Source organism: Bos indicus, chromosome 19 (assembly GCF_029378745.1).
Source record: "Bos indicus isolate NIAB-ARS_2022 breed Sahiwal x Tharparkar chromosome 19, NIAB-ARS_B.indTharparkar_mat_pri_1.0, whole genome shotgun sequence".
Classification (NCBI taxonomy): domain Eukaryota; kingdom Metazoa; phylum Chordata; class Mammalia; order Artiodactyla; family Bovidae; genus Bos; species Bos indicus.
Genome location: NC_091778.1, coordinates 35,450,359 through 35,519,743, shown reverse-complemented (window position 1 = coordinate 35,519,743; position 69,385 = coordinate 35,450,359). Strand labels below are relative to the sequence as shown.

The 69,385-nt window shown below is 54.3% G+C and overlaps 2 protein-coding genes across 5 annotated transcripts; one reads left to right on the top strand and one right to left on the bottom strand.

The window, feature by feature from the left end:
- Positions 1-2,276: 2,276 nt before the first annotated feature.
- Positions 2,277-22,982, top strand: PRPSAP2 (phosphoribosyl pyrophosphate synthetase associated protein 2). 4 transcript variants are annotated; one of them, XM_019981440.2, is made up of 12 exons: positions 2,293-2,428; positions 6,869-6,963; positions 7,186-7,336; positions 8,200-8,252; positions 8,771-8,837; positions 10,631-10,803; positions 12,486-12,601; positions 15,305-15,360; positions 16,475-16,623; positions 17,659-17,729; positions 18,899-19,045; positions 22,241-22,982. In XM_019981440.2, the coding sequence occupies exons 3-12, from the start codon at positions 7,218-7,220 to the stop codon at positions 22,397-22,399; spliced, it is 1,110 nt and encodes a 369-aa protein (XP_019836999.1). In that variant the 5' UTR covers positions 2,293-2,428; positions 6,869-6,963; positions 7,186-7,217; the 3' UTR covers positions 22,400-22,982. The 4 variants fall into 4 exon arrangements, with proteins under 4 accessions (XP_019837001.1, XP_019836999.1, XP_019837000.1 ...); XM_019981441.2 differs by lacking the exon at positions 2,293-2,428 and adding an exon at positions 3,660-4,074; XM_019981442.2 differs by lacking the exon at positions 6,869-6,963 and having other exon boundaries at positions 2,277-2,428.
- A 14,948-nt stretch (positions 22,983-37,930) lies between these two features.
- Positions 37,931-69,060, bottom strand: FAM83G (family with sequence similarity 83 member G). Its single transcript, XM_019981439.2, has 6 exons — positions 68,945-69,060; positions 67,900-68,497; positions 55,485-55,652; positions 48,252-48,376; positions 46,352-47,597; positions 37,931-40,902 (listed from the first exon to the last, which is right to left on the bottom strand). Exons 2-6 carry the CDS (start codon positions 68,404-68,406, stop codon positions 40,495-40,497), a joined length of 2,454 nt encoding a protein of 817 aa, XP_019836998.2. The 5' UTR covers positions 68,407-68,497; positions 68,945-69,060; the 3' UTR covers positions 37,931-40,494.
- Positions 69,061-69,385: the final 325 nt, after the last annotated feature.

Genomic DNA, 69,385 nt, shown 5'->3' with positions numbered 1-69,385 from the left:
CCCTTGGAGAGAATCATCGAGCTGAGAGAGATGAGTGGCCCTGATTGGTCAGATCCAGTCACTTGGACTGTGAAATGCTGGGTGGAGCCAATGCAGACCCAAATCAGGAGGTGAGATGCATCAGGATTGGGTCAGTGCAGAAGCAGTGGGTGAACCCAAAGCACCCTAGAAGGGGATTCAGTTTTGTACTCGAATCTGTCTGTGGGCTCACTGGCCTCTTCACAGAGGTAAGACCCTGTAAAGCTGTCAGGCAAAGGAAATGACTCCATATCAGAAAGCATTTTATAGTTTATAGTTCATAAATAGAGATGCTTGTATTCCATGTTGTAAATTAGGAGGTTGGACTGTGAAGACCAGCTGCTTTTAGCTGGCTGTGCTGCCTCTTGTGAGCGATTTCAAGCTTCACTCTAGTTAAAAAGTCAAAGCAGAACTGGAGCTGGGGCATGGTATAGGGCCTGACTTAATGCAGACCATGCTGGCAGGCCACCTGGATTGAAGTTCTTGTTCAGGTTGTTTGTTATTTTGTTGTTTAGTCGCTCAGTTGTGTCCTTCTTTTGAGAATCCATGTAGCCCACTAGGCTCCACTGTCCATGGGATTTCCCAGGCAAGAATACAGGTGTGGGTAGCCATTTCCTTCACCAGGGGACCTTCCAGACCCAGGGATCGAACCTGTGTCTCCTGCATTGCAGGAGGATTCTTTACGGCTGAAGCCCTTGTCGTTAGGCAATTTGTTTAATGTCAGTGTTTCAGTTCCCACAACTATTAAAATGAAGATAATAAGATCATCTCATACTTCTGTGAGGGTTAAATAAGTTACAGTGTTTAATATGTGGTAAGCACTTCACCTGACACACTCCATATGTGTTTGCAATTATTATGTTTTATACATATATAAAACACTCAAATTATAAGGAACTCAGGCAAGCACCACTTCCTTACTTTATGGTAAAAGAAGAAAGGACAACAAAGCAAATAACTGTAATTAACCACAATAGAGGGTTTATTATACGCCAAGAACTGTGCTGGAAACTCAGTAGGTGTTATTTTACTTACTCCTCCCAACAATCCTTAAGATGGGTGCTACTATCATCTCCACTTTTCAGCTGTGGAAACTGAGGCACAGAGACGTAAAGTGAGTTTGCCCAAGGTTGATGCTGCTGCTGCTGCTGCTGCTCCTGCTAAGTCACTTCAGTCGTGTCCGACTCTGTGCGACCCCATAGACGGCAGCCCAACAGGCTCCCCCGTCCCTGGGATTCTCCAGGCAAGAATACTGGAGTGGGTTGCCATTTCCTTCTCCAATGCATGAAAGTGAAAAGTGAAAGTGAAGTCGCTCAGTCATATCCGACTCTTCGTGACCCCATGGACTGCAGCCTCCCAGGCTCCTCTGCCCATGGGATTTTCCAGGCAAAAGTTCAGTTCAGTTCAGTTCAGTTGCTCGGTCGTGTCCGACTCTTTGCGACCCCATGAATCGCAGCACGCCAGGCCTCCCTGTCCATCACCAACTCCCGGAGTTCACTCAGACTCACATCCATCGAGTCAGTGATGCCATCCAGCCATCTCATCCTCTGCTGTCCCCTTCTCCTCCTACCTCCAATTCCTCCCAGCATCAGAGTCTTTTCCAATGAGTCAACTCTTTGTATGAGGTGGCCAAAGTACTGGAGTTTCAGCTTTAGCATCATTCCTTCCAAAGAACACCCAGGGCTGATCTCCTTTAGAATGGACTGGTTGGATCTCCTTGCAGTCCAAGGCACTCTCAAGAGTCTTCTCCAACACCACAGTTCCAAAGCATCAGTTCTTCAGCGCTCAGCTTTCTTTACGGTCCAACTCTCACATCCATACGTGACCACTGGAAAAACCATAGCCTTGACAAGACGGACCTTTGTTGGCAAAGTAATGTCTCTACTTTTCAATATGCTATCTAGGTTGGTCATAACGTTCCTTCCAAGGAGTAAGCGTCTTTTAATTTCATGGCTGCAGTCACCATCTGCAGTGAAGGTTACAGGCCAGTAAAGACTTGAACCCAGACATTTGTAATTCCAAACAGCAAGTCCGCACTCGCTTTCACGTGTCGGTGATAATCTTGAGTCTCTAGTACTGGAGGCCCTGCCCCGCCCCTCGCCCGATCCGGCCCCACCCCTCCAGTCGGCCCCGCCCCTCTCACGACCTCGCCCCGCCCCTCGTCCGGCCTAGCACCTTCCTACTGGACTCGAAGACCCCGCCCCTCCCCTCGGTGGGTCCCGCCCCCGTAGAGGGGGTCTCTCCTGAGGCCCCGCCCACGTGGCCCCGCCCTCAGGCCTCGCTGTCGCCTCGGACGCTGTTCTCGCGCTCCGAGTCGCCATTTTGCTCCTGGACAGGCCGCCTGGGAACCGGCGCTCTCCTCCTTCGGCAGCGGAAGCTGCGGCGGGGCCGGGGCTGGGGTCGGGGCCAGGTAGGCGGGCGGGAGCCGGTGACGGTGGTGGCGCGGCCGGCGGGCCGGGCCTGTGGGTCTCAGGTGCAGGGGCGGGGGGCTCGGCGGGGGCCGGCCGCGTGCCGCCCTCAGCGCGGTCCGGTCTGTCGGGGTCCGCGGGCCTGGCGCGAGGCCGGTCCCGCTGGTCCGGAACCTGCGGCCGCGGGCGGAAGCGCGGTGCCGGGCCGGCCTCTGTCGCCCGGAAAGATGCTTTCTTCCGCGGCCGGGATGTGGCTGCGAGGCAGGCTTCTGCTGTTCAGGGTCCCCCCGCCTCCCCACCGCGACTGCACAGTGATGGTGCGGATTTTTCGCCCTTTTATTGACACTGACGCGGTTTGGGTGTGTAGCTTTTGCAAGGAGTAAGAAATTCAGGATGGAGATTTGGAGTGAGAAAGTATGATTTCTCATGTGTGAAGATGTTCCGTACACAAGTATAAGTGATTCGCCCACATTATTGAACCCCACAAAGTCCTGCCCGTCTTCTCCGTATTCCTGTCCCGACTTGGTCCGTTGCCCTTATCACCCAGTTCAGCTTGGAGGAGATGCAGCTCGGCTCTGCACCCGCTTAACATAAGCACTTTCACACAGTCTCGGATATATACCGTTTTTTATTCTATTGAATGTATATTCAGAGTTTTACTTAATTACCCCCATTATGTAACTTTTCCATATGTTCACGGGTCGTCCTCCTAGAAAAAGCATGCAGTGGCCATCATTGAGCTTTTTCCTTCTTTCCCTACAATAAATTCTCCAAAGGGGAAATACCGAGTCATGTGTTCTTTCTTTGGCACGTGATAAAAATTGTTCTCCAAACAAGGCGAGTTTACTACAGACGTTTTTTTAACCTGGTGTTTGTCAGGTCCTACCCCCCTGTAATGCGGGGTGTTAGGTCACCCTCCTTGGTTTTGGGAGACAAGCTGAAGCTGACCTGGTGTCCTCTGCTTCCAGGAGGGCCACCTGAAGGAAGTATCTTCATCTCCAAGCCTCACCCTGCCCCCTAGCACTGTGTCTGAAAGGGGTCGACTTGTAGTGTAATACCTGCTTTATTGAGTTGTCATAAGAATTCAGAGCACTCAGAAAATGGTATTTAGCTGAAAGAAAACATTCTGATGGAGAGACAGCTGAGTGCCTGGGATCCCAGAGGCATGGGGACTTAATTACATCTAGGCTTTGCCCTTCTAATTCTTTCAGAATTCACATCCCCAAAATGTGAAGAACATCAGAATAAAAATAATAATTCTTTATGGTGCCTTTGAGCTTGCAAACTGCTTTCAACTCTGTGTGTTAATCAGTGCAGCTCAATGAGGTCAGGCTTTATTCCACCAACATGTGTTATCTGCAGACGTGTACTGAGCCTCTCCATCTGCCAGGTGCTGTTCTAGGCCCTGGGTACACAGCAGAGAACAGCATAGTGGAAAAAGTCTCTGTTGTCCTGAGCCTTAAATTTGCTGGGGAAGCTGTTTTTAGCAGGCTTCTATCTCTTGTCCTTAGGGGAAAGCCAAGAATGCGTAGGTGGTAACTGGGGAGACAAATTGGATATTGACACTGCGACTCCAGCGGCAGTGGAGGAGTGTGAATTTCCGATGGAGGGTGTTTACACACCTTGATGCCAGCCTTTCTCATCTGAGGTGTGGATGAGTTTTTTTTACGATGACTGCTAGCACTTACAGAGCAAGTGGTCTTTCAGTGAGGTTTGGTTCATGAGACTTAGCAGATTGCCCTGTCTCATTCAAAGAGAAGTACGACCCACTTTGTGTGAGGTGCTGAGATTCTGTGGAAAGGGTGTGTTTTCATGCGTTATATATAATTCTCACACATTCCAGAGTTAATTTAGGATAAATAAATGTAAGGGCAACTGAAGTTTATGGGAGGAGAAATGGGAATGTTGTCTTTACACTCTGTTAACACTAAAGCCTTGTGCTAATGAACTTTCTGCCCCTCCATCCCGGTGATTATCTTGCTTCTGAGGATTCTCTTTAAAACTCTTCCTGAAGCTTGGTAAAGGACACAATTTGAATTTACAATAGGAAAAGGAGAACTGAAACTAGCAGCTAGTTCTGTTGTTTGACAAGCTCTTGAGATGGACAGTCGGAGAACTTGGCTGTATTGATAACCTGTTCCCAATTTCCCTGCCTGTGGCATGTTGGGGTCTTAGGTTTCCACTATTGAAACCTGCTGCCTGGACTGGAACCCTAGAGAGCATGGTCAGTGATAAAGGACTTAAACCATGATCAGTAATGCCAGGCCCAGGCCAAGAGTGCCATCTTGAGATAGGCTGAGGACTGCCAAGGGGAGAAGGAATTTGAGGTTTCCCATAAATCTTCAAGGAAAGGAGAAGGCCCAGAGGTGGCAGCTGCCAGGAAAGCAATCATTGTGTATTCTGAGGAAGGATTGGAATGGCTGGGACATCCCTCGGTGTGAGCATTGGGTCCGGGCTATTCAGATGTCTGGAGTGGCTTGTTGGTAGGAATCCTAGAGATGGACTGAGTTACTTCTGAGGACTCTTCCTGCCCCTCAGACACTGTGATTCTCAGTATTACATGTCCACTCAAGAACACCATTTTCCTTTAAGAAGCTTCTTATTTGAAGACTGGGGGATGTAAAAAGGTTGCCACCCCCATGCATATTACGTGCTTGTTCAGTAGATAGTGAACATATTACAAGCTGACTCCTCGTAGCTTCGATTTACCAAGGGTATCCTGTATGTGGGGCAGTGTGTTAAGTGCTGTACAGGAGCTCATCTTACAGTGACCCTGTAAGGTCAGTATTCACAGTGGCATGGATGAGGGTGAGAGAGGTTAGTTTATGTGAGATCTTGCAGTAAGTTGAGGGCAAATAGGAGCTAAGATGCAAACCTGGATTGACTCTAAAGCCTGTGTTCATAACTACAGGAGGATGAGTTTTATTTTTGTTGTGGTTTCCTTTTCCAGACCTCTGTTCCTAAACACAGCCATAGAGGGGTTGAGAGGTGGTGTTAGAAGACAACCAGGATCTCCTCCAATTCTGAGTGTTGGGGGTTAAACAGTATTCTTTCTTTCATTTGCACCAGCCCCCCTGCCCAACGCTATGCTATAAAGCTGGGTCGGCATGCATTTTCTGTAGGGGGCCAAGTAATATTTTAGGTTTTGCAGCCCACACCTAACTCTACCATTGCATCCACGGACAGTTTGTAAACAGTGAGCATGGCTCTGTTCCAGTATAGTTTTATTTACAGAAATAACCTGTTTTGGCCTGCATGTACCTTGCTCATCCCTGCTCCAAAGCCGCTTTCCGCTATACACACCAGTGGTCCTTCTTGGTCTCCTTAGGGCTTTGGCCAGTTGCTCATATGTTTCTGTTTGTAATTAATAGGCCAAGTCCAGTGGGATGGCCCATGTTTCCCATTGTGGAAGGCCTCTGAAGAGGAAGTGTTTTCTCCTAGCCTGCTTGTGGGACCATGAGTCACCCACCTGTGCCCCCTTGGCTCCCCCTGGCAGTTACCGCAGAGGGAAACGCACGCACAGGGAGGCCTGTTTGGGTTGGTGACCTGCGAGTGCAGCCTGGCTGCACCAGGGAGCACTGGCAAAGTTAAAAAGTACAGGATGGGTCTATGCTTTCTCCTTGGGTTCTCAAAATATATCGTTTCAAAATAAAGCAGATTAGAGATAGATTTGTATGATGGTCCCTTTTTATGTTACAAATGAATTTTTATACATTTTTTAAAAATGGGGATCACATGTGTGAATGTGTAAACAGCCCAATGGTATCTGTATCAAACCAGTAATAAGAACTATCTCTTCCGGGAGGTGGGTGGGAGGAGCCTGGGATCCGATCGGAGCTGGTGACCTTAGTCTAAACGCTCATGTTTCAGTTTTTTACAAGGAGAAGGTACTTGTGTAATTAAAATTTTAAAATAACAAATAAGATATGGGCTCCAGGCTTTTCCTCCCTCCACCAGCCTTCCAAGAGCATAAACATAACGGCTGCGTTAACGCGGCAGGCTTGCTCAAAAGACTCCTCCATCCCCCCAGGCCTCCTGGGCTGCTGATCCTGCACCCAGTCCTCTGCCTGCCTTTCTCCATCAGGACACTTGCCCCAGAGTGGAAGGAGGAGGAACATGTGGATGACTCTGAAGGCCTCTAGGCCAGGGTCTTTCTGTGTGCCCTGCTGCTGATCAGTTATGTGGCTGAGTCACTTTCCTTCAAGATTATTGTAATCTGCTCAACCTTGTGTTCCAGTTGAGGAAAGTACAGATGACCAGGTTAGGCTTAGACAGGACCCAGGACAGCTGCAAGGCCAGGAGCGGGGTAGGGGTGGGTGGTTTGGGGTAAACAGGTATTACAGGGAAAGCTGGGTGTGGATGGGTTATTTATTCATTGTTTAAGGATCAGTCAGTTCTTGTCCTTGCTAATGGCTCTGCCATTTTTCTGTGTGTTAATCCAGGAGGAATTTTGTTGTCAGAAACTAAAAGGAGGTTGTCGTAATTGACTTTAAGCAGCAAACAGTAAAACACTGAGCTCTTCAGCTCCACCTTTCTTGTAAGTTTATCATTTATTCCCAGTAGTCATGAAAATAATTGAGACATATGATGACATCTTTCCATAAATTCAAATAGACTCCCTACTTGTCCATATACACGTTCAATGTGAAAGACTCCATTATGGTAAAAACTAATTTCCTTCAGCTCATTTGCTGTTCAAGAATATTCAGGTGTATTTCATCTCATATGACCGTTTTTAACATATTTGGTATCTTTCTAGGCACTGAGAATTGGAAAACCAAGAAGGTTTTGATGTTTTGTGTGGCGCCACCTGAATCAGAAGCCAAGATGAACATAACCAAAGGGGGTCTGGTGTTGTTTTCAGCAAATTCAAATTCATCGTGTATGGAGCTTTCAAAGAAGATCGCTGAGTGAGTATAATCACGCTGTTAAAGTCTGTGCTTGTCCAGTGGTGGTTTACGTTTGATATGCATATTGGCGCTGGTGTTAACTTTGACAGCAGCTATTTTACAGTGAATTTGCATGTCATCCGTGCACCAAGGGTTCACCTTTTGTAAACTGTCATCACTCCTACACGTGGATTCAGGAGACATTTACCGGGGACTCCTGAGTGCCAGCTATTGTGTGAGGTGCTACATTTGTATAGAGCTATTTGAGTACAGAGAACAATGAAGGGTCTATGCTATATGTAGGTAGTTCACAGGTTACAGTTCAGTATAATTTTAGTAACTTATTAAATAAATACTGAACCCCTGCTGTGTACTATACTTTGATCTAGATACTGGGGTGTAAGAGTGAACAAGCCGGTCAGAATCCTTCCTTCTTTAGTGGAGGCGCCAGACAAGGAGGAAGTCAACAAACAGACAAACAGGATGACTTCAGGTAGTGATCTGCGCAGGAAAATCAGAGCGATGGGGCAGGTTGTGCCGCCTTAGCTCAGGTGCTCAGGTGCCTGTAAGCCTGTGGGTGGAATGTGAATTGAGAAACAGGAAATGGCAGCAAGTGGGGGTTGGGGCAGAGTCCTCCAGGCAGAAAGGAAAAGGCAGGAATGTGGCCGCGGAGTGCAGGGAGCCCCAGGACAGGATAGGTGTGGGGTGGAGGTGTGACGGGCTAGGTGACCAAACAGTTTGAGACCCACTTTAAATGTTATAATAGCAATATCTCTATTTTTTAAATTTGTTTTATTTTCATCAATTTCTAAACCATCTTAATAGTAAAGGTGTTGTATCTGTTTTATTACTGTTTCCGCTTTTTCCGTCTTTCTCTTCTCTAGGCGGCTGGGGGTGGAGATGGGCAAAGTGCAGGTTTATCAGGAGCCTGACCGAGGTGAGTGATCCTGTGCACTTGTGATGGCTTTTTGTGGTACCTGCCATTCTGGCCCGGCCTTCACCCTCCATAACTGAGCAGTCAGCCTCAGTGTCCAGTGAGTTCTGTCTGCAGGAAGGCAGACAGGGGTGGGCCATCATGGTGTTCCCACCCCAACTAATACCAGCTCCATAGAGAATCTGGGGCAGGTCACAGCCGGGGACTTAGAGGCTCATCCTCAGACCTCACCCAAAGGCAGTTGCTGTCAGCTGACGGAAGCGTGAGCTTGGCCTGGGTTGAATCTGTCCCCTGAGGCAGAGTGCATGTGTCTGGCGTGGCCCTGGTGTCAGGTGGCATTTTCAAAGTGTGTTAATCACAGTGTGTTTGTTATCCTCCATGGAATCTAAAGCCTTGTAGTGAGTTTGTAACAGTTCCAGTTTCCATAGTTTATAACCTTGGGGAATGGTGCAGATTTTCTTACGTGTTTTTTTAAAATGATGTGCCTTGTTCACCCTTCTCGTTTCCCCTTTTCCTTCCAGAAACAAGAGTACAAATTCAAGAATCTGTGAGGGGAAAAGATGTTTTCATCATTCAGACTGTTTCAAAGTGAGTAGCTTATCCACCAGAAATGTTGTTGCTTTCTGGGTCTCTGTTTGGGCTTGAATGTCTAGTATAATAAGAGTTACCCAGACAAGAAGGACTAAGATTGTTTTAAAACTAGCTCGATCTTACTCAGCTGATCTTTCTGACATAGCTGCTGACTTTCCTGTGTCCTTTCGGTGTGGGAATAGCCGCGCGCTGGGGGAGAGGCATGGGACAGTGAGCACCTATGGCGTGCAATGTCAGGAGCCAGAGTCTCACAGAGCTTAGAGGGAAGCTCTTTTAGTTCCCAAAGAGAACAAGCAGCAGGAAAGGTGTTTGCTTAGTTGGGTTCTTAAAGCTTTTCCTGCAGATAATTTAAATGTGGTCACTGGGTGCTGTCCTGCCGCATCATAAGTTAAAGGAGAAGAGAGACAGTAGTGAAGGCAGGTGTGCCTCTGTCTGCCGTGATGTCTGGGAGCCGTGTGTTCTAGAAATTGTCGAGTCACAGGCGTGTGCGCTAGGGTAGAAGATTCAGTGCAGTGAGGTGTCTGTACCACTCCTTGATCAAACGCCACTCTGTCTACACATGTCCCTGAAGGCCTCTTAGATGAAAATTTTAACTCAGCAGTTTTTAATAATGTCTAGAAATGAGTTTGTATAGTACATCAGTTTTTAGCCTAGAGATTCCAAAAATTGCTTCATGCTAAATGTGCATTTATATGTAAAATAAGTGCCTCTTTTTACTAAAAGTATAAGAAAATTTTTAAGTGAAGAAAATTATGTCCATTGACTTAAGTTTTCTGTAATCCAGAGAACCTGCTCACCTGAAAGCTCCAGGCTTCCCATTGCTCTTTTGCACTCTCTTATTCACAAACATGTGTCAGGTGTCTGCCATGTGTTAGCCATTGTTACAGGTGTGCAAGAGGCATAAAAGATTAGAATAGATCACAGATCCTGATCTTCATGGAACCTCACAGATCCTGATCTTCATGGAACCTGGGTTCTGTGACATGCAAGTAACATAATGAACAAGTAGATTATCCAGTTTGTCAGGAGGTGATGAGGGCTCTAGGGAAAACCAGCACAGTGTGCAAGGAAGCTGGCGTGACGGTGGCAGGAGGCTGGAGTGAGGATTGATCGGTGGGTGACCTCTGACAAACACTGGAAGCCGGTGCCAGCTGGCAAGGAGGTCATTCCAGGCAGGAATGGGGGGCCCTAGACAGAGGGCCCTCAGGTGGCCATGAGGACTGGCATGGAGGAGGAGTAGGGTGCAGAGAGGGAGTGGGGTAGATCCAGAAGGAGCCTCAGGAGCCCTGTGGGGCCTTGGGCATCTGCCACGGGCCAAGTGGGAAACCACCCCTGGGTCCTGGGCAGAGAGTCTGTGATCTGACCATGACTCTAAGATCAGCCAGGTACTATTCAGAGAGTGGTTGCAGACTGCCAGGGACAGGGGGAATGTGTGGGTGCAGCTGTTGCCATCCTTTGGGGATGTGGGCCTCAGCCCGGGCAGCAGTAGAGTGTGAGATGCTGCCGGTATCTGGACAGGAGGGCAGCTAAGGATGCCTCTAGGGCTCTGTCCTGGATAAACTGGAGTGAACAGTGCTGTTCTTGTTGGGAAAGGAAGTAGAGTCATTGGCTGAGAGGTGGCGTGGGGGCTACTGATGGAGGCCCAAGAAGAGTGGTGTTTGTCTCTTCTGTGTGTCTGGAGCCTGTCTTGGCTGAGGCGGGCGTGGCATCTTGCTGATGCTTAGCTGGGACTGAGAGAGGTCGTGGCAAGTCTGATACCCTCCCTGCTGGTCTTTGCCCTTGGGTTGCAGGGATGTGAATACCACCATCATGGAGCTCCTGATCATGGTGTATGCCTGTAAGACCTCCTGTGCCAAGAGCATCATTGGTGTGGTCCCCTACTTCCCCTACAGCAAGCAGTGCAAGATGAGGAAGAGGGGCTCCATCGTTTCCAAGCTGCTGGCCTCCATGATGTGCAAAGCCGGTGAGGGGCGGGCATTGATGGTTGATGGGGGTCTGGGAGTTGCATTTTTACCTGAGGAATCGTAAAGCTCATCTTCACTGACTCAGAGCGTTGGACAGTGCCCAGAGTGATGTCGCTTCCAGATGGTGAATCTGTAACAGACGCCCATGCTGACAGTTTGCTCCTGGCCCAACTTTCTGAACACAAAGCTCGTGAGGACAACTTATTTTTTCCTAAATTCTTTGTTTAAAAGATTAAAAAGTTGGAATGGCAGGTGGCAGTCCTATTGAGGCTGTTTTTAAAGTAGAAAAGGCATTGGAATCAGCTACTCTAACACAGCAACTCTCTTTATTTTCACCTCTTCTCTTTCCCACAACAGCTTGGCATATTTTGCAAATCCTATGTGTTATTTTGTGTTGTGCATTTTTCAGTAACATCCTAAGTGTCTCTCTTGTTTCTCAATAATTTCAGAGTTGTTACTTTGTGTGTGTGTGTGCACATGCGCACAAATGTGTACTTGTGTATGTGACTATAGAAGGCACACATCAGAGTTTGCACAGAGAAGAGAATAAAGAGTCCCCACATACTACCTTGTAACACACTTACTGCAGAATAAATTTCTCCTGTAGCATTTCAAAGAAGGCAAAACCAAAACAGAAAATGACCAGACCTGAACCCAGTGACCTCCAGGCACACCCTGCTGAGAACTTTGCTGAAGGGAGCAGATGGGCCACCGAGCTCCCGAGAAGGTTCCCTGCCCTCCTACCTAGTCTTGCTCATGATGGGCCACCAGGCTTTCTTGCTCTTTTGGGCAGATTTTGCTTTTTACATTTTTTCCAATTGAATGATATGTATGTGTGTGTATGTGTGTGTGTGTTTGTATGTATTTCAATTTCAGATATCCTTCAAGGAACCAGTGGGATGAAGATTCTTCATTTTTTCCAGTTATAGGCATATGAGGTTTACCTTAATATCTGAAGACATTATATCTTAATCTGGCTTTATCATGCCTACTGACACAACTTCAGGGAGAGGGAATCTCCCTCATAGAATTATCAGAGGCGTTTCTCCATCGCTGTGATTTTGGCTATTTTAAATTGGTATGAAAACTGTGCATCTCTCTGTAAGAAGAATCACCAGTCTTTCCCTTCTGAGGAGGGAAAGCCCAGGTCCCCACTTGCTTAGGAGAGGGGGCGTCCCTGTGTTCACCACCCGGATACTCCCCAGAGCCCTTGCTCTTGGGGCTTCAGGGAGGCGTGGTCATTCATCAGCTCCATGTCCAGTCCCTCCCCCTCTCTGGACAGTAGGGGCGGGAAGCCTGGTAATGCCAAGCTTTCTGTCAAGGTGACCAGCCACGTCCAGGAGCCCATCCCCAGAGCTTTCAGGAGCTCTGTGTCAGAGACGGGGTCACAGACCAGATGTGACAACAAGAGAGGCTCCCGGTGCTCTTAGCACTGAGAGAGTGACAAGGGGTTAGGAGTTTTGTTCTGGGGGCAGAGACCAGGATAATAGATATATTTTCTATTATCTCATAATCTCATTGTACTAAGAATCTGAGGAATAAAGATGCTGAGTTTTTGATGAGAGAGTAATTTTAGATAGTAATTTATTCCCTATGGTATCTTGTTTTATGTAGCTCTTATTCATACAGTGCAACTGGTCATGAAACAATCTGTGTGTGTGTGTCTGCTTTGTTTTCAAAGGTCTGACTCATCTCATTACTATGGATTTACACCAGAAGGAAATCCAGGGCTTCTTCAATATACCTGTTGACAACTTGAGAGCATCTCCCTTCCTCTTACAGTACATTCAGGAGGAGGTGAGTTAGCTCAGACTTCTCAACCTTCTATTTAAAGCTGAAAAATGCATCTCGCATCTCCTTGGGCTCAACGAAGAATTAACATTGACGTGTTCTGCTTAAAGTTGACTTTATGAATGTAACTGGTGTCCTTGAAACTCTTCATCTGCGGAGCTCTGAAGTTCCTCTTTTTTCTCTTGGACCTCAGGTGCCTAGAATCACTAGCCTGGGGTGTGTCCTGAATCCCGAATCCTCTTAGTGCCTTCTGAGTTTACCTTCTCTCGCTCTACAATATACACATAGTTGCAGATATCGATTTGGAGGGGGGTGGGGGGTGGGGGCAGAAAGAGTTGATATATTGTTTGTGTTGTTCTGAAACTTTCTTTCCTTTCCTGTTCTGTAACTTTCTTTCCTTTCCCCAACTGGTGTCTCTTGGTCTTCCCATGTTCAGATATATAGGATTACCTCTTTCTTCATGATTGCTACACAGTATCCCAAAATTCAGACCAACTGTAATGGATAGAACTTTCTATGCCAGTGAAAATGTTCACTCTGCCTTCAGAATGGCAGCTGAAGTGCCCAGTGTGACTGGAGAATGGAATCCTTGATTTCATTTGAGTTTAGTTAATGTAAAAATAGCTGCCTGTTTAGGTGTTAAAGCACAAGTTTAAATGAGCCACAGGTTTTTCATCCATTTCCCTCTTGGCTGGATATTAGATGGTTTAATTTTTCATTCTTTTAAGTGAAATATTTTCAAAAAATTTTTAAGTAATGTTGCACTGAAAATTATTTTTTCAGTACTTCAAGTACTAAAAGCAGTACTTGCTTTTCTCAGTACTTAAGTGCTCTTCTGAAATATACTTGGAAGTGGAATCATGATTGAAAAGTATCTACATTTTTAATATTTTACTGCTGCTGCTGCTAAGTCGCTTCAGTCGTGTCCAACTCTGTGCGACCCCATAGACAGCAGCCCACCAGGCTCCTCCGTCCATGGGATTTTCCAGGCAAGAGTACTGGAGTGGGGTGCCATTGCCTCCTCTGAATATTTTACTAGGTACTGCAAAAATTAAGATTGTCTGAAGGGCTGTGTTAATCTGCACTTGGACAGAATTACCCGTGTGAGAGAGTGCTGTATCCTTTTGCTGTGGTTTTGAAATCTCCGCATGGCATGTCTGTGGACATCTTTGACCCATGAACCAGCATCCAGTGAGATGAACCATCTTCATCCATCTCACTGGATGCTCAGTGGGCCTTTCCGTTCCCTATGAATTTTGTTTTCTGTAATTTGGATTTTTCATTTCTTTCTTCAGGAGCTATTAGATGTTGAAAATCTTGTATCTAGTCTATATATTATTTAACTGTTTTTTGTTCAAGTTTTGCTTTCTCCTGTACTGAATTGGTGGGAAAATTCCACGCCTTGCTCTCACCGACATTTTCTTGCAGCCGCATCCATCCTGCCTCTGAACCAGCCAGCTTCTTACTTTGACCATAAAAACCTTCACCTTCATAACAACTTGTTCTTTCTTTATGCGTTTGATTTCCTGTTTTGAGTCCCGAGGAGGAAGTAGACCTGTTTTTATTAAAAAGTCCTTTCTTTTAAAGTTTCCTTTTCGGCTTTAGTAACTGTTCCTTCATTAGTTATTTCTCCTCTTGGTTGGATTTGGTGCTGTTTGATGATGTTCAATGAGGCATGGAAGTACATAAAACAGTTCATAAAGACTCCCAGGAAAGATGAGGAACATGCGAAAATGAAAATATTTTGTGCTATTTATGTGTGTAGATGGACCAGATGGAGAGACATCTTATCCAATTAGGTATATCTATAATAGAACCTTCTTCAAATTCATCAGGGTTTTGTTTGTTTACTAAGTATTGGTTATTTAGTTTTTTCCACATGCTAGGCACTGTGCAGTGTGCTAGATGGTGGTGAGTGCTTATGTTCCAATTCACCAAGCTAGCATAATTGTGAGAAATCAGTGGGGATATATCAGAATGGAATAACATAATTTAATGAAGTGATTAGATTTTAAGCACATGGTTTGAAAATATTGCCCAGATGAAATCAGAAACAGCCAACTGCTGCTCAGCTGAAAAGCATGCTAGTCCTATCCTGTGAGCTCTGAGGCGTTGGTACCGGGTGTCTCTTCAGTTGTCGTCATCCTCATCCAGGTCACTCAAATGCTCAGAGTGAAGGGCTTCAGAGTAGACCAACATTTGCTTATTTTCTTAAGGGCTCTTAGTATCTTTGTAAAGAGTGCTGGGCTGATTCCATTAGCAGGCCGGTTTCTTTCTTCATCGGCTGTGACAGTTACATTAAGTAGTCACTTGTTTAGAAGTTGACAAATGCCTTTGATTCAGGTCCAGTGAATATCATCCTTGGGCTGTGAAACTACATGTAACAGGGGTCTGTGAGAGGAGTTCCTGTTGATTTTATAAAAATGTCTTTGCTGCCACTTAGATATGAGCTTATTACTGATTAACTCTACTTTTTTCTTAAAATAAGTCTATGAGATTCATGTCTTGATGATATTTTTTTTTCCTTAGGTAGGCATTTCTTCATTTTCCAAAGAAGAAATTTACTCTGAGTTTTCTCTCTTTTTGGAAAACGTTCAAGTGACCAGCTGACATTTCTGAGTGTGTTGGGGTGTTGCTTTTTATTGACTGTGGAGCTGGTGTGAGCAGCCTTTGGAGACATGGCAGTCACCCAGCCCCTCCTCTTCTCAGATCCCAGACTACAGGAACGCGGTCATCGTGGCCAAGTCTCCGGCCTCAGCCAAGAGGTAGGTGGGTGCTCACAGCTGCTGTGCAAAACCACACCTGAGTCCAGCCCATTGAATCCCCGTGTTCTGGGTCCCATTGCAGCAGCTCCCACTCTGGCCCTTGCTTTTTTGACCTGGGGACTGATAGTGCACAGCCTGTCTGCCGATTTCATTTATTAGGTGATGGTTCATCGTCCTCCCTTGTCCCAGTCCCTGTCTGTGACTGCCGGTCACATTTCCTACCAGGAACTGTCCAGGACTGTAGAGTCCCAGCCCTGCGCTTGGGTAGCTGCTGGTGGTTCATCTTCACATCTGCAATTTAAAATACCAGCAAATATATTTTGAGGTTGTTTACTGCCTTTTATTCAGAGAACTCAGTAATTTATTAACAGATAATTCTATCCAGCCAAGAAGCCACTGATTGGTATGTGTTAAAAAGTGACATTTTACAAAACTTTCAGACGCTACAGGTGTGCAAATGGGGCAGTGCTGAGAGTTCCATGTAACTGGAGTGACTGATGAGACGGGGGTTCAGAACCTGCAGTTGTGTTTGACTGAGAGGATGTCAGACACAGACACGCCCTGGGGGTGGTGTGGGTTCCAGAAAGCACTGTTGCAATAAAGTGAGTCAATGGACGTTTGGTCTCCCAGTGCAAATAAAGTTATGTTTATACTACACCACAGTCTATTCAGTGTGCAGTAGTGTTATGTACTACAAACATTGTACATCCCTTCATCTAAAAATACTTTATTGCTGAAAAATGCCCCCATCATCTGAGCCTTCCTACTCCGCTGAGTCGTTAGCACGCTCTGCCTCACGTGTTGGTTCTCACTGTTAACCAGGTGAGCAGGGAGAGTGCATAGCTCCAAGCGAGGAAGCAGAGGCTTCAGGGAGGTGAGCTAGCCTATAGCACAGGCTCACTCGCTGGCTGCGTGCCCACAGGCCCCGCAGGGGCACGTGTGTCAGGTGGGTTCTCCACACTCTGTCCTGGATTCCCAGAAGCTGAGGTGGCTTCAGTCTCCTTTTTCACTAATCCTTTGGGAAACTTCATTTTCTGAGTTCCTGTGATACTTCTCCGTAGACATGAGTGCAAACCACTTTGCGTGGCTGTGACCCATCTCCTGCTCTCCCTAGGGCCCAGTCTTTCGCCGAGCGCCTGCGGCTGGGCATCGCGGTGATTCACGGAGAAGCACAGGACGCCGAGTCTGACCTGGTGGACGGGCGGCACTCCCCACCCATGGTCAGGAGCGCGGCTGCCATCCACCCCAGCCTGGAGATCCCCAGTAAGCACGGAGCCCTGGGTCACTTCCTCTTTGCCTTTAAGGCTGACTTAATTTCTGTATTGAATGTAAAGTACTTCTTGTCTGTTTCTTAAGTTGGCAAAAACTGGTACCTTTTTCTGGCTCTGACAAGTGCATCTCTGATGGCCCCTTAGCAGTGGTCTGTCTGATCCCAGCAAGACCCATGAACATGCCCAGTTTAGACTCACTTGTGGCCCAACAGGGATCACATTTGTCCACTCAGTAGTGTGTGCTAGAGCAGAGTTTAACACGGGCAGAAAGCTCTAGGTGCACAAGTTATTCATGGTCCTGTTATTTCTGATGTAAAATACTAGACAAGTAAATAGTTCAGAGGGGAGGCCTTGGTGAAGAATGTCTCATCAGCACAACTCATTATGCAGCCCACTGAAAGAATTGACTGGAAACAAGAGAAAACCCGAGGAATGTGTGTGAATAAGGCAGAGTGTCTTATTCACTGTCTTCTGCCTGGGCCAGGAGGGAACATGAGGAATGTGGTTGTGACTGGCTGTTGGAGTTGTGCATAAGTTTGTTTTTGTCTTTAAGAAACTTATTTCAAGCTTTAATAATGCCTTTTCAATGGAAAAAAAAATACTGCTTTTGTTTGAGTCTGTTAGGGAGAAAAAGCTTTTCCTCTAGCCTCTTTAGGTTCACTGCTCAGGAGGCTGCAGTGAAATAAAACTGTCAACAGACAGATTAGCAAGAGAGAAGACAGATTTTAGGAGGAGGTTGGAATCTGGGGCTTAGGGGAAAGGGAGTAGGGCAGGGGCACCGAGGGGAAGACGAATGGCTCTTTAGGGAAGGGCGGGGGGAGACAGGACCATGTGTCTGTCTCCATGGCGATGTCCATGTAGGAGTGGCACTGACCTCTGGTCTGGGTGATGAGAGCCAGGCTTCTGTGTTGTTCCTGGACCAGGATTTATGACAACTGAATTCTTTTGGGGGCTCTGGTTTTAGGCAGATAAAGGGATGTCAGGAAATCAGATGCAGAAACTTGTGTGTGTGTTCTCTTCTGACCAGTGCTGATTCCTAAAGAAAAGCCCCCAATTACAGTTGTTGGTGACGTGGGAGGCAGGATCGCCATCATTGTGGTACGTGCGCCTCTTCTGTCATTACTGGTTGTCATATTTACCCTCGTTAGCTTGTCAGCTCACCTTGTTAATCGTGCTGGGGATGGTGCTATGGCCAGGTAAGTCTCAAGTGGGTGGGTGTCTTAGGCTAAACGTTTGCTTTGGTCCAAAAACTGGGAATTGTTAGGTGACCTCCAACTTCAGTCTGACATGACTCCCAGGACCCTCCTTGGACTCGGACATGTCCTAGAACAGCTCTCAGAACCCAGGCAGACACTAACTTAATGTTCACCAGTTCATTAAAGGATGTGACGAAGGACTCAGATGAGCAGCCAGAGGAAGGGAGAGATGCTCAGGGCGAGGGCTGGGAGGGTCCCCATGGAGTTGGGGCGCACCCGGAAGCTCCCTGAACCCTGTCATTAACTCCATTTCCAGCCCCCTCCCCTCTCTGGAGGAGTGGAGGGAGCTGAAAATGCCAAGCTTCTCATGGCCTGGTCTTTCTGGGACCAGCCCCCGCCCAGGAGCCCTCCAGAGTCACCGAGTAAAGACAAGAGACTCTTGTCGTGCTCTCATTACTGAGGCACCTACAAGCACTTTAGAAGCCTGCTGTCAGGATCCAGGGACAGAAACCACCATATGTATTTTCTGTTACCTCGTACTGGGAGTCTGTGAGATTAGAAACCACTAGACTGTGTATTTTGTTGATAGTAATTATTGTCTTCCCACTATAAAAATATATATAAGACCCCATTTCCCATCCACCCAGTGGAGAAAATTTGGAAAATAAGGAAAAGTAGCACCAAAGGGGAAAGAACCTGGTGGAGTCAAAGCATCTCCTAACAGGTACCGTACTGGGCATGGATATACAGGTGCGTGTTCCTGGAGCCCCTGCCTGGTGGGGCGTTGCTCTGGACAGTAGGGACAGAGAGACGAGGGCCCAGGGGCCATGAAGTGACAGCTGTCATGACTGTCCAGCTGGGAGGCCCAGAGGGAACTCCACAGAAGCCAGTGATCTCGCTGTCTGGACAGGTCACCGTGGACAGCGAGCATGTCACAGGAGAATTAGCCCCTTCTCTCTCCCCATGGTCTACACTTACCTCTGCACATGTCTTTAGTCCCTCCTCTTTCCCCATGGTCTAGACTCACCTTTGCACAAGTGCTCATGTCTTTTGCTGCGTCTGTAATGCCAGGATGACATCATCGACGATGTAGACAGCTTCCTGGCCGCCGCGGAGACCCTAAAGGAGAGGGGTGCATATAAGATCTTCGTGATGGCGACCCACGGCCTGCTGTCCTCCGACGCCCCCCTGCTGATCGAGGAGTCTGCCATCGATGAGGTAACAGAGCCAGGCCACGTGTGGGCACAGCTGCTGGTGCACGTGGGCCCCTGACCTGAGGTCACAAGAGCAGGTGGAGAGTTAAGAGTGGCTTCCTGGCATGGGTTCTGTTTTGTTGGTCACTGGCTGTGGCCTCTGCTCCTGACAGTGGCAGTGGGTGGTAGTTTTAGTAACTTCTATTGATGGAGTACACGGTCCCTGCAAGTACTGCCCGGCGTCAGGCACACACCCACCCTGAGCTCGGACACACCCCTGTGGGGAGAGTGAGAGACATGCAGGGACCTCAGGTTGGGCAGCCACGAGGCGCACGTGGGTTCAGACCCTATTTGCCTGATATTGAGGCCCAACTCCCCCTGGACAGATGCCCGTGACATGACAGAGAGGAGGGCATGCTGGCCATCTTCCTACACGCCTGTGGTGCCCAGCTGAAGTGAGCCAGGCAGGCGTCCCTGCCCTGCTGTGTCCACCTTGGCCCAGCGCCTGGCTGGTGAAGTGAACCGAGCAGGCATCCCTGCCCTGCTCTGTCCACCTTGGCCCAGCGCCTGGCTGGTGAAGTGAACCGAGCAGGCATCCCTGCCCTGCTCTGTCCACCTCGGCCCAGCGCCTGGCTGGTGAAGTGAGCCAAGCAGGCATCCTTGCTCTGCTCTGTCCACCTCGGCCCAGGGCCTGGCTGTCTGGAGAGCGATTGTATGAATCACATGTTTATTATCTTTTAAGAAATAAAAGTGCTGTTTCCTGTACATTCCTGGAAGATCAGGCAGAGAGCCAGTCTGAGTCCTCACGGTGGCCAGGTGATTGCATTCTTGGTGCTGGTTTGGCATGATCCCTGGCTGTCCCTTTCAAGTCTCGTGTGTGGACTTTCTTGTTAAGAACTGTCTTGAGGCTTATTTTGGAAGTAGGAAATATGTATTATAAGTAATAACTTGAGAAGTATTTCCATCCTCTTTTTTTTTTTTAAAGGCTGACTTTTTTTTTATAGCTTTTGAAAAATGTTTGTTTCTCCTTTTTTAGATGTTTTATCAAATCTTAACTTTTAAAAATAGCAGCTTTATTGAGATATACCGGAAAGTGAAAGTCGCTCAATCGTGTCCGACTCTATGTGACCCCATGGACTATACAGACCATAGAATTCTCCAGGCAAGAGTACTGGAGTGGGTAGCGTTTCCCTTCTCCAGGGAATCTTCCCAACCCAGGGACTGAACCTAGGTCTCCCACATTGCAGGTGGATTCTTTACCAGCTGAGCCACCAGGGAAGTCCAAAGTCCCCACTTACCCACAGGGGATGGGTTCCACGGCCTGCCAGGGGATGTCCAAAGCTGTGCAGGATAGTACTGAACCCTGTGTGTAGTCTGTGATAATGTTTATTAGTTAGGCACAGTAGGAGATTAACAACTAATGATAAAATATAACTATTATAACAACGTACCTTATTGTGCAAATTTAATGCCTTTTTCATCTTAACTAAGCACTTACCACACACTGTAGCCATAACTTTTGTGGCTTGAGGTGCAACAGTAAACCAGCATGAATTTGTTTCCTTCTACACAATTTCACAAATGGACGATTCATTCTTACCATGGATCTTCACAATCTCAGCGCACAAAATTTTTTTCTTTCCTTGAGAACTTTTGCCTTTTTGCTTAAAGGAAACACTTAGCAGCTTCTCTTTGGTGTATCTGAATTGCCAGTATCACTGCTCTTGTGCTCTGGGGCCATTATTAACCCAGATAAAGGTCCGCTGGTCACAGGCACTGTGAGTCACTGTTGGGGTGGGGTCTGCCAGACAGAGGGATGAGTCCCCTCCCTGATGGGGCACCACAGTGTGAGGTTTTCTCACACTGCTTGGCTCTCTGCATGATTTAAGATGTATGGGTTATTTATTTCTGGAACCTTCCATGTAATGTTTTCAGACCGAGGTTGACGGGGGGTAGCTGAAACCATGTAAAGTGAAAGCTTGGATGATGGATGGGAGGAAGGTCTGTAATTCACATGCCTTATGACTGACCCATTTAAAGTATACGAGACAGACAAATGTCATATATTGCTTATAAGTGGAGTTTTTAAAAAATGGTTTTTTAAATGAGCCTATTTACAAAACAGAAATAGTCACAGATGTAGAAAACAAACTTGTGGTCACCAAGGGGGAGAGAGGGAGAGGGATAAATTGGGAGATTTGGATTGACATATACACACTATAATGTATAAAATAGATGTTCAACAAGGACCTGCTGTGTAGCACAGGGTACTCTGCCCATCAATACTCTGTAATGCCGTGCATGGACAAGAAGCTGAAGAGGAGTGGATGTATGCATATGTGTGATTGATTCACTATGCTGTACAGCAGAAACTAGCACATCATAAGCCACCTATACTCCAATACAAATTCATGAAAAAAATTAAATATATAATAATCTTCAATATTTTCACAGAATTGTGCAACCATGACCACCCTCGCTTTTAGAACATTTTCAGGCTGCCAGTGGAACTCCTTACCCATTGTCTGCCTGCATTTCTTCTCAACCCACTCATCTTTAGGTGGCCGCTGATCCACTGTCTGTCTCTGTAACGGGTCTACCTAACCCGGCCTTCTCATATACATGGCCTTGGGTGTCTGGCTTCTTTCACCAGCATAATGTTTTGAAAGTTCACCCGTGTTACAGCAGGTGTCAGTACCTGCTATTTTTGCCTAGTGGTATTTCATTGCCTGGATGTAGCACATTTTGCTTTCTATTCATAATTTGGGTTGTTTCCTCTTTTTGACTATTGTAAATAACACTATTATGAACTTTTATGTACAGGTTTTCAGGTGGAGATGTTTTCATTTCTCTTGGGTGTCTTACCTAGGAGAAGAATTGCTGGGTCACATGGTAACTCTATGTTTAACCGTTTGAGGAACTTCCAGGCTGTTTTCCGACACAGCTGAACCAGTTTGCATTCCCACCAGCAGTGAGTGAGCCTTCCAGTTTCTCCACGTCCTTGCCCACACTTGCTGTCGTCTGTCTCTAGCTGTCACAGTGGGTGCAAACCTTAACCTCAGATACAGGTTGTGTTCACACTGACTGAACCCGTGCTGAAGGCAGAGTAACCCCAGTCCTGGAAGTAGGACTCAGAAGGGTGAGAATGTGTCACATTTTCAGACCCATCCAGGAGGCTACTTGGTGTTACGACCTCTCCTTTCTTCCTCTTGATTGGCAGGTGGTGGTTACCAATACAATTCCGCATGAAATCCAGAAGCTCCAGTGCCCCAAAATCAAAACTGTGGATATCAGCATGACCCTCTCAGAAGCCATCCGTCGGATTCACAATGGGGAGTCCATGTCCTACCTTTTCAGAAACATAGGTTTAGATGACTGAACACTGTCCTCTTAATAAGTCCTGAGGGCCACACTGGAGTCGTGAGCATCTGTACTCTGAGGCGCATGCCTGGCTGGATGCATTTCATGGGGGCCGGCTGTGTCTTGTTCCTTCCTTTTGTTAATTTCTATGAAGACAGACCCACTTTTTATGTCCATTTGGGTGTTTGTGAGCTTGAGGGGCAATTTTTATAAAAGAAAAACTATATTCTCTTAAATAGAATAAATTAAGACCTGGTTGTATTCAGTTTAACTATTTAAAAAATAACTTGGAAGAAGATTTTTAAGCTCACAAACGGCCTTTATCAAAAGTTGCTGCAGCCCAAGTGCTTTTAAAAAGTTAGTAAAATAAAATGATCTGCTGTATGATACTGCAGTTGAAAAGCCAAAAAGATTATGCTGTTAAATCCAGTAAACTACATTTTTAGAAACGCTTTTCTAGAAAGCATATGGAATATGTGACAGTTATTTATTTTCTGCAACAAAAGAAGGAATAAAAACATACTGTGTTTGTGTGTGTTTTTTTAAATTTTGTGTTTTGGCAATTGTTTTATAACTAAAATAAAGTGGAAGCTGAATATCCACGTGTGGATGTTGAAGTGTTGGTCAGCTTGTGGGGATTTCTGCAGCTTGGCGTGGTGTAGTTGTGTCTTTGGGATGTAATGTTCCCTGTTCTGTTTGTCCAGGGCCCTGCACGTTCATGACGCATAGTCACTTGACTGCGCCAGGAGAGGAGTTGGGACATCAGCATGAGCCACTGGGGTCAGGTCAGGAGTCGGCATGAGCTGCCGTCTGCATCTTGGCGTGGCTTTGTTCTGCTCCTTGTCTGATAGCACAGTCATACTCGAAACAAAACGCACCGCTGCATGCTCTGGGTGATGAGGTGTGGAGGGAGGGGGTTCCAGAGGGCAAGCGCTGTGACCCTGGTCAGTGTCGAGCATCTCATACTGTCTATCAGAGTTCAGAGCCCAATACTCTGCCTTAGAGTTTATCAGGCTGTGAGATACTGGGGTCATCTAACCACAGTCCCCTCCAGCTCATGCACACACAAAAAGACTTTCTTACAAAGAGAAAAATTGCTTTTTTTTCTTCTAAAAAACCTTAAACCTTTGCTTTCTGAGCATGTGCTCAGAAAGGCCTGAGAAAGCCATAAACTTGCACCTCTGTCTGACCTTGGGTTTCTGTGCAAGCAAGAAGTGAGGGCCCCAGTGGGGTTGTAGATTTCCTGGCTGAGCGTTGATGGCATGCCCAGGACTCACAGCCCGCCTGTAGATTGGGAATGCTGTTCTCTCTCTTCTTTTTTGGTTTCAGAGTTTTATGGAAGTATGTGATGACTCACTAGCTGACCACTAAGCTGACTGTCCAGAGATTTCAGTTGCCACAAACAATGAAGAATGCAGACTTTACAGAATCAGTTGAGAAAAGCAGACAGACCCTGTGGATGGAGAAGACCCTGATTTCCATCACATTATATTAGAAATAGCAGTTTTCAACAACAAAAAGTTCTGAGGCATCTAAAGAAACAAGATTGCACCCATGTACAGGGTCTTCCTTGAGGAAGCTCAGACTTTAAACGTACTAGACAAAGACTTTAAATAATTTATTTTAAACATGCTCAAAAAACTAAAGTATAGGAATTATATGTCACCGAATGGAGGCTATCAATAAAGAGGAATAATAAAAATGAATCAAATGGGGAGGATTTGTGGAAGACGGTGGAATAGGAAGCACCAGGAATCTGTCTCCATCTAAACAGTGGCAAATCCATTTCATGATTTTGGAACTCTGGAGACTTGAAGGTTTGCAACTTCCAGGGAAAGTGTTAAACAGTAAATGTAGCTAACTTTTGTAAAATCCAGCTCTTAGTAAAGTTGCCGATACCTGACCCACACTCCCAACCCTGTGGCAGGCAGCTCTGCACACATTCCTGGAGCGATCTCCAGAGTTCGTGGGAGCCAGGATAGGCAAGAAGTCCCCTCCAGACAGCAGAGATCCGTGCTCTGATAACAAGTAGCTACTTCTTGCTGCAGAGGTACAAAGAGGCTGGTAACCATTGTTACTTCACCCTACCGCCCCCATCCCCACCATTGTTGCAAGCTCCACACTGTTCCTGCTGAAAAGGGGGTAGTTCCTAACTCACTCTATGAGGCCAGCATTACCCTAGGACAAAAACCAGACAAAGATATTACAAGAAAAGTAAACCAAAGTCCAAGATCTCATGAACACAGGTGCAAAAATCCTCAACAAAATATTAGCAAATTCATTCCAACAATGTATAAAAAAAATTATACACGACCTAGTGGATTTATCCCAGATATGCAAGACTTCTCAGCAGTTGAAAATCACTTCATATAATCCATCATACCAACAGACTAAAGAAAAACAACAATTATATCAGTCAATGCAGAAAAAGCACCTGAAAAAATTCAACATCCATTCATGACAAAAGCTGAGGGAACTAGGAATAGAGAGGGAACTTGATCTTGTTAAAGAATATCTACTGACAGCCTACAGTGAACGCCATACTTAGTGGTGAGAAGCTAGAAGCTTTCCAATAGGGCAAGAATGTCCCCTCTCATCACTTGTTTTCAATATCGTACTGGAAATCCAAGCTAATAAGACAAGAAGGATTTAAAAGGTACACAAATGGGGAAGGAAGAATTAAAACTGCTTTGTTCTCAGATGATATGATCACCTATGTAGAAAATATGAATCAAGAACAACTCCCAACTCATTACTAATAAGTGATTATAGCAAGATTATAGGATAAAAGTCAGTTGCTTTCCTGTATACCAGCAAAGAACAAGTGGAATTTGAAAATAAAAATATAAAACCATATACACTAGCACCACAAAATGACATATTAAGTATAAATCTAACAAAATAGGCATAAAATCTAAGGGAAACTACAAAACAGATGAAATAAATTAAAAAAAACTAAATGGAGAAATAGCCTATGTTCATGGATAGGAAGACATGTCAACATGTCAGTGCTTTCCAATTTGGTCTAAAGATTCAATGAAATTTCAGTAAAGATTCCACCAGATTATTTCATGGATTTTGTCAAACTGATTCTAAAGTTTACATTGGAGAAATAGAAGACTCAGAACAGCCAAGGCAATAATTGAAGGAAAAGAACATATTCACACTACTTCTCTTCAAGCCAGCTTTACGTTGCCATAATCAAGAATGTGGTGGGACTTCCTGGGTGGGCCAGTGGTTTAAGACTTCATGTCTACTTCAGGGGGTGTGGGTTTGACCCCTGGTCAGGGAACTAAGATCCTACATGCCCTATGGCAAAGCCGAAAACAACAACAAAATATTGTTGAAAGAAAAGACAGATCAGTTGAACAGAATAGAGAATGCTTATAAACAGACCCACATAAATATAGTTAACCAATCTTTACAAAGAGCAAAGGCAACATAGTGGACCAAAAATATTCTTTTCAACAAACGGGGCTTAAATAACTGGATGACAGTGTGAAAGTGTTAGTCACTCAGTCATGTCCAGCTTTTTGCGACCCCATGGACTGTAGCCCCCCAGGCTCCTCTGTCCATGGAATTCTCTAGGCAAGAATACTGGAGTGGGTAGCCATTCCCTTCTCCAGGGGATCTTACTAACCCAGGAATCAAATCTGGGTCTCTGGCATTGCAGACAGATTCTCTACCATCTGAGCCACCAATAACTGGATATTCACATGCAGAAGAAAAAAAAAGGAATCCAGACTTAAATGTAAAAGTCAAAACAAACTCCTAGAAGAAAATCTAGATGACCTTGGTTATGGCAATGGTTTTTTTCAGATATGACACCAAAGGATGATCCATGAAAGAAATAATTGATAAATTGGAATTCACTAAAATTAAAAACTTCTGCTCTGTGATACTCAAGAGTAAAAGACCCGTCATAGACTAGGACAAGTCTTTGGAAAACAATCATCTGATAAAGGACTAGTAAAGAGAACAATTAAATCTCCATTAGAAAATAAAAACCTGATTAAAAATGAACCATAAAACTTGGAAGTGAGATTACAATATGCTTAGATTTAAGTGATTTTTAGAAAGAAAATTCCGGGATTGATTTGTTATTATTGAAATTCCACCAAGACAAAGTAATAGGACTTTGTTTTTGATCAGTTAAATAGACATCAATGTCAACATATAGAATTCTTTCTTCTTAAAACTTGTCCACATATTTTGATCCATTTTTCTGCGGCATTTGGGACAGGAAACCTTTTGAATTTATACTGAAAAAAATGGGGCCAAAGACCTTACAGACACCTCACTAAAGAAAGTATACAGATGGTAAAGAAGCATATGAAGAGATGCCTTCAATCGTATGCCATCAAGAAACTACAAGTTAAAACAACGAGAAGCACTGCACACTTCTTAGACCAACATCTGGGACACTGAGAGCATCAAATGCTGATAAAATGGAACAACAGGAGCTCATTCATCACTGGTGGGGATACAGAAATGACCACTTGGGAAGATGGTTTGGCAGTGTCCTACAAAACTAAACACACTTTACCATGTGATCCGGCAGTCATGCCCCTTGGTATCTCCTGAAAGGAGTAAAAAACTTACGTCCACATAAAAACCTGCACGTGGAGTTTTATAGCAGTTTAATTCATAATTGCCAAAACTTGGAATCCGTCAAAATGTCCTTCAGCAGGTAAATGGATAAACTCTGGTGCCTTCAGACAATGGAATATTATTCATGCAAAAGGAAATGGATTATCAATCCATGAAACAATGTGGAGGAAACTAAAATGAATCTTAATAAGTGAAAGACAATCTAAAAAAGCTACAAACTATGTAATTCCAACTGTATGACGGTCTGGAGGAGGCAAAACTGTGGACACTAAGAGATCAAGTGTTGGTGGGGGAATGGAGAGAGGAATACATAGAGCCTAGATTTTTAGGGCTGCGAAGATGCTCTGTGATCCTCTAATGATGGATGTGTGTCATCATATGTACATCTAAACCCATGGAACACATGACAGCAAGAATCAGCCCTAATGTAAACTCTGGACTCTGGATGGTGATGGTGTGTCCATGTGCAGTCACCAGTTGTGACTCTTTGGCTGGACAGCTGTTTGTCTACCTGTCCTGGGTGAGCTGGCCCAGAGGAGTTGGATCTGCGAGTGTGGTCAGGGGAGGCTGGAGGAGAGTGTAGACTGTGATTGGACTGCCGTGTGGAATTTCTTCTCCATTCCCTCCCCTGCCACCCTCCCCCTGGCCCCATCCATCAGCTCATGTCGGCCGTCTCTCCCAAGGCCTTTTGATCAGACAGTGGAGGGGGTGGAGGACTCTGTCTAAGTGGTATATTTCCTTCTGAGACCCAGGCTATGGAGAGGGGACCAAAGATTGTTCTTTCAGCTACTTCCTCTTTAGGAGACCAGTTTAATAAATCTGGACATTACCCAGTTGGGTCCCTCTGCAGTACGAAGTGACCTTTTGAGTCATGATGCATTTCCAACAATGAGTAAGACATCTGAGAGCTTAGCTGGCTGAAGGTGAGGGTGGCTGGGGAGGACGGTCTGGGCCTGCCTGAGTTTACCGTAAGCAGCGACTTACTTCTTCCCGGTCGAGTCCTGCATGTGAGGGGGATTAATCTTCAAACCCCCCGCCTCGGTTACCAAGTAACAGTCACGGTTGGCTTTGCAAGCCGGTGTTCCCAGTGCAAGCCACTCACTCATTAACACTTCTGGAAGGGCTGCATGTCAGGGTAAACTCCAAGTGCTCTGTGAAGCCACAGGCCATGTCACCAAGAGCTGCCCAGCTGCATATACCGATTTAATCTGTGAGCAAGCATCTGAGCAGGAGGGACATAGTGGACCCAAGCCATCACTGCCACCACTGGGGAGCATCTGGGGTTGATACAGGGCCGAAGCCCAGCTCTGGCCCTCAAGTGGCTGGATGGGGGCAGGTGGCCACCCTCCCACTTCCTTCCCTGACTGTGACCCACAGCACTTACTCTGAGCACAGAACCGGTCAGTGAGCAGAAAGGTTAAGCATGGCCCAGCCCCTGGCAGATGCTTGCTCAATGTGGGGCCCAGTATCCGTGGTGCTGGGAGACCAGGGGACCCAAGGGGATGATCAGGAAGGGGCTCTTGAGCCTGGTCTAGAAAAGAGGACAGGAAATGTGACAAGCCTCTAGTGTCCAACAGAGCACATTCTAGGACTAGGACTGCTGTGCCTGGAAGTGACCCAAGAGATGCAAATCACTGCCAAGGGCCTCGCGGTCCACTTGAGGCCCGAGGGCTGTAGAAGGACATGGCTGCTGTCATGGCAGTATCCCCAGAGGAGGGGCATTTGCCCCCATCCCTCCCGCTCCTTACCTTAATTGCATGTATTTGGTAACAAGCCTTTTCTTTCTGGGACAATTCTGGTTCCTCTGGGTCCACTAGACCCCTTTACATTTCCCAAGTCTCCTTTGTGTGTAAAGAGGCGCCCCTCCCCCAGGGGTCCCCACCGGGGCAGGGGAGGGGATGGGGTGGAGAAGACCCAGCTGCACTTTGAAGCGTGCACTGTGGGCTGGAATGTCACCGTCGTGCTGGTTTAATCATAAATTTACTGCCTGCCAGGAAGCCTTCTGCTCTGGTCCAGCCCTCAGTCCCACTCGCTCAGAGCCGGCTCTGCTGCAGGATGGCTGTGGACAACTCCACCAGCGACGCCCATACCCCCGGGCGGCAGCTGACCGTGGTGGACATTGCCATCATCGCCGTGTATTTTGCCCTGAACGTGGCCGTGGGCATATGGGTGAGAGGACAGTGGTGGCACAGGCTGGGGCGGGCGCTGGGGCGTGGGAACCGTCCGGGATGTCCCTGGGCATGGCATACTCTCTCTGGAGGCCCGATGCCCTTGGGCCCTCGTCCCAGCCCCGGGGAGATTTGCCGGAGACCTTGACCAAGCCCCTTTCTCTCTTTGGCGACAGATTCTCAAGTCTCTAAAGTGAGGAACAGAAAGTGTCTCTAAGGGCAGGTAGAAAGGGATGCTGGTGGCTTCTGTGCAGCTGATAAGCTGGGTGCTTGGCACAGTGTGCAGTCTTCTGCTTCCCCTCTGATGTCAAATGGGCTCACAGAATCACAGGGGTTCTTGGCTGCGCCCACACCAGCTGAGCCAAATCCAGGGCGGGGCAGTGGCATGCAGGGCCTGGGGTCTCTGTTTTAACAACACCATGTCCACCAGCCTTGCCTAGTTCATAAGCCAGTTTCTTCAGCCTTTGAGAAGAGAGAAGGGCTTTAGGCCACCACAGGCTCCAGCAGCAGTGAGGCCATTGCTATGCAGGTGCTGTGCGCATTTCCCCCCCCAACAGCCCCATTTGCAGGTGAACCCCGGGGCTTCAGGGGGCAGGGACTTGGGCAGTGAACCCAGGACCCTGCCCAGAGGGGAGGGTCTCCTCCATCTACTCCTAATCCTGGGTGGGAGGTGGACACAAGCCAGCCAGTCTTGTCTCCAGAGCTCCCCAGGCTGGTACCCCTGAGCCCTTACTGGCAGTGGTCTTCCTCTCCTGGTGGAGAATGAGAAGCCCCTCTTATCTTCTCTGGCCATGGCCCTAGTACTAGGATCCTTGGAAGTTGCTCAGCTTTTTGACCTTCAGGGTCTTTATCTGTAAGACATGTATCACTGCCTGGTCCTAGGTCCCAAGTTCCCAAATGGGAGAGGTCTTCTACCTGAGATGACCACACATAAGGGACCCTGCTGCTGCTGTCGATCCTGTAGTAGAAAGTGCGAGTGGTGGAGGTAGAGGTGGAGATGGTGGGGGGCAGGGGGCACTGGAGATGATGGTGGAGGCGGGGGAGGGGCTGGTGGAAGTAACAGCCACAGTGACTAGAATTCATTCTCCTGTGATTAAATAGTAACTCTCAGGCAGCCCAGTGCTGAGTGTTGGGAAAGTTGGGTCTGTGTGTTCTGAGAACAGTTACTTAACCTCCTGTTTCCTCAAACACACCTCGTAGATCTGTACACTCGTCTCTCACAGCTGTTCCAAAGACCACAAGAACCCAGTGGATGTGAAAATCCGTTCCAACCAAGTGTACTGTGTTCTTGGGAGCACCGTGCTGGGGGAGGAGGGGCCCCTGCGGTGGAGGCTTTCTTTTTTAAAAAATATTATCATTACTATTTATTAATTTACTTCCTGGTCTTAATGACCCAGATAACCACAACAGTGTGGTCACTCACCTAGAGCCAGACATCCTGGAGTGTGAAGTCAAGTGGGCCTTAGGAAGCGCTGCTACGAACAAAGCTAGTGGAGGTGATGGAATGCCAGCTGAGCTATTTCACATCCTAAAAGATGATGCTGTTAAAGTGCTGCACTCAATATGCCAGCAAATTTGGAAAACTCAGCAGTGGCCACAGGACTGGAAAAGGTCAGTTTTCATTTCAATCCCAAAGAAGGGCAATGCCAAAGAATGTTCAAACTACCACACATTTGTTCTCATTTCACATGCTAGCAAGGTCATGCTCAAAACCCTTCAAGTTAGGCTTCAACAGTACATGAACCAAGAAATTCCAGATGTACAAGCTGGATTCAAAAAAGGCAGAGGAACCAGAGATCAAATTGCCAACATCTGTTGGATCATAGAGAAACCAAGAGAATTCCAGAAAAACATCTATTTCTGCTTCATTGGCTATACTAAAGCCTTTGACTGTGTGAATCACAACAAACTGTGGAAAATTCTTAAAGAGATGGGAATATCAGACTACCTTACCTGCCTCCTGAGAAACCTGTATGCAGGTCAAGAAACAACAGTTAGGACTGGACATGGAACAATGGACTAGTTTAAAATTGGGAAAGGAGTGCATCAAGACTGTATATTGTCACCCTGTTTATTTAACCCCCATGCAGAGTACATCTGAGTACATGCACAGTACATGAGGAATGGGACAGGCTCTGTGACTTAGGTAGCTTGGGACCCCTGGAGCTGGAGTGAGTCAGGACCACTCAGTCAACCGCTGGGAAAGATGAGGTCCTTGTAGGAAGGGAAAATGCTGTGAGAAAGCCGTTGGCAACATCCACTACATCCTTGAGGATAAGAGAACACGATAGAGAAAAGCAGGGGCTAAGACCAGGGCGGCTCTGGAGGTGGGGCAGTGCACCACCTACACAGCTGGACATGGCCATCCTGGCAAGATGGTGAGAGTCCTCAAACTGTACTGTGTTCAGTGTGGCTGGATCATGAGCACAGAAAGAAAGCAGAGGTCAGGGGGCTGTAGTGGGACAGGCAGCCAGCAGTCATATCAGAAGCTTCGAGTGGTGGGCCCAGACAAACCAGCTTAGTTGTCCTGACCGTCTGGGCAGCAGAGAGCAGACAGTTGGAGTCTGGAAGAACCAGGCCTGCATGTTGATGGACTCGTGTTTCAGCAAGTAGTGATGCCTCTTCCTCTTGGGGGCTGGGCGATGGTCTGCGGTGTGGATGCACGTTTGTTCATCCGTCCATCCATCCATTAGCTGATGAGCCTTTGGGTTGCTTCCACCCTCAGGCTGCGGTGAGTTACACAGCTGTGAGCAGCCACGTGAGGGGGTCATTCGAGCACCTGCTCTCAGCTCTCCCGGATGTAGCCGGGAGCAGAACTGCTGGGTCTCGGGGTCACCTGTGTGTCCCACTCTCTGGGGAGCCAGTGCACTATTTCCCACGGTAGTGGCACATTGTTCCCTGCCTCTGGCCCAGCGAAGGCTCCAGTTCCTGCCCCTGTCTTTGCAGTCCTCCTGCCGGGCCAGCAGGAACACAGTGAGAGGCTACTTCCTGGCCGGCCGGGACATGACGTGGTGGCCGGTGAGTGCCCCCCAACCTCTCCCACCCCTCCTTGCACTAGGGCCACATCTGACCCCTAGGTCAGCCTGCATCTGCATCCCTGCTGTCACTTCCTGTGTCCTCCTCACACCCAGAATCACCCCCAGGCCGGGCCAAGGAGGCAGAGATGGGGCCTAGGCCAGCAGGGGTCCCTGAGCGGCCGTTGTGGGAGGCAGGTGGTAGAAGGCGTGGAGAGGGCATGACTGATGCTAGCTCCTCCCCTCTCTCTCCTCCAGATCGGAGCCTCCCTTTTTGCCAGCAGTGAGGGTTCGGGTCTCTTCATTGGGCTGGCGGGCTCGGGAGCGGCTGGAGGCTTGGCGGTGGCTGGCTTCGAGTGGAATGTGAGCTCCAGAGGCGGGTGTCCGCTGTGGGTGGGAGTCGGGTGGGGTGGGCAGCAACCTTGATAGGTGCTGGATGGTGCGCATCAGAGCCCACCCCTCCATGGCCAGAGGCAGTACCCAGCAACCCAGAAGGCCAAGATCCAGGCAGACAGGGTTGATGGGGAAGTCGGGTCTACAGAATGCTGCAGGCAGGGAGCCCTGAGCCTCGGCCATCATCCTTAATGTTCAGGGCTGCAGAGAGGAGGCGGGGACAGTTCTTGACCCTGTATGCCCTATCCTTACCTGCCTCTGACCCCCACAGGCTACCTATGTGCTGCTGGCCCTGGCATGGGTGTTTGTGCCCATCTACCTCTCCTCGGAGGTGAGTCTGCCCAGGGACAGCCCAGCTGGGGGCCTCGGGACAGCCAGGCCTGGGGTGGAGTGGGTGGTGGCGATGGGCAGGACCCCTGGCTTCACACATGAATTGGTAAGTGAAACCACAAGTCTCAGCTCTGGGTTTGTTTCTAGTCCAGCTTAACATTCCTATCGACCCATGGAGTCAGGTCCCCTGGGCCCTCAGCCCAGGGGCCTTGTCTGTTGGTCTCTACTGTACCTGCATGTTGCATCTGGAGGAGGATGCTCCATCTACCTGAGCACACAGGCTGCACACCTGGGCTGCAAGTCACATCCTCAATTATGCCGCTTCTTTGGTCCCAGCCGGGCGTCACTAAGTCTGGTGGTTCACATTTCCTGGATGTCTCAGTCTCGTACTTCCCCATCTAGCCAGAGCTCATCTGGATTTGTTATAACAGCCTTCCAACTTGTCCCCTGCCCCCAGCCACAGCCCCCCATGCATCCCTCCTGTCTCAGCCTGCTACAGCCCAGCCTAAGCCCCTCACCATGTGATCGGAAGTGTAAGCCTGGAATTCTAGGCCTGGTGCTGGGGCTGTGAGATGCTCCGGGCCCAATTGCTAGCTGTGGCCTTGAAGCACTGAGCTTAGCCCGCCGGCCTATGCCCCTAGATCGTCACCATGCCTGAATACATGCAGAAGCGCTACGGGGGCCAGCGGATTCGCATGTACCTGTCTGTCCTGTCGCTGCTGCTGTCCGTCTTCACCAAGATATCGGTGAGCCATCCCTTCCCCCACCAGCTTCTGGCCAGCTTAGCCGTAACATCCCTGCTCTGGGGCCCTCAAAGTGACCGACAGCCCCTGATCAGCCTCTGCCTTGTCTGACAGCTGGGGAGACCAAGGCCCAGAAAGGCACACTGACTTGCCCAGGATCACACAGCTGCACCAGGGCCCTGGGAGGGGGCAGAATGGAGCCCTGTGACTCCTGCTTTGCCCCTGGGTTCTTGTCTGGGCTCTGGGTCCTGGTTCTGGCCAGCCAGGAGTGCCCACTAGGGGGCGCCCAGAGCCTTCTGTCTCTGGCCCAAGGTGGCAAGTGGCTGTCAGCTCCACTGCCAGGCTGACTCCCCTTTCCCTGGGGGACCTGGCCTGGGCACATCCTGTCCACATCCTGGGTCTCACAGGAAGCCAGGATGGGGGAGCTGGTCCCAAGCCCATGGGGCCTCCATGGCCACTCCAGGCCTGTGTTCTCCCTCCTGAGTCCCCATCACCAGCCTGTCCCCAGAGGCCATCCAGCTGCTCCAGCTCTGGCAAGGCTCAGAGGTGGACAGCGGTCCCTGCACAGACCAAGCCTGGTTCCTCCCTCCTGCCTGGCAGCTTCTGCAGGGGTGTCCAGGGCTTCCTCCTCCACGACCCCAACCCCGGGACCCCCGGGAGCCTCGGCCAGGCCTCCACCTGGGCTGCCAGGCCCCTGCTGGGTGGGCGTGGGTTTCCAGAGGGGGGTTGGTTAGTAAGCCGGCCCTGCCTTTTCTCCTAAGAGGGCCTCCCCCAGGGGTTTCTCTTAGAGGGGGCGCTGCTGCCCTCCAGGACAGCTCCCATGTGCTTCCTCCTCCCTCTCCTGCCCCACCTGAGCCCCCTGCCCCTCTGGAAGCAGGGACTCAGCACGGTGGGGGGTGCAGATATAGCACAGGGGGTGGACCTCAGAAGAGAAGGCGGCGTTCCTGCTGGCTGGCACAGAGCTGGGGTCTAGTGGAGAAAGGGATGCTGATGGGGAGGGCAAACGCCAAGGAGGCGGGGGTGGTGTGGGATGCTTTGGCGGTGGTCATGGCAGGGGGCTCAGACCCTAGGGGTCAGACATTTCAGGACCAGAGGAGGAGCCGGTGGGGGGTGACAGGGAGCAGCGGGCCTGGGACTGACCAGCAGTCACACAGCTGGACCGAGGCTGCATGTTGCTCTCAGGGGCTGCTCCCACCCCAGGCCAGAGGGCTGGTAAGAGGTGAGTAAGGGATCTGAGTGTCCAAGGAGCCCAGGGGCTTTGAGCAGGGGTGACACGTCAGGCTTGTGTTAGTGCCGCCACCCTCCCCCACCAGAGGATGCACTTGAGCAGACAGGGGCAAGAGGTGAGGGGCAGGGTCTGCCAAGGCCAACCTCTGGGCGTAAGGGGTCCCCCAGCTCGTTTGTCCTGTTGGTGGCTCTGAGGCAGAGTTCACATCCCACACTCAGAGCCTGGACAGGGTGTCCAGAACGGTGGGGGAGTAAGTAGGGAGAGTCCTTAGAGGACACTTTGTGCACAGCCCTGTTTACAGACAAGATGGTGGAGACCTAGGGAGTGATCAGGGTGAATCAGGCAGAGACCACGGTTAGAGCCCAGAGTGCCGATCACTGTCCCACTTTGTGATGAGGTGTCTCAGTTGTCATCATTCAGTCGCTCAGTCATGTCCAGCTCTCTGTGACTCCATGGACTGTAGCTCACCAGGCTCCTCTGTCCATGGGATTCTCCAGGCAAGAATACTGGAGTGGGTTGCCATTGCTTTCTCCAAGGGATCTTCCAGACCCAGGGATCAACTCCTCATGTCCTGCATTGGCTGGTGGATTCTTTACCACTAGCACCACTGGGGAAGCCCCAGGTGACTCAGTTTACCCACGTATAAAATGGGAGGGAACCCACTGATGTCAAGGCTAGGGCTGCATGGATGAAGTGGGAGGAAAGCAGGGGGAATGCTGATTGCCAGGCCAGGCCTTGGAGGGACTGGGCTCCCCTGACCAAGGCTTTGGGCTGAAGCTGTTTGCAGCTCTGGAGCCCAGCCGGGCCCCTGAGGCCCTGACCTCACTGGGCGGAGCCCCTGGAATGCCCCGTGTGTCCACATGCCCAGGACTCACCCCAGTTCCAGCCTGCTCAGAGACCATAGGGGCCCCCTGCTGCCAGCCTCAGGCAGGGACACTAGTCTACAGAGAGAACCGCCAGATGACCCCAGGGGGCCTAAAGGCTGGAGGGTAGCTGAGCTTCATCACTGTGTGCTCCAGGCCGGTCACTTAACCTCTGGACAATAGAGAAACCCGGTCTGACACCCTGGGTCATTTAGGGGCTCGAGGCCAGTTGCTTCAAACCTCTGCACCTGTGTGCCCCTCTGTGGAGTGGAGCGGCTCCCTCAGGGCTCCCACCTGCCCCACCCCAGCTTCCCCTGCTCTGGGTCTGCAGAGGCCAGGGGGCTGGTAGGGGCTGAGCACCATGCCGGTGGTGCTCCACACGCACCCCCCACTTTACAGACAGGGTCCCTGGGGCTCAGGAGGTAAGGTGACCTGCTCACCAGGTTCACAGACCCAGGGCTCTTAGCTCCTACCCAGCTGCAGCTTGCCTGGGCCCCCAGGACAGAGTTCAGCAGAAGGAGGGGTCCGATGGGGCTGGGGGACAACCTGGAGCCTGAAGTTGACTGCACACTTACCTGGCCTCCAGCAGCACCAGGAGCCTTTACAGAGGCCGCTCAGGGTCCCCGAGTCCCTCCTCCACACCCATGCCCTTGCTGTCCCCACCGTCCAACCATTACTCTCGGAAGGAAGTCCCTGGGCTGCAGAGCAGTTTGGGAAGCAGGGCGTCGGGGGCAGGCTGAGTCCTGAATGATGCAGATATGGGAATGTTCCTGGATGGAGGGACCTGGGTGAGCTGAGGCCTGGAGGCAGCAAAGTGCTGGGCATGGAACAGCAGCCAGTCTGGTGTGACCAGAGTCACTTGGGCTTAAAGGCAGAGCCTGAAGGCTGGGCACACAGACCAGGGCTCCCTTCTGAGGTGACTAGGGTCTGGGGAGGGGCCTCTTTTTTTTTGGCTGTTCTGGATCTTGGTTGCTGTGCAGATTTTCTCTAGTTGCAGGACAGGGGCTTCTCACTGCAGTGGCTTCTTTTGTTGTGGAGCACAGGCTCTAGGCACGCGGGCTTCAGTAGTGGTGGCACGCAGGCTCAGTAGGCGCAGTTCACGGGCTCTGGAGCACAGGCTCAGTAATTGTGGTGCATGGGCTTAGTTGCCCTGAGGCCTGTGGGATCTTCCCAGACCAGGGATAGAACCTATGTCTCCTCTACTTTCTAGAACCCGCCCCCTGCTCCCATTGCCTGGCCACTCCCATCTCTGATACTTGCCAGGGCCTGACCATAGGGAGGTCCCTTCACCTCCCTGTTCCTGGTCTGATGGAGTGGGGTAAAGAGGGGTGGGGCTTGGAGAGACCTTCCTGCTCTTATATTCAACAGCTCTGGGCTCCTCAGCTTGGGCTGCTCTGGCTCGCTGCCAGGGGTGGGGGCAGAGTGAGGGGCCACTGTTCCTAGAGCAGCTTGTCAGCGTCCCCACACTGGCTGGTCTCTGCTCCAGGAGAGGGGAGGGGGGGAGCCTGGCGAAGCAGGGGCCTGAGAGCCTGACTTCAGCAGGGCTGCTGGACCCCTAGCTGGGCCGGTGCTCTGGCCTCACGCAGACTGTCCCCCATGTGGCAGCTGACCCGTGGCCTTTGGAGCCTCTTGGCCCCACAGGCTGTGTTTTGGAGTATCTTCCTGACATGAAGCAGGTTTGGACACTTGGGGGTGGGGCCCCTGGTCTAGCCCCTGGGTCCTGCAGGACGGGGTCCTCCCTCCTTCTCCGGGCACCCACTGCACAGTGAAGGTGTGTGTGTATGGTCTGTAAGGCCTGTTCCAGCACTGATATTCTCAGGCTCACCCCAGAGCCCTGACTGTCCTGTGCTCCCCAGAGTCTGGGACAGCAGGACTGAGTCCAGTTCAGCCCCTGGGATCAAGCTCCAGCCTGAGACATGGTCCTGGATTCAGTTTCAACCCCATGGGGAGAGTTCAATAAGCAAGAGCGCCCCTCTGTTCCCCCAGCCTGGCCGGCGTAAGCCTGGTCTCTTCTCGGGGGCTCTGCCTAACAAGGAACAGAGCACAGGGACCCATTTTACACAGAAAGACGTGGGTCTGGAGACTGAGACACAGGGTCCTGTGCTCTGAGACCCACTCCTCCCCAAGGAAGCCCTCCAGGACTCTCCTTCTCCATCCCCAGGCAGGAGCCAAAATGAACAACAGGCTGCTCCCTGGTGGGTAGGGGGCGCTTAGGACTTTATTAACATCAGCAATGTCCCCTGCCCACCATTGTCTACAGCCAGGATGCCCGCCCCTGCTCAGGCCAGGCCCTGGTGGGTGAGGCGGTCTCCCCTTCCAAGGCCACTGGGCAGGCGCGTGGTGCTCTGGGTCCTGGGGTCGCCTTGGGCCTCTACACATGCTTCTTTCCCGTCCCCAGATTGACCTGTATGCGGGGGCCCTGTTCGTGCACATCTGCCTGGGCTGGAACTTCTACCTGTCCACGGTCATCATGCTCGCCATCACGGCCCTTTACACCATCGCAGGTGCAGCACCCGGGGACACACGGGAAACTGGAAGCTAGCCCGTGGGGGTTCGGGCACCTCCTCCTGTAGCCTGGGACCTGGCCGGTTTGAGCCAGGCACATGGGCCTCTGCAGCTGCTCAGCCGGCCTGGTTGCTGTGTCCACCTATGCCAGGGCAAGGGGCACGGGTGTGGGACAGCTGTCCCTCCCAGAGCTCGGTGGCCTCCCCGTCCCTCCCCCGTTGAGGCCAGGCGCCTCCAGCTCTGTTGTCTCCACTTGCAGGGGGCCTGACTGCTGTCATCTACACAGACGCCCTGCAGACGCTCGTCATGGTGGCGGGGGCCGTGATCCTGACGATCAAAGGTGAGGGCCATGGGCCTATCTAGTAGCAGGCCCCCCATGTCGGCACTGGGGGTGGGTGTCCCCACGAGGCCAGGCTGTGGGGCCCTCAGCCCCCTGCCAGCCTCCCCTGAGTGGCAGAAGCCTGTTCCCCTCTCACCCCAGCTGCCCTGTGGCACTTCTGTCACCAGCTCAAGCTGGCTGGTGTTTGGCTGCAGAGCTGACGCAGGAAGCAGGGCCATCCATATCCACCCTGGCTCAGTTATGGGAGGTGGGGCTGTGGGTGGTGTGCCCCCACACCACTGGGAGACCACATACTTGCCTGGACATCTGCCCCCACTGTTTGAAACCTTGTACAAGACCCCAAGAAGTGCTGTGGCAGGCAGGACAAAGGCAGGGTGGGAAGAAGGGATTCAGACCAGCATCTCCTGGTCTGGGAACAGGGAGGGGTAAGCTTGGGGGCTGTCCCGGGGGTAGTGAGCTCCCCAACCTGGGAAGCATGCAAGCAGAGCCAGGAAGAGCCCATAGAGGGCAAACAGAGGCCTTTACAGTCTCTTCCAGACTCAAACTCTAGAACCCTTGTTTAGTGTCTGTACCTTTGCTCTGAGCGCTCACCTCGGCCTGGCCTGGGCTCCGGGTGGGAATGACGCTGGGGGCTGTGGGGAGGGGGTGGGGAGCTGGGCCTGGGGCTGCCTGGGCTTTGTGTACCTGCCTCCTCACAGACCAGGGGCCTGTGTCCCTGGAGCCCACTGCAGGAAAGCACCTGGGCAGCCAGGCGCAGTCTGGTTAGGGGTGGTGGGGCAGTGACCACAGACAAAGCAAAAGCCACAGGCTTCCCTGGTGCCTCAGCTGGTGAAGAATCCTCTTGCAATGCGGGAGACCTGGGTTCAATCCCTGGGTTGGGAAGATTCCCCTGGAAAAGGGAAAGGCTACCCACTCCAGTATTCTGGCCTGGAGAATTCCATGGACTGTACAGTCCATGGGGTCACAAAGAGTTGGGCACAACTGAGGGACTCTCACTTTTGGCCCAGACCCCAGGGCAGACAAAGAACAGGGAGTGGTGAACGTGATCTCGGCTCCGGCCAGCTGGCTGGCAGTGTGGCCTTGGTGGCTCTCCTGCCCTCTCGGGACCCTGTTTCCCATCTCAGAGCCATACCCCCCTGCCCCCCAGCCACTCTCAGCTCCACCAAAGTCTCATCCTTCGGAAGCCCCTGGGTCAGGACATTAGCCCTTCCGACTACTGGGGAAAGTCCTCGAGTGCCAAGGAAAAGACGCGTCTGCGTCCTCGAGTCGACAGTGAGCCTGGTGGGGGGCCCCCTCCTGGCCGATGGGCATCCAGAGGCTGCAGGACATGGGGTGCCCACGTGCAAAATGTTCCTTTAATATTATTACTTTAAATACAAATAAAATAGTCTTTTGAATTCACTTTTTTTTAAAAACCCTCTATCTCCATACCTTTCCAGACATTGGGAAAGGTAATGGGAAAAAGTTGAGTCTCCTGTATTTGTGAGACTCCTGAGTTACTTGTGAGATGAGGGCAGTGGGGCCAGGAGTCACAGCCACTGGCCGCTGACCATCACCATCCCACCCGCCCCTGTAGCTTTCGAGCAGATTGGCGGGTACGAGCAGCTGGCAGAGGCCTACGCCCAGGCCGTCCCATCCAGGACCATCTCCAATACCACGTGCCACGTGCCCCGGGCAGACGCCATGCATATGTTCCGAGACCCCTACACCGCGGACCTCCCGTGGACTGGGATGACCTTCGGCCTGACCATCATGGCCGCCTGGTACTGGTGCACTGACCAGGTGAGGGTCCATGTCGCCGCCCTCCCCCATTCCTGCCTTCCAGGGTGCCTGTGGAGGTGCAGGTGACCCAGGAACCCCTTCATGGTGAGCCCAGGCTGGGCAGAGGCCATGGACGGTGTGGGCCCGGGCACGGGGTGCTAGGGGTCCTTGTGGTCCCCGGGGGCATGGGCCCGCCGTTTAGAGTCAGATGGGGCCCACTGGCTGCCACCTGTCCTGGCCTTCAGGTGCTTTGACTGGGACAGTTTGGAGTACGGGATTCCAAAGGGGCTGGGGTGTTCCTCGGTGGCCCTGCTGTTGGCCAGGGCACTGGCATTTCGGGCCGGCCTTGGGCTCCCAGGACCCGGCAACATGCGGGGCCCTGGGCCGCTCTTGGCCTGCCAGTGCTGGGGGCCTGCCATAGCCGGGCCTGCTTTCCTGCTAGAGCTCTGGGCACCGTCGGCAGTGGGGCGGAACTGCGGGGGTCCCAGGGTCCTCAATGGCCGCGGGAAGCCGTCTTTCTCCCTGGTGCCTGAGGCAGGGGCTCCGTAGTGGTGAAACCGCTGGCCCTGGGGGAGACAGAGTGGACAGGTGAGACCCAGGGGCTGGAGCCAGCTCCATCCCTTTGCGAGGGCTCTGGCCTGCAGTGAGCATGCCTGGTTTTGCTCCCTGGCCCTGCCCCCAACAGCTGGGGCTCCTGGACACATTTCCTTCCCTCCTCTGTGCCTGTTTCCCCACAGGTACTACGGGACTGATCCTGCCCTTGTGGTCACATCAAGGCCAGTGCCTGCTCCTCCCCAAGCCCCTGCCTGCCTCCCCCATCTGTAAGGGGTCAGATGGGCCTCCACCTGGGCCTGGTGCCTGGGGGCGGGGTCCCCCTCCCAAGCTGGCACCAGGTGGCCTCAGGGGACCACGCTCCCTCCCTGGGCAGAAGCAGATGATGTCCTGCCTGCCTGAGGGCTGTGGGTACCTTCAGGCAGCACTCAGGTGGGAGGAGCCCTCAGGGGCACTGGCCTGACTGACCACTGTCCCTGATTCTGGACCACGGCACAAGGACCCCACCCTGGGAGTGAGGCCACCTGGCTGGGAGTCGACCCAGCCAGTCATGGTGGAGTGAACGGGGACAGACTTCCTGGGAGGCGGGCCCAGCAGTCCCATCCACAGGACGGGACACTGAGGCCAGGGTGGGTGCCAGCCGGTGAGGGGCACTCTGCATCTCCCAAGTGTAGGTGTTCCATGTGCTCGCCAGGAGACCCTGCCTGGGTTGTAACTGTGGGACACAATCCAGGTGGGAAGGATCCTGGGCCTCAGTTTCCCCAGCTGTGATAAGTGACATGGTCACATGCTCGAAAGTCCCTGTAGGCTGTACCCACTGCAGGCGTCTGCCCAGCACCTGGGAGGACTGAGGCCCAGCCCTGGTGAGTGAGGGTCTGGACGAAAGGCCAGCAGTGGAGGGTGGGCAGGGGGTGCCGGGCAGCCCTGTGGACCAGTCGCAGCCCCTTCCTCACCAGGCACCTCTCATTCCCTCCCCGCTTAGCGTGGGCCTGGCATGGCCCTGCATCCAGGGACGGGACAGCACTCAGGAGATTCTCCCATGAAGGCCGAGTGAGTCAGCACACAGGCTGGCCTGGAGGTCAGGGCTGGATCGGCCTCCTTCCTGGATAAGAAGGTCACACGGGGAGGCAGAGGCACTGCTGACCCCATGGGGGTCCAGAGTGCCAGGAGCTTGGGGCCATGCCTGGCCTCAGCCCAACCTCCCTGTCCCCCTCCTGCTCAGGCTGGGTTTACCTAGGGAACCGCTGGGCCTCAGACCAGATCCCCAGCCACGCAGGTACCCATCCACTGGGTCCTACTCAGCCCCTGATCCAGGCAGCCCTACGGTGTGGTCAGCACCACGTAGCAGCTGTGTGTGCTGGGGCCATGAATGCTTTTCACCTTCTTCAGACATTTCTGTGTCTCCCAGCTTGGCCACAGCGTGTAGGTGACACTCAGAACCCAACAAAACCAATGAAACAGGAGGAGGGGCCTGGCCAGGCACTGGGCTCCCCTCTGGGGGCTGCCGTACCCTCCCACTGCAGCTGCTCGTCTGCACACAGACAGGAAGGGCCCTGGGCCTGCCCACTCTGGCGGTGCTGGAGCGCACTTGGTCCCCTGTCGTGGCTGTAGTTTCAGATGGACCGTCCCTCTTGGGCAGCAGCTGGGTCTGTCTGCAGAGGCCACAACCTTCAGGATCTGCTGCGGACCGGGCGCCATGTTGAGTGCACAGCCCCTGTCACCCTCGTTCCCATGAGCTCCTCTCTTGTCTCCATCTCACAGCGAGCATCTAAATGCTCCTGGGCCAGCACATGGGCCCTCTGTCAGGGTGACTCGCCGCCAGTCAGCCAGAACTGGGCTTGGCTGGCCACACGAGGCCTCATCCAGGATGTGCAGTAACCCTGAGGGTTGGGGGTCACATCCCACCTTGCAGGCAAGGACACAACACTTCGGGGCAGTCCTGTGGCTGAGCAGGGAGAGGGAGCGGCCTCAGGCGGGGCCTCTATGGCAGCGGTGCTGATGCTGCTGGGGACGGCGCGGTGGTCCTGGCCTGGTCTGCAGGGGCACCACTTCTCCAGCTGTGGAGTGGGGCAACCATAACTGTCCCTCCCCAGTCCCGGGCCTGGCCACCGAGAGAGTATGGAGTGAAATCGCAGAAGATGGCAGGGATTCAGGGAAACGCTCCTGTGAGGAGTGCAGCCCCAGCTCTCGTAATCACAGGACATCAAGGGGAGGGTCTACAGAGAACCACAGCTCACCCCCACTGCAGACAGGGAAACTGAGGCCCAAAGTGAGGAATGGAATGTCCCAAGTCAGAGCTGGTGGAGAGGAGGTGGAACCAGCCTGTCCTGCAACCCCCGTGCTGCCAGCCTGGCACTGGCCATGTTTTAAGAAAAGCAAAGGCAGTTTATTCTGAACTGCAGCAGGGGAGGCGGCTCCCATACCTCACGTTTGGCAGAAACTCAAAGGCAAGCAGAGGAGGGGGAACCTCTGCAGAGGCACAGAGGGGAGGCTGGGGGGGGCGCCGACGGGAGGCCACCAGCCTGGGGACGCAGGAGGCAGAGACTGAAACGGGGCGCCTGTGAGAACTGTCAGGGTCGGAGGACGAGTTGGAGACAACAGTTAGAGAAGCTGCCAGTTATTAATTAGGTCCTGGTCACCTGGGGCTGATCGTTACAAAGTCACCGTGCAGCTTCCTGGGCGGGTGCTGGAAACAGCCATCTGCCTTCCTGCCTGGCTCTGAGAGACATCAGGGCAGTGGTTTCCCAGGCAGGCTGCCGCAGGTCGTGGATCAGAGTACTATAGTTTTTTTCTATTGGTCGAGCCACAAGGCTTGTGGGATCTTAGCTCCTCAGCCAGGGCCTGAACCCAGCGCTAACCACTGGACCACCAGGGAAGTCCCAAAGTTCTATTTCGGTATGCAGCTCAGCCACCGTCCATGCGCTGTTCAGTCTGAATGGGATGGGCTTCCACAGTTAGAATGTGTGAGTATGCCTCCAAGGACACACTTTCGCTTTTGGATCTTGAGGTGACTATAACAAGAAAATTGCACCGAAGCCTAAATTTTCAGGGATCACCATCTCTGATCCAGAGCTCCTTTATCGAGCAAGTTTACAATCTTCAGGGCATTTTCTGAGATGTTTAGAGGGACCTCTGAAGAAGCTCATGACAGTTTCTCTTAAGGGTGCCGAACCTAAATGGGCACCTAGAGGCACCTAGGATGGACATTTGCAATTTCTAGCCTTTAGAAAATCCACTTTCATCAAAGCAAAGGTTTACCCTAAAACAAAGGCTTGTGTCCACGCCTATGCACAACCCTGTGATTCTGCACTTGCTCCCCAGGATGGTAACTGTCCCCAAGCAGCAGACCAGTAGGCACCTAACTGCTAGGTGCTTAATACCTTCACACAAGCAAGAACCCGGGAAAAGATGGAGAAAGATCGCATCGAGGAAGCACCTGAGGTCCTTGGTGAAGAACAGGCTATAGGGGCTTCCCTGCTGGCCAGTGGTTAGGAATCCACCTGCCAACGCAGGAAACACAGGTTCAATCCCTGGTCCAGGAAGATCCCACATGCTGTGGAGCAACTAAGCCTGTGCCTGAGGCCCATGCGCCTAGAGCCTGTGCTCCGCAACAGGAGTAGCCCCCGTCTCGCTGCAACTAGAGAAAACCCAAGCGTAGCAATGAAGACCCAGCACAGCCAAAGATAAAAAAAAAAAAAAGTCTGCAAGCCTCTATTTCCCACGTGTGTCCTTCCCGCCCCTTTGCTTTGATGTAAACGTAGGTAATTTTCTTCAGCTGATGAAAAGGTGCTGGAGGATGAGCCAGGGAGGGTGGAGTCGCCAAGTGAACCCAAGGAATGTTCTAGTGGATTCCATTGGCTGCACCCTTAGAGCTTTGTAAATTGCTCTGTCCCCGCCTGATTTAGCAGAAAAACATCTATTTTAGAGCTCACCCTGACTGGGACCCTGTAATTAATTGCTTCACCAACAGCCATGTCAGAGGCAACTGCTAGGAGCCACTTGTCAAACTCGTGTGTTTGGAAAATAAGTGAAAATCACAAAGAATTTCTACTTCTGAACTGCAGGAAGTGATTTAAACTGCAGAATAGCAACCAAAAAATACTTGCATTTAAAAGTTATAGACTGCACAGCTGGGAACATACTAAAAACCATGGAGTCGTATGCTTCTCGTGGCTGAACTGTGTGTGAATCATATCTCGGTAACGCTGTTTAAAGTCCCATGTTCTTAACAAGTAGAATCGTGGTGTCAGAACTGGAAGGATCTCAGATGCCATCAGTTCCGACTACCCCCTCCCATTCTGCAGATCTGGAAATTGAGGCCCAGATAGGCGTCGCCTGCGGCTGCATGAGAAGTTGCCCTCATGTTGCAGCTTCTAGCTCCTTCCACAACTGACACACAAGCTTCCCCAAACCCAGGTCCTAAAGCTCCAGACCTCTGCCTGGGACACAAAACACAGCTGGAACCAGTGTCTACTCCTGACACTTGCATGAGCCTGCCGGCCTCTCGTGACAGCGCAGGAGGTGGCGGGAGGGTGTGGGGGGTGGTCCCTGACACCGCTCCATGGTCTTCTCCAGCCCTGACAACTGCCTGCCGGAGTGACAGGCCGGGCAGGACCAACACTCCTCTGCTCGACAGATGGGAAGACTGAGTCCTGGAGAGAACCTGGGCCCCAGATGCTCAGCCTGCCAGCAGGGGTGCTGTCAGGGGTCAGGGAGGGTGTATCCAGGGCTGACAGGTCAGCTTCCACTTCACGCACTCCCTGAGCCCCGCGGAGGCGGAATCCGGGGCAGCTGGGACTCACCCTCTCCCCTGCCCCCAGGTCATCGTGCAGCGGTCACTGTCTGCCCGGGACCTGAACCACGCCAAGGGGGGCTCCATCCTGGCCAGCTATCTCAAGATGCTGCCCATGGGCCTGATGGTCATGCCGGGCATGATCAGCCGCGTGCTGTTCCCAGGTACGACACGCTCCGGGGGCGGGGCTGCAGGATGCCGAGGGTGCCAGGAGGAGAGGCCAAGGACAGGCAAGATGTTTCCCGGCCTAGGGGAGCGGGGAGGGGCATGGTTCCTGGGCCACAGTCAAAGGGATCCACACGGAGGTAGCTGGATATGAGGTCCAGGCAAAGACCACCTACTGCTGTGTGACCTCGGGGTGTGAAGGAACACCTCTGTGCACCGCCATCCCCTCATCACAAACTCGGGAGCAGACCACTCGCGTGACCCTGCACACTTGTCACTTCTGGGCATGCTACATGTGTCTTCTTCTGGCTCCTGGTCCCTGGCTCAGGCTACCTCTGTGGAATGCTGGGTAGTAACCTGCCGCATGTGAGCCCTGCCTGGTTGCTACCACCCCCCACCATAAGATCTCCCCATAACAAAGAAAGCCATCAGCACTGCGGATGCCCAGCAGGTGGCACCTGTGGGTGCCCAGTCCTGGGGGTGGGGCTCCCAGGACCCCGACCCACCTGTGCCTCCTGGTCCACAGGACGTGCGGCCTGCATTCTCCTCTGGGCGCCTGCCTCTTCTCTCTCCTGACCCTGGGCCCATGAGGAGTCACCCAGGGCTCCACCACAGGTCCCACGGGTCATATGGGGGGCGCTCAGCTGTCGGCGGGGTGCCTGGGCCGGCCCGTTGGCCACCTGCTCCGAGTGGCGTCTCCGGAGACAGGCCGAGCGATCCGTCACCTCAAAATACTCGTCTGACACGGAGGAGGAGGCCAGTGAGGCCCGCCGGGGGCCAGGGCCATGGTCAGAGCTGCCCGAGAGGCTGTCCTGGTCACTCAGGGTCACGTAGTCATCGTCGTCTTCCTCCTCCTCCCCGTCCAGCCCGTTGGGGACCACCTGTCCCTCGCCGTCGGGGTCATCCGGGGTCACAGGCAGTTGCCGCTGAAGCGCGGCGTGGCCTGGGCCCACCGTCCTGGACAGCCCATGGTCCATCCCATTGTGGGGTGATTCCTCCTCTGGAGTCTCCAGGGCCCAGCCAGCACCACCGCCCTCCTGGGCGAGCAGGTCTGCCACTGGGACCGTCCGGGGCTTGGGCACAGGCGGCCGTGGCTGGGCGTCCCCCTGGGGGAGGCTGTTCTCGGCAGGGATGCCATCTGGCGGGGCACTGGACTGGAGGGCGGGGCCGGGGTCCTGGCTCTGCCTCCACAGCTGAGTCCCCGCCTGGGACGTGTCTCGGATCTTGATACGGTTCATCTGACTGGGCTGGGGGTTCCAAATGTTGGGGTCGATGATGTTGATGTATCCCAGGATGTCGCTGCCAGGCTCGGGGTCGGGCTCCACCCACGTGGGCAGGTAGTCGAACATGTTGGCCCGCTCCAGGTTGAGCAGCCCTGGGTGCACGGGCAGGGGAGGCTCGGGGAGGTCTCCTGGGCGCTCAGCGAGGACCGCACCCCGCACCCCCGCAGGCTTTGCAGTGTCCTGCTTCTCAGACGATGACTTGGCAATCTCGTCGGCGCTCTTGGCCTTGACCAGTGCGTACTTGGGGTTGACGAGCTTCTTGGCCACAGTGCCCGAGGGCACCAGCGGGACTGAGGGGGGCAGGACAATGGGCTCGGGCTCAGGTTCCTTCTCCATGGGGATGTCCTTGAGGCAGACGCTGTGCGACATGAGGTACAGCTCCTGGAACTGCCGGTCAAACATCTCTACCACCTGGCCCGACAGCACGGAGATCACGTTCCGATCCGTCCTGGCGGCCGACCACGTGAAGCTGCAACACAGGGACCTGGTCAGGTGTGGGGTCTGGGCCCTGGATGAGGGAGTCCTCCCCCGCCCCAGTGCACCCAGAGGCCAGTGTCCGTCAGACTGCAGCCACAGAAGGGTTTCAGGAGAAGGGAGCAGAGGCAGAGGAGGGGGCTGGAGCCCCAGGGTCAGGCCTGGTGTGGGACCTCAGGCAGCCCCATGCACCAAGCCCCTCCTGGAGGTGCAGCCTGGACAGGGTGTGTCGTCCAGCACAGTGACTTGTGCCACCATCAGTATCTGCTCGCCCACCCTGTGTGGCTGTGGGCACCTCCCAGCTCCCTGTCCCTGCTTGATGGACCCAGTAGAGCTGGGCCCTGCCAGCCTCATCCTGCCCCCACCCTTAAGCAGCTCTCAGAGTGACCGCCCTGTGAGCCCGGCCCACACTCCACCTCTGGGCTGCTGACACCTCGAGGCTGGAACAACAGTCTGGCAGAGGAAAGTGTCATTCTGCCTGCTTCTGAGACGGGCGGGTGGTGTGCGGGCGGGCCCAGTGCCACTCACACCTCAGCAGTTTGGGGACCAGTGAACCAGAATAACCAGGGTGTCATAGGCAGGCTTAAGGGCAGAAACCAGCTGGGAACTCGAGCCGCCTCTCCCCCATCCCCCGGAATGCCAGAGTCACCTGTAAGAGCCACAGATGGCCCGGTCGCCATCCACGAACATGAACTTCTGGGCCAGGGCACCCTTGAACTTGGTGGCCGACCGCGTGAAGAACTCGGTTCCTCCGCTGCTCCGCACCCTGAGATTCTGGGTTGGAGACAGGAGACGGAATTACACAACCCAGCACTGAGCTCCCTACCTGGGCCTGGGGAGGGATCCAGGCGAGCGTGGACAAGAAGGATAAGACAGAGGAAGGGCCTAGAGAAAGCAGTAGTGCATGCGTGGGTCCTGGCCAAGGTGGGTAGGGGAGATGGGTCCAGCCTGGGGAATGCTACTGCAGGTCTCCAGCAGGAGGGGGAGGTGGACACGTTTCAGGAAGGTCCAGCGGATGCCTGGGGGCTGTGTAGTGGGGTATGGGGTTGCCCTGAGAGACCTGGGTCCTGCACTCGGGCAGATCTGTGGCCTTCCCAGCATGGGTGACCGCCGTGCCCACCCCCTCACCCCACCCCCGTCTCCCCGTCACCATGGTGTCCCTGTTCCCTGAGCCCTGCAGGCAGGGATCCTGGCAACCTCCCCCTCTTCCCACAGAGCCAACCCCCTGCCTGGGCATATCCCCCCTTGCTGGGCTGGCACAATCAGCTCAGGAGCCGGCCAGAGAGGTCCCAAGAGACCACGGAAGGGGAGCCAAGACCCAGAGGGAGTAGAGGGTCTCCCAGGAGTCAGAGGCAGACCTGGTCCAGCCCAGCCCCCTGTCAAGGCTAGATTCCTCCTGCCTTTCTCTGGGCGTCAGAGCCCTCCCTCTCTGTAAGTCTGTGGATGTGCTGGGATCCGGGGACGGGCTCCCCTCCCATCAGGAGAGCTTCCTGTTTGGAGGGAGGGGCAGGCATGAAAGCCCAGTGGTAGGGGGACCCCAGGGTGGGCAGGGCAGGCCTGGCTGAGACCTGGGGGTTGAGAGGATAACTGAGGGCACCCTGACGTGAAACCTCAGGGCAAGAGGCAGAGGGGCTCAGGGGGGTCAAGCATCACCCAGCTCGTGACCACCCCAGCTCCCACTCTGGAGGACTGAGCTCAGGAACTCCAATTCTAACACAAGCCCCAGGGACTCTGAGCCTGAAATCCTTTGTGTGCCCCAGTGACAGAGTTCTTACTCCCTCCCGGGGGGCCCTGTTCACACCGGGGGTGCTGGCCTGTCACACCTTCTGCAACACCCCCATCTGTCACCCTCACCCAGTGACAGCTTACTAAGTCATTCACTGATCCCTGCTGAGGTCCCCAGCCCACAAAGGGGTGACCGAGACAACAAGCCCACACTGGAGAGAGGGGAGCAGATAGGTAATGACCCCGGCTGTGGGCAGCCTCCCGGGAAGGCTGGCGTCCAGGCTGATGTGTGACAGATGAGGAAGAGCTGGTCAGGGTGGGCAGAGGGTGCGGCACCCCAGACTCAGGACGACAAAGGCCTGACCGAGAACCGGGAGGACTCTGGGGGAGAAGGGTGGGCTATGGAACCTACAGAGTGGGGCCAGCCAGATGCTGATGAAAGACCCTATGGGGCAGTAGGGAGCCACAGAGGAATGAGAGTAGGGAACAAGGGGCGGGGGGTTCATCCAGGAAGAATGCATGCATTCACAGGGCGCAAAGGCTGACAGTGGAGGGCAGGGTTCTGTGCCTGAAGGAGGGGGGCCTGAGTCCGGCTGGACGAAAGACCTGGAGGCTGTCTCCACTCCGGCCCTCGGCCCTGGGTACTCCACGTCTGTCCCTTCTGTGACGGGTCGCAGACCCCTTGCCTGGGGAGCCCCAGGGTAGGACCCACAGAGGTTGAGGGGCAGGTTCCAGGGATGCCCACCTGGCCGTATAGCCCAGCCCAGAAGGCAGATAAACCTCTGCTCCCAGGCTGGCTCCCCCCACTGCCTGTCTGCATACAACCAGCTCAGCAGGAAACTGGCCGCGGCCCAGGACAATTAGCGCCCGTGACTTTGTACCAAACACGAAACAGGCTCAGGGACCAGAAGTCTGAACAAAGCTCCTGGAGGCGGTGTGAGGCCTTCCCCTGTCACCTGTGCCTGACCGCAGCCCTGCTCCACAGCTTCTGTGGGTTCCTGGCCCAGAGCTTGGCACACTCAGGCCGCAGCTTCTCCTCGGCCTTCAAGGACTGAGGACTTGAAGGACTCCCCTCCCAGCCAGGACTCCCCTCCCACCAGTGTCTGCCCCCACCCTCCCCGAAACTTGTCCCATGAAGGGCTCAGAAGGTCACCACCTACAGCTCAGAGTGTCTCAATCCGTCGGGGAGGCAGGCCTCAGCTTCGCCCGATGCTTTGTATGACTCTAAGTGACTCTCTGACCCTCTCTGGGCCTTAGTTTCCCTGACTGCGTGATGGGGGCCTGGCCTACCACTCCAGGCCTGTCCAGCCCTGGGGCCCAGCAGCAGGCAGGGGCTTGTGGTGGCTCCCCGCCATGGCAGCACCTGGCTGTTTGGTCCTGGGTGGGGGTGGGTCCGGTCCCACCCCGTGGGGCCGGACCCAGATGAGGTAACGTCTCAGGAGCCAGAGCTTGGGCAAGCAGAAGTGGAGGATCCACAAAGCCGCATTGTCTCTGAGCCTGGGAAGCCCCTAGCAGAGCACACAGCAGGTGGGGGACACAAATGGGTTGCCCTGGCCCTGGGTGATCCCCGGATCCTCGGGAGCCTGTTTCCTGATATGTATGGGAGCAGTGATGGGCCAGAAGAGGAAGATGGCTGGGCAGAGCTTCATCCACTCCCAGGGTGCCACCGCCCCAAGGGTGGATGGACGGGGCAGGGTGTGCTGGGCACAAGGGCTCCACGGAGTCTCCTGTGTACACATGGGGCTGGTGGAAGGTGGGGGGACCAGCCCAGACCCCCCTTCCCTGAGCAAGTGGGTCACTCTTGAGCTTTGGTCAAACAGCCCCAGTCCTGGTGTAAAGGGATGCAAGCTGGCCTCCCCCTGCCTCAGTGTTCTCAGCTGTGAAATGGGCCTGTCCACCCCCTGCTTCAGGGCTGCTGTGAAGATTGAGTGCATCAGGGGAGGGGCTAGGTGCTCAGCGGCTGCTCCCTAAACTGAAGGGGACAAGGAGGGCTGTGTCATGCAACACGATGGGAGTGGCATCTCCCTTCTCTCTCCCTTCTACTCAGAGAGAAGGAGCGGGAGGGACACAGAGGAGTGGAAAACATCTGGAACGGTGTGGACTCGGGCCCAGGGAGGCAGGGATGCTTGGCCATACACAATGGTCAGGTGGCTTAGGGAGCAGACTGATTTGCCCAAGGCCTCCCAGTGGACAGGGTCCAGTCCCCAGGGACTGACGACAGCCCGCACCTGCACCCTGGCGGCTCTTTCACCCTCTAGGCCCTGCTGGCACCTTCTGGGTTGGAGGAGGCGTGGGGAGGTCCAGAGACCACGCTGAGCAGGGCTGATGGGTGACAGCAAGTTCAGGCCAGGTTGGGGACAGACAGCTGTGTCCCAGGTGCCTTCTTCTAAAGGGTCTGTTTTATGGGGCAGGGGGAACCAACACTCCCCCTGGCGTCCCCCAGGAATAGTGAAGCTGGGATGGGATGCACCCTTGGGGGCAGGGGACAGAGCAGGGGTGGGGCGCTCCTGGCTCCTCCCTGGGGCCAAGCCGATTGGCTTCGTGACATTCTGGGCCAGGCAGTTCTCTGTTGGGGGCTGTCCTGCGATTGCTGAGCAGCATCCTTGTCCGCCACCTGCAAGATGCAGGTACCGCAGTGCCCTCCGGGTCACGGCCAGCAAAAAGTGCCCTGAGTCCCCTGCAGAGCCAGGCCAGGGTCCGAGAAAGCAGGTCAGGAGAAGGGGAGGCCCAAGTACCAGAAGGGGGCGGGGACCAGCCTGTCCAGGAGGAGCTGGAATCCGTACATCCTCAGCTGGCACTTTCCCATGGCCACCCTGCGTGGGGTTCTTTTGTTCCTCAGAAATGGGTCTAGCCTTCGCCCGGGTGGCTGCTGGTTTTTCCAGTTCAGCTGCACAAAGCCAGCTAGCTTTTCCAAGCAGCCAGGCATCTCACAGCTCTGGTGCCATCCTAAGTGGTGACCTCGAGGCCTGGCTCCCTGGCCTGGGCACCCCTCAGCACCCAGAGTCACCCCAGATGTGCCCAGTCCTGGGCATGGGGTCAGAGGCTGGGGTCGTCTTCTCGAGGTCTGTTCCCATGTGTAGTGTGGGCACTTGTGCCCACGTCCCCTGGGCCTGGGGGAGTCAGGGCCCAGCTGAGCAGGCGGGCGGGGGTCTGGGGACAGCTGGGAGCCTCAGGCGGGGGAGGGGCTGGCGCCAACCCTCCCACCTCCTGAGAGTGGGCTGAGTCCAAGCAATACTGCAGCTGTTTTCAGACGGTGTTGTGTCAGCTCAGGGGTTCGGCTGGGGGGCTGCCCTGAGAGCTAGACGTGAGGGGTCACCAGCCAGACCACAGCTCAGAGGGGCGCGGGGAGCATCGTGGCACTCACACCAGAGCTGGGGCCACGGCTGCCCCAACTGCAGACAGGAAGGAAAGGAGTTCAGGACCCAGTACCCTGCCCTCACAGGCCTACCTAACTCTTCATGGAAGCCCTGCCAAATAAGTGACAATATTCCTAATTTTCAGGCAAAAAGGCTGAGGCCAGAGACCTTAGTGTCTCTGCCCAAGGTTACAGTGCTAGAGGGCAGAGCTGTGGCCCAGGCCTGGCCCCTGGCGTTGCCCTCAGACTGGCGCCCAGCACCGCCATGGTCGTGAGTATGACCCTAGCAGGGACAACCTGCACCCTGGGTCCCATGACCTGAGGGCAGGTCACTGCAGAGCTGGGCAGGGGCGGCAGGCCCAAGGGCGGGCCCCGGGATTACCGGCAAAGGAAGTGCTCCTGGGACAGGTCTGGGCCCAGCCAGCCTGCGGGCAGGGAGGCAGGCTCTCGACAAGGTGACACTTGGCCAGGGCTGGGCCAACAGGAGCCTCTGGCTACCTGCCCGGGCTGGGAGGGGGTGGACTCAGAGGCGAGAACAAGGCGGCCAGGGTCACACATTCCTTCCAGTGAAAATACCTGGTCGACCCACAGTGTCTAGCTCCAGAGTGTGTCATCCTGTGGACCCGCCATCTTCTGCAGAGCAGGGAAGGGTGAGCGGGGCAGGCTGGGCCACGCTCTGGGCTGGGGCCTCGTTCCCAGCCTCCTGCCCTCAGCTCAGGGCCCGGGGTTTGTAACTCCTGTTGCTGCTGCAGCCATGTGCTTACCCGTCGCTCAGAGCAACTTCAGAGCCATCATTCATCTGCTTTCACCCTCAAACCACCCAACGAGGTATCCTGGTGGCCACGGAGCCCTGGAGGCTCAGGAAGGTGGGCCTCGCACCAGAAGGGGGGCAGCCACATGGCCAATACCAGGGTGACCGCCTGCCAGGTGCAGCCTCAGTCCAGGACCCTGGGCACCAAGGGTGTATGGCCCTGTCTGCGCCGACCTCCCATCACTGACTTTTAAGTTCAGCTCCAACTTGGTAGAACGCCTCTGGGCAAGTCACAGGTTCCCTCTGGCCTCAGTTTCCCTGAGCGTCCTGGGAAGCCTGGTCTGGATGGCCTGCCCCACTTGCCCACTTCTGGGAGCTCCGGGCACTTCCAGGAACCTGCATCAGGGTTTCCCTGCTGGAAGAGCAGGGGCACTGGAGCCTCTGCACAGACTAGCCTCCTCCCTGTTTCTTCATCTGTACGTGGAGTGGGGGACTCAGAAGGTAGACAGCTGTGATGTATTCAGGGTCCCTGCCAGGCACGGGGCAGGGGTGCAGCAGGAGGGGGCCGGTTGGCCTCTGAGCACAGGAGTGGGCTGGACGAGAGCCCTGAGGCTCTGTGATCTCCTGCCCACAGGACAAGGCCCCTGCGGTCACCTTTCAGAAGCTACCTCCTCCACACTCTGGACCTCCCAGCCTGAGCTGTCCACCCCGGGAATTGGCACTCAGTACTAATTACACGGCAGGCACCACAGCGGGCCAGCCCACCAGCGAGACCACATAAAAATGTCCCAACAGCCAGAGACTCGCACTGCCGGGAGAGCTCACACCCACTTGAAAGGACTCAGCTGGGACGGGGGTCACTGGACAAAGCCAACTAATTATGGGCGCTGGAACCCAGCCCCTCGTTAAGAGGGCTGGCATTGCCCAAGGCATTCTGACCCATTGGAAGCTATGCTCAGCCAGAGGGCTCGTGCTGGCCCTGCGCCTATGCCTTGCTCACTGGCAGGGGTGACACCTGGCAGTGCCCACATCCCCAGTTGGTAACGTGGAACAGCCACCCCTCCTGCCGGCTGCCAAGAGGGGGGCCTAGTAACCATATCAAGGGCCCAGGACAAGAGCTGTGACAGGATCCGCTGTCGTTGGTCTATACCCTGGGGAGTAAGCTGCACACAGGTGCCAAGCAATGGCTCCCTCCACCCCCAAAGTGTTCTTCGCTAAGTGATGTCTGACTCTTGTGACCCCATTGAATATAATCTGTCAGGCTCCTCTGTCCATGAGATTCTCCAGGGAAAAATACTGGAGTGGGTTGCCATTCCCTTCTCCAGGGGATCTTCCTGACCCAGGGATTGAACCTGGGTGTCCCACATTGCAGGCAAATTCTTTACCGTCTGAATCACCAGGAAGGCCTCAAGTAAGGCACCAGATGCCAGGGTGTCTGAGCAGAAGAGCCTAGCCACACGGGCCATTGACCGCTGCACTGGACCACTGAGCCCAGAGAGGGGAGGTCACGTGCTCCAGGCCACACACAGCAAAGCAGTGCTGGGAACCCAGGCCCAACCTGAGAATTCCGTCTCCATCTCCGGTGTCACTCCCTGGAAGGCCCTTTCTATTCCACTGGCTCCTCAAGTCTGTTTCAACTCTGCAGCCTCCAAGGGAGCCCTCCCTGACCTCAACCCAAGGAAGCTTCCTCTGTTGGGTCCTAAAGACTATGGGTGGATGTGATGTGGAGACAGACTTGGGCTTAGGACTTCCTGAGTTGAAGTTCTCCAGCTGGCGTGTGAGCTGCCAGAGCCAAGGGGTGAGCACCCTGTCACTGGAGGTGAGCAAGCAGAGACAGACAACCACTGTGGCATGGGCTGCTTTGAGACACTGGTGAAGGAGCACCTCACATGGGCTTTGACAGGTAGTGTCCTGTCCCCAGGGCACCGAAGCAGAGGCCACGTGACCACTTGGTGGGCGGCCCTAGACACCGAACTCTACATGCTCAGCCCCAACCCACATGGCAGGTACTCCAAGAATTTGTCAATGAACTGAAAGACTGGCCAGTTCACCTTTAGGTGCCCCAGATGCATGCGGGCCCGCTCACACATGTGCAGGAAGTACTTGACATTGCTCTCGTCCACAATGATGTACACGGCCACCTTCCTTTTGAAGCCAGCATCCAACAGGTCCTTGAAGATGTCCACGTCGGTGAACATGTCCATGACCACAGCAATCACCTGCAAAGAGGAACGGAGACCGTCAGGGCACGCAGCCAGGAGGACAGGTGCCTCCATGCCCACCACCCTCTCCCACACCTGCCCACTCTGGCTCTGCTCCCTGCGGCCTTGGCTCTCCTGGCCCTGAGGCTGCAGGCATAGGACCGACACTCAGGGTGCAAGATGCCCAGTGGGTGGCACAGGCTGGACTCTCTCTCTGGACAGCAGGGGATGGAGGCAGGCCCAGTCCACAGGCCTGCCTTTTCCAGAACACAAGACCACAGAAAACCAAGCCCAGTGACTGGGAGGTGAGGAATGTGGAGGGAAGGGGAAGGTGCTGAGGAGCCCAGAGGAGCTGACTCAAGGCCCCGCAGTGGGAAGGGGGCAAGTTCTGGGGTTCAAGCCCTGGCCGCCCCCACAAAACTGGGTGGCCCTCCCTGCTCCTGGGGCTCAGAGCCCGGTCCTGTTTCCCCTCCTGGGCTGCTTTCCCAAGGCGGGCAGGCCACGCCACGCCTTCCACCCGCCACCTCAGGAAGCTGAGATGAGCCAGACGTGTCAGCACCAGGGAGGAAGGCGGGGGCTGCGGCCGCCCACCGGTCATCGGTCCCTGGACAGGCTCCCTCGCCGCCACCTCTCCAGTCTGGTTTGGACGGAGTCCAGAGTGCATGTGCTCTTCCTGTCCTCTGACCACATCTGTGCCACAGCAGCAGACCTCAGCCTCGGGACTGGCTCTGGGTGGAACCGAGAGGTCAGAGTGCGCCCAGCCCAGTCCAGCTGAGACACGCCCAGGCCTGGCATTCAGGGGCCCTGGTAGTGCAGGGCCAGGGAGTGGGGTGGTCAGCAGGTGCCAGGCCTGGCAGGGCTCAGTGGTCAGCAGGCTTTGGCACTCAGTCTCTCTCCTTTGCCCTCCCTGCCCCACTGGGCAGCAAGGGGAACACAGCAGACCAGGGTCCAGTGCTGCTGAGCCCTCTCACTCACTAAGGCCAGTGCCATGGCTCCATCCTGGGTCTGAGAGCCCCCTGGAAGAGTCTTCCATCGAAAGGCGGGCAGGGTTGTGCACTGGGCCGCACAGTGAGCTGGGCACAGACAGGCTCAAAGCAACCAGGCCCAGGGGAGCCAGAGTTCCCCCACCCCTGCCAGGAGGCCACCTGGCAGGTGGCCCAGGGCCTGCCCGCACACTCCTATGAGCTCACGCGGCCCCTGCAGGCCCAGCAGGGCTCCTCCTGGGCCCCAGGCCCCTGCTGACGCTGGTCACACGTCTGTACCAGAGCCAGTACTGCTGGGGGCCCCTCCCTGCCCTGCCCTCTCTGAACAGACACGCAGCCTCCTCACATGGCCCCAGCCAGGGCTCCTGGGGAACCACAACTCACTGTCTGAGTCCCTCAGGGGTGTTTCAGGCAAGCCCGGGGAGCAGAAATAGTCTGTACAGGGCTGGGGGGCCACGGGGCAGTGGCAGCACCAGCTGAGGGACATGATCTCTGACCCCAAATAGGCTGGGGTCTTGAGAGGAAGTGAGCGCCCCATCCCTGGATGTATGCAAAGGCCGAGACTGCTTGAGGGGGTGGACAAGAGGACAGATGGGATGCGGCATCAGAGCTGGTGGGCTCAGCACACCCTTGGGCTCCACCAAGGAACCCAGGGACCCAGAGTGGGGTAGGGGTGGCAGCAGGGACCCTCTTGCCTGGACATCCTCCCCACCCCCCGCCCCATGGTGACTCCAGCCCTTCTGCAGGCATGGCCTCACATGCCGGCCTGGGGAGGGCTCCGCTAACACACTGCTCCTGGAGCAGGCCTAGGTCCAGGCTCCGCCAACAATGCCAGAAGGGGATGTGCCCTGGGCCCGGGCTGGGGGACATGCCATGACCCAGCAGGACCCACCCCACATGTGCCTTCTCCGCGACACCCGGGCAGGTGGGTGCCCGGTCTAGGCCGCCAGCTGTTGGGCTGGGTCTGCTGGGGCCTGCCCCTCTCTCCCCAGTGGAGCCCCACGGGGTCCCAGGCATTGGGCTCAGTGCCAGGGGTCAAAGAAGGGCTTGTACAGGTGCCAGCGGAGCTGGAGAGGGGTCTTGGTGCTCGGGAGGGTGGGGTCTGAGGCTTGTCCATGGGGCCCACCACCTTTCTTAGAGGCCTGGAGACCTGAGTGCTCGTCTCTAGGGTCAGAGACTGCAGATGAGAACCCGGGGCCCTGTGCCCCACCCAAAGCAACTTCTGCCTGACAATCGCTACCTCGTCCAGTCCTCAGACATGCTGTGAGGTGCGGATCATTGCCCCCATTCTACAGACGAGGACACTGAGGTACAGGGCCACTCGTTCACTTGCCTAACGACCTGCTCAGGTGGCGTGGCAGGAAGAGAGATGGAGCTCTGGACCCCAGCCTGCCGTCCGGGATGGGTGAGCTGCAGCCTCTCTGGGTCTCAGTTTCTTCATCTGTGAAATGGGGATGATGATGCCCAAGGCTGTGCCTGCTGAGCAACCCCAAGTTCCTATGCTTGGTCTGGGTGCCCCACACAGCCCATCCAGGCAGGCCGCAGCCTCTCACTGTGTCCACGGGTTCTGAGAGGCAGCTCTGACCACTGCTGCCCCACCTCCCTCTGCGCCACCAGCTTGGGGCTCCTATCTCACAAGCTGACTCTCAGCCTGAGGCTTCTGGCACCCCCGCTGCTGCTCATGAGACCCCACCCCCGTGACCACAGAACCCCTCCTGGGGCAGAGGTACACTGTGGGCAGGGGAGGGTGGGGGAGAAGGGGCAGTGGTGAGGCGACCCGGGGTCTCCCTGCCGCTGGAAGACCATGGCCCAGCCTCTGAGCATCTCTCCCCAGAGGCCCAGAAGCCACAGGGGCTCTGACTCCACCAACCTCTCCCTTCACACCCCAGACCTCGCCTCAGCTGAGCCCACCGTCCTCCTGACCAGGCACCTTCCCCTCCTCCTCCACGCTGGTAACATCTTCCCGTCCTTCAAACCCTGACTCAAAGGCTGCCGTGAGCAGGCCCCACATCTGTTTCTGGAGAAGCCATAGCAACCCACTGAGTGGCATGCCGTCTCTCTAAGGCCTGACCCTGAGACCCAGGACTGCATGGGCAGTTTCCCTCTGCACTGGTCCTGCCTGCCCCCACTCCAAGACCACGGAGATGCCTGCAGAAGCTTAAGGGGCCAGCAGGGGTCTCTCCCCTCAAAGTGCTCCCCAGAGGAAGGGGAGACAGTCACACCCACCTGCCCTGGAGCCCAGAGGTCACCAGAGACACGACGCACGGCAGGCAAGTCCCCAGCATTCACTGGGCACTTTCACCACCTGGAAAAGCAAGAGGTGGGTCTGGATCTCTGGGTCTGTCACTAAGGCTCAGGTGGACACAGGACGGTAGCAGCGTGGGCTCTAGACTGTCCTCCCAGAAAGCTGTGTGACCTCAGGAAGGGCCTTAGTTTCCTTGTGGGGTGATGGCAGCACCCACCTGCATGGCTATTGGCAGGTGAAGTGAACCAATGCAGGCACAGTGCCATTCAGGGTCCAGAAGCTGTGCTCAGCAGACGGAACCAACCCCAGCCCTCTGGACCCACAGCACCCTCAGGTGGACAGGCTGGAGATCACTGCCCACCATTTCTGCTTCCTTTTCTGCCAACCGGAGGGCAACCCATAGGAACACCAGGGGCTTGCTGCAGACTGTCCTAAGAGTGGGTACAGTGCCTTCAAGACCTGGGATTCCGCTTCCAGCCACAAGGGAATATCAGAGCCTGCACTTACCCACCTGCCTTAGCAATAAACACCAGGCAGAAAAGTCTGTGAAGCCGTGGCCAACAGGCAGCACAGCAAGTGCAGGGACCCGGGGCAGAAGGGAGACAAATGAGGCAGTCAGCTGCAGGACTGCCTCAGTCACCTCCAGGACACAGCAGAGTCCCGGGGCTCCCGGAGTTGAGGAGATGAAGTTTGCTCAGAGCCTGGAAACCAGGATTTTCAGGACAGAGGAGAGGAGAGGGCTGCACAGAGAAAATGCCACAGAGTTGCCTCTTGAGGATTCAACTGGAGACTGAGAGGCACTCTCTCGGTGGTGGAGGAAACCACCAAGACTGGAACAGAACTGCTGGAAAGAAGCGGCTGGAACAACGGCTGGTAATCACACAGGACCAGGAGTCATTTACGTTCCCCCAACAGAGTGCAGGCTCTAAGCATCTGCAAGAGGGTCCCCAGAAGGATACCACCTACATGATGGGCAAACATGCCCTGGACCCGAGGCCATGAGGTTTTTCTATAAAGGCCAGGTAGCAAATGTCTTAGGCTTTGCAAGCCATGTGTCTCTGACACCCCCTTCAACTCCAAAAACAGACACAGACAACTCATAAACAAATGTATACATCTCCATTCCATTATTTACAAAATCAGGCTGTAGGCCAGATTTGGTCCATTGTTAGCCAACTTCTATAGTAGACTAAATCTGCTTTGGTCCTACCTAATAAAGCTTAACAGCAAGCCTCAAAGTGTTACATTGTTTCCAAGAACTGTATCCCCAAACAAAGCTCCAAAATGTTTAAAGGAAAAAAAAACAAAAAACAACTCCCACAACATAAAATTTTCAAGTCTAGTATCCAATCAAAAATTACCAGGCATTCAAAGAAACAGGAAAACAATGAGCCTCAAGAGGAAAAAAAAAAAATCGATCAAAGTGAACCCAGAACGAATACAAATGGCAGACAAAGAAGTGTGAACAGTTATAACTTCATCCTATATGCTCAAAAAGTTACTTAGAGACGTAGAAGATTTTTTTAAACAAATACCAAATTGAAACACAAGAGGTGAGTTTCAGCATTTACGATGAAAAATACAGTGGATGGGACTAATAGAAGATTAGATACTATAGAAGAAAAGATTAGTGAGCCTGAACATCTATCAGTAGAAATTATCCAAAATGACACACACAGAAAAGACAAAAAAAAAAGCAAGACAGAATAACCAAGGCCAGAGTGTCAGTGAACTTGGATCAACTCCAAAGGTCTAGAGTACGTGTAACTGGAGTTTCAGCAGGTGCTGAGGCAGAGGATGGGGGAGGGAGGATAGAAAAACATTTGAAATAAAAGGCCATAACATTCCTACATTTGATGGAAACCACTGGGCTTCCCTGGTGGCTCAGACAGTAAAGAATCTACCTGCAATGTAGGGACCTGGGTTCGATCCCTGGGTCAGGAAGATCCCCCGGAGAAAGGAATGGCTACCTACTCTAGCTATTCTTGCCTGGAGAATTCCATGGACAGAGGAGCCTGGTGGGCTACAGTCCATGGGGTCGCAAAGAGTCAGACACCACTGATCAACTACCACTTCCACTAGACTTTTCATTTATCCCCAAGTCCAGAAGTTTGATGAATTCCCAGCAGAGGACACATGAAGAAAACACACCACGACACATCATAATCACATCACTTAAAATCAGTGAAAAAGAGAAAACCTTAAAAGCAACCAGAAGGGAAAAGACCATCAGCCAGTGAGGAACCACGCAGACGTCTCAGAATCAACGCAAACCAGAGGACATGGGAGCAAGTGAATGGAGAAACCACTAATCTGGAATTCCCTACCCAGTGAAAACAGCTCTCAAACCAAAGATGAAATACGGACTTTTTCAGGGAAACAAGTGCTGAATTTACTCTGGTCAACCTGCACTGTGGCTGTCACCAGCCCTACACGGGTGGAGGGGCTGAAGCCTGGCGGGGGGAAGCTGAGGCTGCCCTCGCTCACTAGGGTGTGGAACACCTGCCCCCAGCCCCGCCCCCACCAGCAGGGCTGGGCAGACCCGGCCGCTGTGCCTCAGTTTCCCACGATGCAACATGGTGCCTCTCCCCTCCCCACCCTGATGCTGAAAGGACCTGCAAGGCCTGGGGAAGAGGCCTCCTGGGAGCCCCAGCCTCCCCGGCAAACGGGGAGGAAGTCTGTATACAGGGTGACAATGCCAGCTCAAGCCAGGGCTAGCTTGCTGACACTTGTACCGCTGTCTCTTCCTGGTGGGGGGCGTGGTGGGGGATGCTGTCACCATCTCAGAGTTACACAGTTGGCTGGTGACAGAAGCCTCCTGCTCCTGGCTCCTCTCCCAGAAGGGATCCTGCATCCATTCTAGCTGTGACTCCACCCGCCGCCTCCCAGAGCCCACCCTGGGTCCTAGAACAAAGCCCTGGCAATCAGCACTGCCCAGAGAGTCACTGCCTGGGCCGCCCAGCTCTGCTACACTTTACAGTGTGTTGGGGGGCTGGGGGGTCGGGGAGGGGAGGCTATGGCACAGCGCTTCCCTCCTCAGTCATGGGGGAGTAGACTGGAAGACCTGCGGTCCCTCCCCTCTGACAGTCATCAGCTCTGGCACCTTCTTTCTGCACCATTAAGACAGAAGCCTCATTAAGGCCAATTAAAGGAGATTCAGGCCACCCAAGCGCCAAATGGCTGCAATGGGCCAGGGTCAGGAAGTACATGCAGGTCCCACCCAGCCCAGTGGCGTGGGCCCTGCCCTGAGTCTGATAGATATCGGCCACAGCTCAGGAATGCTACAGAGACCAGAGGCCGCAGAGCGTGGGGTCAGGTGACCAGGGCTGTGCCCGGTGGACGAGACAAGAGGACAAGCCTCTCCCTCTTCCTGCCGCCCCCAGGGGCCTCCAGCTTCCAGGTGCAGGATCCAGACCCAGGCCCGCACAAGCCAAGAGTTTTCAAACTGGAAAATCTCAAGTTCATCAATCTGAAACATTTAAGAGCTCAGCTTCTCCAGGATCTACGAGCAACAGACATGGTGGGGTCATGGAGCATCCTAACGCCCCAGCTTAGGGGGCCTGGAAAGGACTTGCCCAGAGTCACAGAACCAGCCCCACAGGGCAAGGCTCCTGAGCCACTGGAGGCCCATGTCCTCTCTGCTGTGTTCCATCAACCCCTGCTTGAACTCCTCCAGGATGGGGGCTGGGGGGCTCACAACTTCTCAAGCCAGACCACCCTCAGGGATAGGCCATCAGGATGACAGGGCTGAGGGAAGAGACCTGGCATTTACTGAATCCGTGCCAGACACCATGCTTTTCCCGTGCAAATCTCACAGCCCCTTTGGGGCAGGTGCTGGCATCAGATGGTGCTGAGCAGGGAGGGACGGATGATCAGACAGGTGGAGCGGTTACCTCGGGCAGCATGGCCCGACAGCAGAGCTGGGCTCAAGCACGGGTCCCCCAAAACCAAAGACTGTCTTCCCACCGCCCCACGTGGCGTTTAATCTGGGGGATCACTCAGACCTCACAAAGGAGGCTGGTGCAGCCCGCCAGCCAGGGCCTGCCAGGATGAAGGAGGTGTGGCCCCAGTAGGGGGCAGTCCAGCTCCCCGCACTGAGCATTCTCATGTATATGACTGCCTTATTAAGACCAGTGCCCAATCCCCATCTTACAAACAAAGAACCTAAGGCCCGAGGTCATTCAGCAAGGGGGCCTCTGAGAGGCCTGGCCTGGCCCACCTCTGAGGGCCCAGGGGAAGGACCCTTGGCTGCAGGGCGAGCCTGCTGGACCCCCAAGACCAGAAGCTCAGTGCAAGCCTGCCACTCAAAGCCCTGGTATGTTGGACTTCCCTGGTGGTTCAGTGGCTAAGATCTGGCCTTCCCAGTGCAGGGTGCCTGGGCTCAATCCCTGGTCAGGGAACTGGATCCCCACATGCCACATGCCCCAACTAAGAGTTCACATGCCACAACTAGAAAAAACAAAGACCCTGGTGGAGCTTCAGCAGGCCCTGGCCCCTCTGAACCTCAGCTGTCATCACCTGTGACCTGGGAGTGATGACAGGCCCTGGCTCCCAGGGTCGTGGAGGGAGGGCAGGGTCGGCTGGTGTGGGGCAACCTGCCCGGGCGCTCTGGAGCCTGGCGTGCACCCAGCCCAGAAGTGCCAGCCCTCCTTCTTGGCAGAGTTGCTCCTCACTCTCCTCAACCTCAATTAAGACACAAATGCTGCTGGGTAGGAACCTTTGGAGAAGATAGGAGCCAGCACCTGGGACTATATTATCAGATGGTTCCCCACCTGGGGCTCTGGGCTGGAAAGTGCTCCCCAGACCCACTGTGTGAGGCTGGCTGGTGCTGCCCCTGGAAGCAGCCAACTGGGCCACCCCAAGGCCTCTCACGGTGTCAGGGCTGTGAGGGTACCGCCTTGTTTGGGGACAGTGAGAGTCCCTGGTCCTCAGGGGCCTTGGCTCCCTGTAACTTTGTGCTCACCAGGCCTTGGGGCAGTCAGAGTTCTGCTCCTGCGGGAACCCAGAGTCTAGGAGCCTCATGAAAATACTTTTACTGCCCTGATTCAAGCTGAGGGCCCACAGTGAGGCTCCACGGCTCTCATGAGGGGCAGGGCTCAGAAAGAACAGCCGAGACACTGCTCCTCCAGGGAAAGGGGGCTTAGAGCCCCCAGAGCTAGGTCCTAGAAAGGCTCCTCCAGTGTTGGCTGGGTGACAGGTCATTTGCTTTCTGCGAGCCCCTCGTCTGCACAGACGGGACCACACCTACGCTGTGGAGCTGGGAGGATCCAGGCAGGCAAAGTGCCCGCTCAGCACCTGGGGTACAGCTGGCATTTAATAAATGCCTCATTAAGCTCTTTTATTCTCCTGGAGCCAAGCTGTGAGCTAGGATGGCAGCGTGGGAAGGCAGGGACCAGACAGAAAAGACGTGGGGTCACTCGGGCACCATGGAATCTGGTTCCAGTCCCTTCTTGCTGTGTGGCCCCAAGCAAGAAACCTAACATCTCTGGGTCTGGCCCCGGCCTGGCGGGCACAAGATCTGGTTTCGGGTCTAGGCTTTACCCCTTACTCTCCTTTGTGCCCACCCCACCGATTCCTCACCCACACATGATGCAGCCCTGCCCTCGGGGGCCCTAATGAAGAAGTCCCGTGGGGGGGAACCCTGAATGAACAACCTGCTAGAGCATCTCCCCTTTTGCTGGCCAAGGCGGGCCCTCCACAGCCCCAGCCCGACCCAGCCCGGCCTTACCCCTTCTGCAGAGGCTGCAGCCGCCCAGGCGTGATGCTACAGGCGTGATGCTACAGGCCCGGCCTCTGGTATGCAGTTAGAACCCCATGGCAGGTTTTTCCCCAGATAAATCCCTGGCTCCCAGGGGCTGGGAGAAGGGCAGGCAGATGACCCTCTATCTCTGGGGCCTTCTCAGGACCACCTGCCAGTGGAGTCAGACTCTGGACCCACTAGTCTTTTTACCAGAGGAGGGTCAGAGTAGGAGAGATCCTTAAAAGGCCCCAGTGCCTTGCCCGTTTCACAGATGGCTTGACCGGGGCTTGTGCCGGGTCACAGGTGGTAGAGGAAGAGCCGGGACCTGACCAAGTACTTGTGGATCCTGTGCTGTGGCCCATTAGTTCCACGCTCATCTCCTGGGAAAAGGGGAGAACTCAGCGTTGGCTTTGATGGGAACACGGCCACTCCCAGTGAGACGGGCTGAGTGTGTGCTGTGTCACTTCCCTGCCCCCGGGTCGGCCCGCTGTGCTGACGACAGTCTAGGCTGAGGAGGCGGTGGGCTGGGCTGTCCTGACTCAGCGCCACCAGCCCCAGCCCAGGGGCCCAGGTGGGCAGGGGGCCAGCATTTTGGCCAGGCAGCCGGACCGCAGGGTCTCCATCCCAGATGGGGAGAGAGGGTGTTCTCCCTGCGCTGGTGCTGGGGGCAAGAGGAGGATTCGGGGGTGAGGGAAAGAGAGGTGATTCATGGGGAGAGAGAAGGCGGGTCAGGCTCCTGGCGGCCAGGCGGGCGGCCCAGGCAAAGCGCCCTGTCAGCACCCGTCAGCACCCGCCGGCGTCATGGCCCCGCCCTGCGAGCCAGGAGGCGGCAGAGCAGGGAAACGGGAGGGTCCCAGGTAGCTTGGATGAGCGGCCCCTCCCTGCTCTGCCCCTCACTGGGTCCTTTCAAGGCCAGGGCAGGACAGGCAGGGGACCTGTCTAGAGTCTGAAGACAACACCAGTCTGGTCCCTTCCCTACCTCTCCACCCAAGAGCTAGCCAGGTGACCTTGGCAGGGACTAACCTACTGGGCCTCAGTGGCTACATCTGGAAAATGGAGCAGATAACACTACACAAGACTATAAAGTGCCTGATACCCAGTAAACAGCAGCTCTGGTTATCAGGGCCGCCCCCTCCACCCTCCACACACTATGTTGGCCGTGGGTCCTGGGGTGGACGTGGCAGGGAAGACATGGGCTGGAAAGCAGGAGCAAGGCTCCCCATCAGGTGTGAACAAATCCCCCGTCCTCTATGTCTCAGTGTCCCTGGCCAAAAGGGGAGGCACTTGGCCTCTGAGGCCCCTCCTGTTGAGCCCAGGGCTCACTGCCACGCCGTAGGAGCATGGTCAGTGAGCCCCTACCCTGGGAGGGATGAAAGCAGGGCCAACGCCCACCTGTTGGGGGCTGCAGGTCAGCACCGACTGGGACCACACAGACCAGGGTGCAGGCCTGGGCGGGACTATCTCCTGGCTCTGTCCCTTTACACAGGTGATGCTGATAAGCTTGAGGGCTTTGTGGGGAGCAGACGAAGTTACAGGGGGCATGGGGCTGCATGGGATGGCTGGGTCTTAGCCCCGGACACAGAGACGAGAGAGGAGGGAGGAGGCCCTGGTGCTCAGCCTGGCCCCAGGCTCCCCTGTCTGGACCTGGGGAGACAGACCTGGATCTGTCTTTCCATTTTGGGGTGATAAAACTTTCCAGCTGTTTCCGAGCAGTCTGGGATCTGGGATCCACCTCTTTCCTACTTCCGGTGGGGAGGAGAGGCGCCCCAGCACGGCAGGTCAAGCCCCCTCTACCAGGGTCTCAATTTCTCCATTTTTAAAAAGGGGGTGGAGGCTGGGTAATGGGATCCAACAGGCACTCCTAGGGGACTGGGTTTCACAACCTCAAGCCTGGCACCCACACCAGCAGCACCCCCCTCCGCCATAGCAGGTTATTCAGTCTAAAAATTGTGACGGTCCCTCCACCCCACCTCTTCCTCACTCCGATACCCGACTCCATCCTTACTGTTTTCATCCCCGCCACCTCCGTTTCACAGAGCAGAAACCCAAAGCCCCAAAGCTGCCTGGGATCAGGCAGAGAGCCAGGCTCCCCAACACAGGCTATCCGACCCCGCCAGCCCCCTCAGGAAACAGGGACTCCACCTTTCCGGAAACTTAAGCCATGGCCATCTTGTCAGTGCCTGACCCACTTCTGGTCTCTTTGCCCAAGAGCTCCCCTGGGCCCTGTCAGCCAGGATGATCCCCAAGGCCACTGTCTGGGTTTTGAGCGGGCCCAGAATAGTGAAGGGGTTAGATTCAGCTAGAAATACCTTGCCCTGCCGGGCCAAGGCCTGAACAGACACTGCTGACCACTCACTCCTCTCTACTGAGTCCAGAGCTGGCTTATGAATCCTCACTTGCAAGGCAGGCTTTATCAGTCATCTCAGAATGTGCCTTGAAACATGGAAGCAAGAGAAGGCCCTGCTTATGGTCATGGCTATCCAGCAAGGGCCTGGCTGGCTGCCAGTGGAGAGACCTCTTCTCAGTGTGTCAGCTGAATGGATATCCACGGCGGGACAAGGCACAGCTCGGCAGGGGTTGCTCCGCAGGAGGTCCAGACAATGCCTGACGTCCCTTCGATCCAGGTTGACAACCCTCACTGGGACCTGCTCTGCTTCCACCCCCAGGAACACACCATCGCCAGTCCCCATCTCCCACTCGGGGAAGGTTCTGCCACTGCAAAGCTCATGAAGAGGCTCAGAGAGGGAGAGCTACTTGTTCTCAGTCACCCAGCACAGCAAGGAAAAAGGCACAGCTGAACTTGGATCTCCAGGCCAGCCTCGGCCAGACTCAGGCTACTTCTCAGTCTCCATGCTTACCCCAAGCCCCAGACTGTCTCCACCATCCACAAAAGCAACACCAGAGCACTTGGGAGCACGTGTGCGCAGGAACCTCCTGCTTCTCAGAGCCATCCCCGGGGACAGTGAGGGAAAGCCCTGTGATCCTTCCTGCCCCACCCTGTCCAAGCACCTTCTTTTGGGGAATCTGCTCGCCAAGTCTGAGGAAGTCAGAAACACCCCCCAACGATGCACAAAGATCTTTTGAGCAGGAACAGCCTGCTGTCAGCGGCCAAGGGATCCAGGTGCCCTATCGCTCTGCAGAGAAACCGAGGATCCCGGCGAAGGCAGGAGGGAGGCAGCCCAACAGGCAGCCGAAAGCCCGGGCTGGGCTGAGTGCGCGCGTATGGGCGCCTGAGACACCGGGACAGGTCAGGCCTGCCCGGCTGCGTCTCTTGGGGACTCTGGCCGGCCGACTCACCTTCTGGGCCTGACTGATCATCTTGCGCACCACCTCCTTGATGTGGGCCTGCCCGTCGATGGGGGGCTGCATGTAGACGCTGGCCCGGGTCACGCCGCGGTAGGCGATGGTGTCGGGCCAGCCCAGGTCCAGCTGTGGGATGGAGCGGTCCGACTTCTGGGGCCAGTACTCCAGCGAGGGCAGCGGTTCGGCCTCGGTGGGGGTACCCTCGGCCGCGCTGGCCGCATCACCATCCTCCGGCCCGCGGGGCTGCGTGCCGGCGCGGGGGTCCTCGGAGCCGGGGTCATAGACCTCGATGGTCTCCAGGATGCGCCGCAGCTCCAGCTCCGAGAGGAAGTCGCGGATGTTCTCGCGCTTCAGCACCTCGTAGAAGGCGTCTCGGCCGTTGGCCGCCAGCGCCTCCAGCGCCAGCCGCTGCTCCTCGCTGTAGAAGAACTCGGGCTTGGCTTCGCTGGAGCGCCAGTTGACGTGGCTGTCGTCCAGGCACTGCACCTGCGAGAAGGCCATGGCGGCCGCACGCTCCGCAGCTCCGGGCCGTCTCCGGCTGGGCGCTGAGCGCTCTGGGGCCTCCGGCCGCCGCCTCTCCTCTGCCCCGGACCTGCGGGAGGGGCGGGCGGGCAGGGTCGGGTCAGAGTGCAGGCGGGGCCGGGGAGGGGCGGCCGCGCGGAGGAGGGGCCGGCGGGGGGCGGGGGCGCACGCCTCCCGCTCGGGTGCCGGTACCTGCGGGGGGGCCCGCCTCCCGGGGGATTTTTGGAGCCGCCACAGGTCCTGGCTACTTCTGGGGGGAACTAGGGTCGGCAAGGGACTCCCCAGAAGTTCCCAAGAAGGAGGGTCCGGAGTCTGCTCTCCGACGACCTCTGGACCTGCTCGGCGGCGCCCCGCATCTCCAGGGCTTCCGGGGTGGGAAGGGGCCCCCAAAGCTCCCAGCGCCGCGATCGGCAACCCTAGGGGTCTGCGCGGAGGCGGTTCGGGGCGGCGCGTGAGCGGGCGGGTCTCCCGGGGGCCGAGGGTCGGGGGTCGAGGGCGCGGGCCTGGGTTCGCTTACCGGGCGCGCGGGCGGCGTGGGCGCTGGCGGCGGTGACTAAGTGCGGCCCCGCCCACCCGGCTGCCGCCACCTGCGGTCACGTGCGGCCGGGGGCGGGGCCGGAAACATTCACATTCACCCCACCCCAGACGGACCGACGTCTGGAGGGTGTGCGCGCGTCTTCTCCGCCACCACCAGCCTCAGGTGGCCGAATTCTGAACCGCTCAGGGACCAAAATCCAAGCGCTTCTGGGCCATTGCAGCCCAGAGAGGGACAGTGTTCTCCTGAGGACACACAGCAAGGTGATAGCCTTGACACGCCCCTCCCTCACACTGCTGGTAATCCTGGTCCAACCTAACCGTGTCCAGTTTCCCAGGTGGGACAGAAAGCATGCACAGATGCTCACCCGTTGTGGAAGTAGAGTTGGGGTGCTGGGGTGGGAGGCTCTGAAGCAGGGGCGGG

Coding starts and splice junctions, on each gene's coding strand:
- PRPSAP2 (XM_019981442.2), top strand. CDS start 7,218: ATGTTTTGTGTGGCGCCACCTGAATCAGAAGCCAAGATGAACATAACC. Junction 12,602..15,304: donor TACAGTACATTCAGGAGGAG/GTGAGTTAGCTC, acceptor TCCTCTTCTCAG/ATCCCAGACTACAGGAACGC. Junction 17,730..18,898: donor GCAGGATCGCCATCATTGTG/GTACGTGCGCCT, acceptor CTGTAATGCCAG/GATGACATCATCGACGATGT.
- FAM83G (XM_019981439.2), bottom strand. CDS start 68,406: ATGGCCTTCTCGCAGGTGCAGTGCCTGGACGACAGCCACGTCAACTGG. Junction 47,598..48,251: donor GCCATCTGTGGCTCTTACAG/GTGACTCTGGCA, acceptor CCTGTGTTGCAG/CTTCACGTGGTCGGCCGCCA. Junction 40,903..46,351: donor CTGTGGACCAGGAGGCACAG/GTGGGTCGGGGT, acceptor TGTCTCCCCCAG/GGCCAGCGGTTTCACCACTA.